The 71,797-nt window shown below is 41.2% G+C and overlaps 2 protein-coding genes across 17 annotated transcripts in view; both read left to right on the top strand.

The window, feature by feature from the left end:
• The window catches only part of R3HDM1 (R3H domain containing 1), a 114,633-nt gene extending 93,028 nt beyond the window's left edge, over positions 1-21,605 (top strand). For all 15 annotated transcript variants that reach the window (XM_067742085.1, XM_067742078.1, XM_067742073.1 and 12 more), the window contains 6 exons: positions 6,097-6,200; positions 8,269-8,441; positions 14,378-14,522; positions 18,753-18,835; positions 19,307-19,391; positions 20,127-21,605. In XM_067742085.1, the coding sequence (XP_067598186.1) occupies positions 6,097-6,200; positions 8,269-8,441; positions 14,378-14,522; positions 18,753-18,835; positions 19,307-19,391; positions 20,127-20,488 (952 nt within the window). In that variant the 3' untranslated portion in view covers positions 20,489-21,605. The remainder of the gene's footprint in view (positions 1-6,096; positions 6,201-8,268; positions 8,442-14,377; positions 14,523-18,752; positions 18,836-19,306; positions 19,392-20,126) is intronic.
• A 17,579-nt stretch (positions 21,606-39,184) lies between these two features.
• Positions 39,185-71,476, top strand: UBXN4 (UBX domain protein 4). 2 transcript variants are annotated; one of them, XM_067742069.1, is made up of 13 exons: positions 39,185-39,462; positions 47,073-47,175; positions 49,705-49,733; positions 50,405-50,523; positions 51,169-51,343; positions 55,532-55,625; positions 58,712-58,766; positions 59,528-59,692; positions 60,729-60,856; positions 65,059-65,158; positions 67,345-67,476; positions 68,928-69,130; positions 70,821-71,476. In XM_067742069.1, exons 1-13 carry the CDS (start codon positions 39,381-39,383, stop codon positions 70,957-70,959), a joined length of 1,524 nt encoding a protein of 507 aa, XP_067598170.1. In that variant the 5' UTR covers positions 39,185-39,380; the 3' UTR covers positions 70,960-71,476. The 2 variants fall into 2 exon arrangements, with proteins under 2 accessions (XP_067598170.1, XP_067598169.1); XM_067742068.1 differs by having other exon boundaries at positions 39,190-39,462; positions 65,056-65,158.
• Positions 71,477-71,797: the final 321 nt, after the last annotated feature.

Raw genomic sequence — 71,797 nt, 5'->3', positions numbered from 1 at the left:
ATCCCACATGCCGCGGAGCGGCTGGGCCCATGAGCCATGGCCGCTGAGCCTGCGCGTCCGGAGCCTGTGCTCCGCAGCGGGGGAGGCCATGGCAATGAGAGGCCCGCCTACCGCAAAAACAAACAAACAAACAAACAAACAAAAGCTGGAGGGCTTCCCTGGTGGCGCAATGGTTAAGAATCCGCCTGCCAATGCAGGGGACACAGGTTCCAGCCCTGGTCCAGGAAGATCCCACATGCTGCAGAGCAACTAAGCCCATGCACACAACTACTGAGGCTGCACTCTAGAGCCCACAAGCCACAACTACTGAGCCCGTGAGCCACAACTACTGAATCCTGTGCGCCTAGAGCCTGTGCTCTGCAACAAGAAAAGCCACCTCAATGAGAAGCCCATGCACCACAACGAAGAGTAGCCCCCGCTCGCCACAACTAGAGAAAGCCCATGCACAGCAATGAAGACCCAACGCAGCCAAAAATAATAAATGAATAAATAAATTTTTAAAAAGACAGTTCTTTGGAGAATACATTAGGTGCTGTTTTATAGCCTCTTTTCTCCCCAGAAAAATCTCTGAGCCAGGGCTCAGAAGCTGGAGATTAGGACAGTGATTAGCTTCTCTAAAAGTGACACCCTATCCTATGAGCTGAGCACTTGGTAGAGGGTGGGGAGACCACAGCCTAGGATCACTGGCTTACCTCTCCTAGTGTGAAAAATCACCACTTCAGGAGCTGGGGCAAGGGTGATCAGGCCAGGGCCCCAGTATTCTCTGCATATCACACCCACAGTAGACCCTCTGTTGTACAAGTGGAGGTTGGGTGGAAAGGAGTTCCCGCCTCTCATGTTCATTCACCCCAGATTTAGCTTCAGCAGCAGGTACCTGAGGGCAGGATGAGAAAGCTGACATACCACTCCTCCTAGGAAGAAATCCTCCCTCTGGTGCTGTGGGGAGAGGGAGCTCTGTGTTCTTGGCTACAGCTGTCTGGAGTAGAGTCTGTACTTCACTAAACTGGGAGGGGCAGGAAGGAGCAGTATTGGTTCAAATATCAAACTCACTTTTCGTGTTTGTTTCTGGTTTTTTTTTTTTCGGTACACGGGCCTCTCACTGTTGTGGCCTCTTCCGTTGCGGAGCACAGGCTCTGGACGCGCAGGCTCAGCGGCCATGGCTCACGGGCCCAGCCGCTCCGCGGCATGTGGGATCTTCCTGGACCGGGTCACGAACCCGTGTTCCCTGCATCGGCAGGCGGACTCCGAACCACTGCGCCACCAGGAAAGCCCCAAACTCACTTTTCTTACTGAGTTTTCATACATGTTCTTGAATAGATGTTTCTAGTTTGCTCTTCATCCTTAGGATCATTTCCATAGTGTTTCAATGGTTGCTTTTTTATAGCTTTCAGTGGGGAGAGCAGATCGGTAAACTCATGCTGTCATGCCAGAAGTCAGTCTCTAATTGGTGAAATTTGATTCAGAAAAGAAGAAATTATACTGTTCTGGCATCCTGTCTTTTGAAATTATATTTAAAAGATTTTATGAAGCTGTTTGAGGAATGGGATACCTGTTCTTCAGCTGTATCACACAGGCATACAAGCATCGTCCTCAGTGCCAGTGACAATTTTACGGTCTCACAGACTTAATAAGCAGCTCAGGAATTGTTAAAAAGAGCACCTTAGGATCAGCTATACTAAAGCTAAAATTACTGTTTGGTGAATGTTTGCTGCCACTTCAGTGAGCTACTAAAGTGATACATCCGTTAGCTCTGCACTGACAGAGCTGCTTGATAATAACCAGTTTATACTACTGGGGTGGTTAGAGTATGGCCCTTCTCAAACTCAGTCATCCTCCCAGGAGCACCACAGATATCTTTGTGGTTGATTGTGTTTGATAAGAGCTACCCTTATATTTCTCAAGCCAAAGGCATCTTTTATGTGAAATGTGCAGTGCAGACCCTTGGGTCTCATTCAGGTACTTGAAAACTACAAAGTTCATTTTAAGGAAAATGTTAGCCCTTACTGCAAGTAATTCTACATCCTACCTTTTTTTTTTTTTTTTTTTTTTGGCGGTACGCGGGCCTCTCCCTGCCGTGGCCTCTCCCGTTGCGGAGCACAGGCTCCGGACGTGCAGGCCCAGCGGCCACGGCTCACAGGCCCAGCCGCTCCGCGGCATGCGGGATCCTCCCGGACCGGGACACGAACCCACGTCCCCTGCACCAGCAGGCGGACTCCCAACGACTGCGCCACCAGGGAAGCCCCCTACCTATTTTTTAACAGGAAGTAATCCTCTCTTCAGGCAAGATTTCCCCCTCAGCTTCTCAGTTTTCTGGTAAAATTATGAACTGCGTTTCATGTCTTCTATCAAAGGACTAAATTCCTCTATAATTAACTATGTGCTTTAAATTCAACATAGAATACAATTATGATACGCCTGTAACCCAGCGTCTGCCAGAGGCTTAAATGTTTGCTTCCTTTGTCTTCCTGGCAGAGTCTTAGTATCCTCTGGGTTCACCAACTTGTCTTAGCTGCCGGGAAACACAAAGTAGATTCAGTTCTCAGTGAACACAACAATCTTATCCCAGATGTCCCTACACCATTTCTGTTTTGCTTTTAAGTGTTTTCTCTTCTCTGTTTTTTAGTATACTCAGGTTTTTTTAATCTTTCACATTGGAAATAGGTGAGCTATAAATGAATACTTCTAGGAATATAAACATTTAACCAGAAAGCCTAGAAAAATTGGCCATTTGCATATAAGGAAAACTCCAAATATTGTACAATAAAAGTTTTATTTGGCATTTATTTTCATTAATTGAGCATATAGTTTGGTCAAATTCTAATTGGTTGAGGGTTGGTTTATATTGTCCTAGCTAGATATCCTCATCACTAAAATACATAAGGTAGAAGCTACCTTGAATTGCAAAGAGCTTATAAGGCAGAAAGCTAATATTTTCTTCCAGAGACAGCAAACCTGACTGAGGTCTACCCCTCAAATGAATTGAAGGTGACTTATATTTCAGAAGATCAGTGTAATTGACTTCACAGGGCATACTGTGACTTCTTCTGAAGGAGATTCAGATTATTAGTTGATATTAAATCCCTGATACAGCATTTAAAAGTTGAACTTGTCAGGCAGTTTTCATAGGGTATTTTTAGTGATTAGAATTATTAAATGCATGTGTGCATTTTTGGAAAAGTTAACTGCTACTGTCATGTTCATATTATTCTCTCAATCTTTTTTCTTTTCGTATGTAGTTTTTTTTGGTTTTTTAAAATAAATTTATTTATGTATTTATTTTTGGCTGTGTTGGGTCTTTGTTGCTGCGCGCAGGCTTTCTCTAGTTGCGGCAAGCGGGTCTACTCTTTGTTGCAGTGCACGGGCTTCTCATTGTGGTAGCTTCTGTTGTTGCAGAGCACGGGCTCTAGGCACACGGGCTTCAGTAGCTGTGGCACGCGGGCTCCGTAGTTGTGGCACACGGGCTTAGTTGCTGCGCGGCATGTGGGATCTTCCCGGATCAGGGCTCAAACCCATGTCCCCTGCATTGGCAGGCGGATTCTTAACCACTGCGCCACCAAGGAAGTCTTTGTATGTAGTTTTAACATAGTTGTGGTACTATTGGATATTTTTTGTTCGTGTGGTGTAGGGTTTTTCACGTCATTAAAAATTTCTTTGTAAATATAATTTTTAATGTTTGATTTTATGAATATACAATAATTTGTTAACCCTGGTGAGCAACTTGAATTTCTTCATTTTTATAGGATCTTTAGAGTGGGATTAATAGATCATAAGATATGACTGTTTTTAAGTTCCTTGGTACATTTTTTTAATGTTTTTGTTTGTTTGGGTGTTTTTGTTTTTGTTTGTCTTCGGTACGCGGGCCCCTCACCGCTGTGGCCTCTCCCGTTTCGGAGCACAGGCTCCAGATGCGCAGGCCCAGCGTCCATGGCTCACGGGCCCAGCTGCTGCACGGCATGTGGGATCCTCCCGGACCGGGGCACGAACCCGCGTCCCCTGCATTGGCAGGTGGACCCTCAACCACTGCGCCACCAGGGAAGCCCTGTTTGTTTGTTTTTAATAAATTTATTTATTTCTGGCTGCGTGGGTCTTCGTTGCTGTGTGCGGGTTTTCTCTAGTTGCAGCAAGCGAAGGCTGCTCTTCGTTGCGGTGTGCAGGCTTCTCACTGCAGTGGTTTCTCTTGTTGTGGAGCATGGGGTCTAGGCATGCGGGCTTCAGTAGTTGTGGCTCGCGGGCTCCAGAGTGTAGGCTCAGTAGTTGTGGCGCTCGGGCTTAGTTACTCTGAGGCATGTGGGATCCTCCCGTACCAGGGATCAAACGCGTGTCCCCTGCATTGACAGGCAGATTCTTCACCACTGCGCTACCAGGGAAGTCCCTTTTTTTTTTTTTTCCCCTTTGGCTGCCTCGGGTCTTTGTTGTGGTGTGCAGGATCTTTTCTTCTTTCTTTTTTTTTTTTTTTCGGTTGTGGTGCACAGGCTCATTTTTGCAGCGTGTGGACTTCTCTCTAGCTGTGGCACCTGGGCTTCTCTCCAGTTGTGGTGTGCGGTTTTCTCTCTCTAGTTGTGGCATGCAGACTCCAGGGCACGTGGGCTCTGTAGTTGTGGCGCAAGGGCTCCAGAGCACGTGGGTTCTGTAGTTTGCAGCACTTGGGCTCTCTCGTTGAGGCGCGCGGGCTTAGTTGCCCCACAGCATGCGGGATCTTAGTTCCCGGACCAGGGATCAAACCCACGCACCCTACATTGGAAGGCGGATTCTTTACCACTGGACCACCAGGAAAGTCCCTACAGACATTTTTAAATACACATAATTGTAAACAGAAGTGTACTGAACCCCCATGTACGCATCACTTAGCTTGTACATTTATCAACTAATGACTAATCTGTTTTCATTTAAACTTCTATTTCATCCTCCCATATTATTTTGAAATAAACCCAGGTATCATATTATTTTCATTCACGAGTATTTCAGTATAGGTATCCCTAAAAGGTTTTTTTAAACCTACCTAACTTAATAGTACTGTTTCACATTCTAAAAAATTTAACAGTTAATTTCTTAATTATATCCAATATCCAGTTGGTCTTTGTATTACCAGCTACCTCACAAGTACTGCTTATGTTTTCACACATTTGTCTTGTAGAGTGTCCCAGAGTCTGGATTTGACTGATTGTGTCATCATGGTGTTGTTTAACATGTCTCCCTGTTTTTTCTGTAATTCAGTACTTGGATCTAATGTAGTATTTTTGATGCAGTTATGTGAGCCGTAAATGCAAAAAGTTGTTAAAGCTAGATTAAGAAATAAAATACCATGTAAAGAAAGTTGATTTAAATGATTAAAAAAGGGTGGTAACAGGGTTTTATAATAAATTAAGATTTCTGATTCCTTGAGAATTCTCGGAAAGAATTCACGGTATTGCTCTATGATTTTCACTATTTTCTTGAAATTGCTAAATGGAGAAAACTTTAAAGACATATTACAAATCCCATATTAGTTTGATTCTCAAAGACTAACCATTGAAAAATACAGTAATAGCTTAATGGTTTTACAATAACAGCCTTCTATTTTTGTCAGTATTTCTATTAGAGTATGTCAGAATCATGTTCTATTGTTTATTTTATTCCTTAGATAGTACCTTATGTCCTTAGATAGCACATTTTTTAGGGAATAACGTATTTTTTTCTGAGTCTCGTCATTGTCTAACTGCATATTCTCTCTTCTAAAGTATAGCTTAGTGAGATCCAAATAAAGTACCTTTTTATTCTGTAAAATTAGTGAGTTATTTTTCTTCTTTTTAAAATAATTATTTGAACAGTACAAAAATCATATTTAGAATAAGTCGTAAAAGAATAAGAGCAATGAAATCAGGAGTTATTTTTAAAAATCTGTGTTATTGTCAAAAACAAGGTGATTTTTATCCAAAAAGTAATTATTTATAACTCTCAGTTTAGAAAAGAGTTAGTTTTGACTTTTACTAAGCTGACCTACTTGAAAAATAATTTTATTTAAATAAATTTATAGGACTGTTCATTCAAAGAATCTTTACAGTCATCTCCATCTCATTGTGCTGTGTTTTTGTGTATGTTTGATTTTTTTCCCCGTAGCTCCTCAGTGGGTTACTTGCAACCTCCAGGATCAGAACAAGTACAGTTGCCTCGAACTACTTCACCATGCAATTCCCAGCAGCTTCAAGGCCACCAGTGTGCAGGTATGAATAGACAATTGGAAAAAAAGAAGGCAATGGTTTGTCCATTTGAGAAATAAGTTCCTTGGACATTTCTAGATAAAGGTTTTCAACTTGTTAGGTGCTGAGATGTACCCAGAGTATGCAGGGTGCCATGAGAAATCAGAGCTAACAGGTTCCGCCCACTTCTTCCTTTTCCCCTGCTACCACTGCCGCTGCTCTCCGATTCTCCTCCTCAGGCTCTCCTTCCTGCCTGCCTCATAAGTAGTGATGTTCTCTGGGATACCTTCTCTCATTACTCTTCAGCTTCTTCCTCGGAAGTCCAGCCACTTCCTCGGTTTCAACAACGGCTTTTTGCCAGTGTCTCCCAAATTTTATTTCTGCCAAGACAAGACCACATAGCCAACTGCCTGCTGGACATTCCTACTCAGGGATGTGTCCGGGGCACTAGATTTAATATTTCTCCCTCTTCCTGCCTCCCTTTCCTCACCTTCTATCTAGGGTCCAATACAAATGGCAAAATTATAACTCTCTTCCATTCTCCCCTTTCACACTCAGGCTTCACCATTTCCTCAAAGCTGGTACCGTCTTTCCTTCCTCACTGCCTCTACTTTTGGTCAGTTCTTTTCATGTCTTCACAGTAATTTCTTATGTGTTTTGCTTATTTCATGTTGCCCCATGTCCAGCTTTCCTCCTCCACAACACATGCACACATATATACACAGTGCAAGAATCACTGTCCTGAAACAGATGTCTCTTCATGTCATTCCTCTGAATTAAAAATTTGCATAGATTCTCCATGTACACTCCCTAGCAATTAAGCCTTCTATTTATACGTATGTGCTCAAGTCATACAGAACTCTATTTGTAGAATATACTATGCTCTTTCATGCCAAAGATACTTGTGTACCTGTTCTTCCCTCCACCTGGAATGCCTGTCCGCCATCCAGTTTGCCAAAATCCTGCTTATCCTTGAAGTCTGACTCAGAAATCACCTCTTCTGCAAAGTCTTCCTCAGTCCTTAAAACAGAGTTTGTTGCTTCATTTTCTCTGCTTCCATAGTGTCTTAAACAATCCTTTATCATATTTTATTGTAATGATCTGTTGACATATGTAATCTCAAAGAAGCAGAGAAACAATAAATGATTATCAAATACATGACTAATAGTGGCTGCATCAGCATGGGCTGCTGTGGCCAGTGAGAACCTTGAGATGTTCCAAAGCAGTCAGCCCTTCTGTGGTGTGCCTAGCCAGGTCAGTGTGGTGCTATTTCTGGGGAATTGGAAACTACCATTATGATTACTGCAATGCAAACAGTGGCCCGGGAGGTGGGGCACAGGGCATGTTACCTTACACTGAAGTGGTGAGTAGCAGAGTTACATTCCGAATACTAGTAGTGCTGCAGTACCAGTGCCATGGCAGGAATAAATCAGATAAGAACGTAGATATTGTAGTCCACAGGTACTGTACAGCTAGCAGTGTTTGTACATGCATATGATTATTATAACTCTTTAAAGTCAGCCAAGGAGGTCTTCCTAGCCTTTTTCAGATGAGAAAATACAATAAAAGAGGAAAAATAATTTCCCCAGAGTTATAGGACATTTCAGGGCACTGAAATTGTGCTTTCTGATTCCTGTATCCCAAACTTTTTCCCACCGCATGAGACCAATTCACTCAAAAGACGACTTTTCTCTGTATGTCAAAATTTCTATAGGATACTAATTTTTCCCAGAGTGTTCCTTTATGTATTTAGAATAATGCTCGTTTGAAAATGAATTTATTTTAAAAATTAAGCACTTTTGTAGATCATATCGCAATTGTCCTACTCTATACTAGGTCTTGTTGTAGATAATTGGACTTTCCTGACTTACTATTTTGAGGTTAAGTGAGATGTTTAGGTCTACAGAGTCAATTTCAATGTCTTTTTAAACACAGCACTTGTAGTATAAGCATTAGAGTTTAAATCTGGCTTGCATAAATAGCAGTAAAATTTTTTTCAGAGATGTAAAATTATTGCCATTATCTTGGTGTTTAAAGGTACCAGCTATTTGCTAAAGTTTGCTAATTGCAGTGTCCTGATTCTGATTTTCAGCTGTGCCACCTCCACCAGCTGGTGGCGGAATGGTGATGATGCAGCTCAGTGTACCAAACAATCCACAGTCTCGTGCCCATTCACCCCCACTGTGGAAGCAAAACAAATACTACTGTGATCACCAGAGAGGACAGAAGTGTGTGGAATTTAGCAGTATAGACAATATTGTTCAGGTAAGATGCTTCTTTTATTATAATTTTAAAACTTTCAATATTTAGTTACATAAGGTTGACCAACCTATAAGGCTTGATGCCGAATTTGAAATCTTCTCAAACAGATTAGTAAAGAAGTTTGAACATTCTCTATATCCAGACAATTTATTTCAATATTTAAATATGTTTCCCAACGTTTGCATAATTTAAATTTTTTTAATTTAAAAATTCAGAAGATAAACTAGATCTGAAATTTGGTAAAGAAAATGAATTAAGCTGTTATCCTACCTTTCCCGTCTGAACTGTATTTTACTGTAGCCAGAAAGTTGATGAGGGAATGCTCTTCATCATAGAAGGAATACAACTAATAAATTTAAAAACAATGATAGAATTTAAAAATCACTATTTTGGAATCCTGTTAAAGTAATGAACAGGGAAACATCATCAGCAAATGCCAGAAACATTAGGAAACGATTTATGGGGAACTTTAAAATGGGTAGATTAGGCAGACAGCACTTGAAGCAACTGTTCAATTGTAGCATCAATTAAATTGGGCCAACCAAACATTATTTGCTTCCTAATGTGGTTTAGAAGCATCACCTATGATATACTCTTGTCAAAAATATTGAACCTGGGAATTTTCTGGCAGTCTAGTGATTAGGACTCTGAGCTTCCATTGCTGGGGGCATGGGTTTGATCCCTGGTCGGGGAACTAAGATCCCATAAGCCGTGCAGTGCAGCCAAAAAAATACATATATATTGAACCTGAGTCTAATCAAGCCTCTCTAAGTCTAGCTGTTAATTTACAGAAAATAAAGGAAGAAAATATAAAGCAATTTATATGTACAGTGGAATATTTTATTGGATAAATTGGCCTATTTCTTTAACAAATAAATGGCATTTTTAAATGAAGGATGAGTCTGTTGTAGATTAAAAGAGACTTAAGGGCTTCCCTGGTGGCGCAGTGGTTGAGAGTCCGCTTGCCGATGCAGGGGACACGGGTTCATGCCCCGGTCCGGGAAGATCCCACATGCCGCAGAGTGGCTGGGCCCGTGAGCCATGGCCGCTGAGCCTGCGCGTCCGGAGCCTGTGCTCTGCAACGGGAGAGGCCACAACAGTGAGAGGCCCGCGTACGGCAAAAAAAAAAATAAAAATAAAAAAATAAAAGAGACTTAAGAGTTATAACAATCAGATGCAATATATGGCGATCTTCCTTGGATACTGAACAGCCAAAAGACATTTTGGGGCAAAAAGTGGACAGTTAAATATGTTAATTTTGTTAGTATGATAAAGGTGGGGTTTTTTGTAATAGTTCTTATCTGTTAGATAGAAATATTTATATACTGAAATATTCACAAGTGAAATGCTGTGATAATCTGAGATTTCCCTTAAATTGTCTAGTAAGAAAAAAAGCAGGGGATATCACAATCAAAGCTGGATGAGTATATGGAAGTTTGTTATACTCATCTGTCTATGATGAGTATATACTTTTATATACTTGAAAGTTTGTCTACAACATTGAAAGGTTTTTAATTTTTTTTTTAAAGACAAACTAAAAAAATTTGTCAATGCACATGACAAAATCATATCAAAATAAAAAAGGCAACGGTCACTTATAGGCTAGCTCACAAACTATAAATGGCCAGTGGCCATTAAAGAGATAAAGATATAAAAATAGTTTTTTTATCTGTATAATTGGGATATTTAGGAAGACTATTAATTTGCAGTGTTGGCAAATATATCCAGTTGTAAACTCTCTTGAGACTCTTGGTAAATTGATTGATACAACTCTTTTTGGAGTGCAGTTTAGTGACGTTTTTCAAAATGTGGAAGGCCTCTGATTCACAAATTCACTTCTAGAACTTGGTCTAGTAAAAATTGTGGAACAAACATGCAAGAATATGTTTGCAAGGATATTTCTTTCTTCTCTGTTGTAACACTGAAAATCTGAAACTAGTCTGATATTCAGTAGTGGGTAAATTATTAAATAAATTTCTGTGCCATTTAGGAAAAATTCTAGAGCTAAAAATAGAATGACTAAAATGAAAAAATACACTAAAGGAATTCATTGGTAAATTTGAGCAGGCAAAAGAAGGAATCAGAGAACTTGAAGATAGGACAATGTAAATGATTCGAGTCTGAGGAACAGACAAAAAAGAATGAAGAAAAGTGAACAGAGCCTAAGGAACCTATGGAACACCATCAAGTGGACCAACATAAACACTGTGGGTATCTCAGAAGGAGAAGAGAGAAGGGGACAGAGAGAATATTTGAAGAAATAATGACTGAAAACTCAAATTTGATAAAAGACATGAATGTAAACATCAAGCAGCTCAACAAACTCCAAGTAAGGTGAACTCAGAGATGCACACTGAGACATACTGTAATCAATTTTTAGAAAGACAAAGAATATTAAAAGCAGCAAGAAAGAAACAACTCATCACATATAAGGGATTGTCAAAAAGATTATCAGCAGATCTCTCATCAGAAACTTTGGAGACTGGAGGCAACAGGCCGATATATTCAAAGTGCTACAAGAAGAAAAACCGTCAACCAAGAATCCTATATCTAGCAAAACTGTCCTTCAGGGCCTTCCCCGGTGGCGCAGTGGTTAAGAATCCGCCTGCCAATGCAGAAGACCCGTGTTCAATCCCTGGTCGGGGAAGATCCCACCTGCCGCAGAGCAACTAATCCCATGCACCACAACTGCTGAGCCTCTGCTCTAGAGCCCGCGAGCCACAACTACTGAGCCTGCAAGCCACAGCTACTGAAGCCCGCGCACCCTGCGCACCACAACAAAGAGTAGCCCCCACTCACTGGCATTAGAGAAAGCCCATGTGCAGCAATGAAGACCCAATGCAGCCAAAAATAAATAAATAAATAAATTTATTTTTTTTTTAAAAAAACTGCCCTTCAAAAGTGAGGGAGAAATTAAGAATTCCTAGATAACAAAATTTGAGACCTGCCCTGCCAGAAGTTCTCAAAAGAGTCCCGCAGAGTGAAATGAAAATATGCTAAACAGTAACATGAAGCCATATGGGGGAAAAAGCTCTCAGTTAAGTACATGGGCAATTATAAAAGCTAGTAATATTGTTCCAATGGTTTATAATTCCACTTTTTGCTTTCTACATGAATTAAGAGATTAATATTTTTTAAACAATTATTATCTCAAAGACAGTGTTATTATAACTTTGATTTCTAACTCCCCATTTTGTTTTCTACATAATTTAAGAGACTAATGCACTTAAAAGAATTATAAGTTTGGGACTTCGCTGGCAGTCCAGTGGTTAAGACTCTGCGCCTCCACTGCAAGGGGCACAGGTTCGATCCCTGGTCAGAGAACTAAGATCCTGCCTGCCATGCAGTGCGGCCAAAAAAAAGAATGAATTATAAGTTTTTTGGGGGGCACATAGAGTATAAAAATGTAATTTTGTGACATCAGCAACCAAACGGGGTAGAGACAGAGGAGCACAGTTTTTGTATGTTATTGAAGTTAAGCTAGTATAAATTCAAATTTGAGCATTATATTTAACTTTTGGATGTTAGGTGTAATCCCCAAGGTAACCACGAAGGAAAAAAGCTATGGGATGTATACAAAAGGAAATGAGAAAGGAATTTTAACATTTCAGTACAAAAAAATCAAGCAAACACAAAAGAAGACAATAGTGCAGGAAATGAGGGACAAAAAGCAATAAGACATACAGAAAACAAATAGCAAAATGATAAAATTAAATCCCCCTTGATTGGTAATCGCTTTAAATGGAAATGGATTAAAATCTTCATTCAAAAGACAGATTGGTTGAATGGATAAAAACACATGATCTAACTATATGCTGTCTACAAGAGATTCACTTTAGATCCAAAGACACAAATAGATTGAAAGTGAAAGGATGAAAAAAGATACTTCATGCAAATCATAACCACAAGAGAGCAGAGGTGGTTATGCTAATATCAGATCCAAAAACTTTACAAGATACAAAGAATATTATATATTAATAAAAGGTTCAATACAGCAAGAAGATACAACAATTCTAAACTCTTACACACCTAATTACAGACCATCAAAATATATGAAGCAAAAACTGACACAATTGAAGGGAGAAATAGGCAGTTCTACATTAATAGTTGGAGACATAATACCCTACTCTCAATAATGGATGGAACAACCAGACAGAAGATAAGTAAAAAATTAGCTTAAACACAGTGAACCAACTAGATCTAACAAACATACACAGACTACCTGACAACAACAGCATATACATTCCTCTTAGGTGCACACTGCACATCTTCTTCGATAGACTTTATTGTTAGGCCACATGTAAAGCCTTAACAGATTTTATTTATTTATTTTAATTTATTTATTTACGGCTGCATTGGGTCTTTGTTGCTGTGTGCAGGCTTTCTCTGGTTGCAGCGAGCAGTGGCTCCTCTTCATTGCAGTACGCAGGCTTCTCACTGCTCTGGCTTCTCTTGTTGTGGAGCATGGGCTCTTGGCATGCGGGCTTCAGTAGTTGTGGCACACGGAATCAGTAGCTATGGCTCACGGGCTTTAGAGCACAGGCTCCGTAGTTGTGGTGCACAGGCTTAGTTGCTTCGCAGCATGTAGGATCTTCCTGGACCAGGGCTGGAACCCATGTCCCCCGCATTGGCAGGCAGATTCTTAACCACTGCGCCACCAGGGAAGTCCCCAAGCCTTAACAGATTTTAAAAGGTAAATATCATACGAAGTATCTTCACCAACCAAGATTGTACTGGAGGTTCTAGGCAATGCAATTAGATAAGAAAAAGAAATAAAATGTGTCCCAGTTGGAAATGAAGAAGTAAAATTGTCTCTGTTCAGAGATATTATGATCTCCCCACGAGACATTTATAACTAGAAAGGAAATAATAGTAACTTGACAATGGAGAAACCTGGCAGACACCACCTTAACCAAGCAGTCAAAAGAAACATCACCAGTACTGTGGTGACAAATGGATGGCATGTACCTTCTCACAGGATGCATTGAGAAGGACACAACATCACTTCTCTGGAATTCCCTTCCCCAAATGTATATCATAAGCTTTTTGATGAGGAAACAGTAGGCAAACCCAAGTTGAGAGCCATTCTACAAAATAACTGGTCTTCAGAGTGACCTTCAGAAACTGATCTTCAAAATGTCAAAATCATGAGAGAGAAGAAAGACAGACTTTTCTAGGTGAAGAAGGTTAAAGAGACAAGACAATTAAATGCAGCAGTTGATTCTACAGTGGATTCTGTACTAGAAGGAGGAAGTTTTTCTTTCTTTTTTTCTTCTGCTATAAAGTACCTTAGTGGGACAGTTGGCAAAATTTGAATAAATTATATAAATTATGTGATATTATGTTGTTAGTCACCTGATTTTGATAATTCACTGTGGTTATTTAAGAAAATGTCCTTGTTTTTAGGAAATAGACACTAATTATGTTGGAAATAGAGTGGTATCGTGAGCAACTTATTCTCTAATAGTTCAGAAAAGAAGTAACTATATATAGAGAGAGCAAATATAATAAAATACTGACATTTGGGAAATCTGAAATTTTTTGGACTATTTTTGCAACTGTTTTAAGGATGAAGTTGAAAATAAACAGTTAATATGAAAAAAAGAATGAAGTAGATGTGTATATTCTCTGATGGAAAAGTATCTACAATATTATTGTAAAGGTACAAAAGCAAGATTCAGAAATAGGATGTATAGTCTGTTTCCATTTTTGTAAAACAGATGTATGGATGCATGTGCATGGAAACAGTTTACCAGTGTTTATCCTTGGGAATTGGAAATTATAAATTTCTATACTGTTTTAACTTTTTTAATAACAAAGTAGCTATTGCAGTGGTGTAACAAGTACATATCTGTAATCAGAAAGAGTAAAAATTTCTGTCCAAAAGGAAATTTGCAAAAAGCCTAAAATGCTGACCTTTTTTCTTGATATAATTGCAGCACAGTCCTCAACTCAGTAGTCCCATTATTTCACCAGCTCAGTCGCCAGCACCAGCTCAGCTGTCTACCCTGAAAACTGTCCGTCCCTCTGGACCGCCACTTTCCATCATACCCCAGTTTTCTAGACCCTTTGTCCCTGGGCAAGGTAAGTGTGCACAAAGCTAGTCACAGCCTCAGAGAATTTTAGGACATCCATTCCCAGTCACTTTGTGATTTACTTGGTACCACTACCTTTCATTATTCCACAGGACTGCATTTTCACCTCACTCAGGCATCTTTATTTATTACCATTCACTCTCCTAACCTTAAGGTTTCATCACAATTAATAATCAATTACTGGGACTTCCCTGGCAGTCCAGTGGTTAAGACGCCACGCTTCCACTGCATGGGGCACGGGTTCAATCCCTGGTCAGGGAAATAAGATCCAGCATGCCGCACAGCCTGGCCCCCCCGCAAAAAAGTAATTAATTAATTCCTAATTTATTAATTCCTTATAATAATTGCATGATGAATTAAAATGACTGACTTATTCTTCAGCTCCATTCCTCTGTAGTAGTAATAGGCTATGTGGTATCTGTTTTGTATTTCTAATTTCTATATTAGACTAATAATATCAAGAGTTTATTCAAAAATTTATTCAACAAATTGAGGACTTACTGTGCCCCAGATGTACAAAGATGAATAAGGCCAAGACCTCATCGTCATCAGCCCTCAGTCTAGTTGGAGGAGCAGAAACTCAAGCAGATGATTATAAAATAACATGGAAACCATTAATTTTATTTTCTGGAATTTATCCTAAGGATAATGCACACAATGGTTTATGCACAGAAGAGTTTATTCTATGCCAGAAAAGTTCAAAAACAATCTAAATGTCCATTAGTAAGGAGATTAATTAGATTATGGATGTATATATCTCCATATAAGTAATTCTATACAGTAATCTAAAAATAATGTCTTAAAGAATCATTAGGAGGGGAAGTAGTCATAGTACAGTGAGTGATTTTTAAAGAACAAGTTATTTACAATGGCCAGGACATGGAAGCAACGTAAGTGTCCATTGACAGATGAATGGATAAAGAAGATGTGGCACATGTATACAATGGAATATTTACTCAGCCATGAAAAGAAACGAAATTGAGTTATTTGTAATAAGGTGGATGGACCTAGAGTCTGTCATACAGAGTGAAGTAAGTCAGAAAGAGAAAAACAAATACTGTATGCTAACACATATATATGGAATCTTAAAAAAATGGTTCTGAAGAACCTAGGGTCAGGACAGGAATAAAGACACAGACATAGAGAATGGACTTGAGGACACGGGGAGGGGGAAGGGTAAGCTGGGATGAAGTGAGAGAGTAGCATTGACTTATATACACTACCAAATGGTAAAATAGATAGCTAGTGGGAAGCAGCCGCATAGCACAGCGAGATCAGCTCGGTGCTTTGTGACCACGTAGAGGGGTGGGGTAGGGAGGGTGGGAGGGAGGGAGACGTAAAAGGGAAGGGATATGGCGATATATATATATATATATATATATATATATATATATATAGCTGATTCACTTTGTTATACAGCAAAAACTAACACAACAATGTAAAGCAATTGTACTCCGATAAAGATGTTAAAAAAAAAAGGAACAAGTTACATGGACATTTCAAAAAAGAAGATAAACAGATGTCTAATAAGCCCTTGAAAAGGTGCTCAGCATCATTCATTAGGGAAAGGAACATTAAAATCTCAGTGAAATACCGCTCACCCCCACTAGAATGGCTATAGTCAAAGAGACTAACAAAACCAAATGTTGGTGAAGATACAGAGCAACCAACATTTTCACACATTGGTGTGGGAGTGTAAAATGATATGACCACTTTGGAAAAAGATGTGGCAGTTTCTTACAAAGTTAATCACTTACCTAACAGTGCAGCAGTTCCACTCCTAGGTATTTACCCAAGAGAAAGGAAGACATGTCTGTGCAGACTTGTACAAGTACATTTATAACAACCTTATTTTCTTATAACAGCCACTACTGGACAGTGACCCAAATGTCCACCATCAGGAGATTGGATAAAAAAACTGTAGTATTCCTTACAGCTCAGCAATAAAAATGAACAAAGCAAACCACTGGCGTGCAACAGCACGGATGAATCTCCAAGTCGTGTTAAGCAAAAAGCAAACCAGACACAAAAAGAAGACAGGATTCTAATTTTATGAAATCCAACTGTAGGCAACTAAGCTACGATGTTAGCACTCAGATTGTGGTGTGAATGAGATATGGAATTGACTGAAAAGGAGCTTGAGGGAACTTCCAAGGAGATGGAAATACTCCTGTCTCTGGGTCATGGTTACATGAACTTTTACAATAGTTAGATTTCATCAAACCCAACACTAAAGATGTGTATTTTATTTTACGTTAATTATATCTCAGGTTTTTCAGAGAATTACAAAATGCACACATATATACATGTGTAAGCACACGTACATAAAACCAAGACTGGAAAGATACACACCAAAATGTTAGAAGTAATGGAATTACCAGGGTGGTCTCTAACTTCTCCTTTATAATTCTCTTATTTCCACGTTTTTTACAAAGCCAAATAACTTTAATAAACTAGAAAAATAAAGCACGTTATAAAAAAATTAATTGAAACAGTGTGTGGATTGAAACAGTATGTGGCAGTAATAGCCTACCAGGAGGGATCTATGGCTGTTGCTGACTACAGTCTCATCTCTGTATTTGCAAAGAATACTGCTCCATAGGCCTGAACTTAACTCTGACTTTTTTTTTTTTTTTTGCGGTATGCGGGCTTCTCACTGTTGTGGCCTCTCCTGTTGCGGAGCACAGGCTCCGGACGCACAGGCTCAGCGGCCATGGCTCACGGGCCCAGCCGCTCCGCGGCATGTGGGATCTTCCCGGAGCGGGGCACGAACCCGTGTTCCCTGCATCGGCAGGCGGACTCTCAACCACTGCGCCACCAGGGAAACCCAACTCTGACTTCTTTGCAACTGTTTTTATACATCTTCATGCTTAAAATTGCATCTCTGATCTCAGTGCTAAACCTCCATGTCATATCTTCCCTTCAACTATTGTTTGGGATGGAGCAAGTATGTCCTGGGTGTATTCTGCCAGGGAGCTGCCCAAGCACCCCAAAAGTGTTCATCAGAAAAGAGCCCCACAGGGCTTCCCTGGTGGCGCAGTGGTTGAGAGTCCGCCTGCCGATGCAGGGGACACGGGTTCGTGCCCCGGTCCGGGAAGATCCCACATGCCGCGGAGCGGCTGGGCCCGTGAGCCATGGCCGCTGAGCCTGCGCGTCCGGAGCCTGTGCTCCGCAACGGGAGGGGCCACAACAGTGAGAGGCCCGCGTACCACAAAAAAAAAAAAAAGAAAGAAAAGAGCCCCACAGAGTGGCAGGAGGTTCATGCCTTGGTTCTCTCTGTTAGGAAAGTGTCAGGAGAAGCACTGTATGATTTCTTGAAGATGCTGTCCTAGTGGCTACGCATAACCCTTCTCCAGACACTGAATGTGCTACATTGGGGGATTTACAGTTAGAATAAAAGGAGAATATAACAAATGAGAACATTACTCTCCAGGACAAGGCTTTTGCAGTCAGCATTTATGAAGCCCTTTCCACGGGATGACTTATAGGCACTCATGCGTGAAAGAAAATAATTGGAGTATCTCCATCCTGACTACCCCTCACTTGTTGATTTAGGAAGGGGTTGCTTGCTCATGAGTAACACTGAGGAACTGTGCCAGTCTTTCTAAGCAAGTTTACGTTATAAATATTGTTACAGACTTTCATTTAAAGAGAGCTTAAGAGCAGACCCAAGACCTAGAATGTAAATATACCCATTGATTAAGCCTAGAAAAATGTTTGCATGAGGATATGTATATGTATAAATGCATATGTTTACAGTAAGTAATAATGAATTTGGAGAGATAGAGAGCTTCATGTTTTTCCAAGGTTTTTTTCCATCCCCTGAAATGTAACTTCTGTTAATTTTTAAGCATCAGAGAAAAATGCGGATTTTAGCATCTCAGGTGGGCGTAATGAGCTATTACAGTTACTTTGGTGGATTTCGCATAGAATGTTAAGGTTTACAGAGCTGTTCTCTCCGTGCTAACCTGTCTCCCCAGCTCGTACCACTTAACCTCCCTCATAACCATTGTTATTAGTCCTTAGTCCTTTCAGAAGTTTACCCCAGCTCTTTAAAGGCTAGGTGGAGGCTTTTAATTCTTTTAAAAAAATATGTCAATACCTACACTATTTTATTATACTAAACATGTTTCCCTGTCTCATCCTGAGACAGCTGAGAAAACTGAGAAGTACTTCATACCCGAGGAAAACGTAAAAATCATTTTTTATCAACTTTCAGGAGATGCCAGATACCCGTTACTTGGCCAGCCCCTGCAGTACAACCCTCCTGCTGTTCTGCACGGACACATACCAGCCCAACAGGTGTGAGAGCCAGCTGTCTTGACCTCCTGGGCTTTGTTGGCGAGCATCATGCTTCTGTTGCTGAGAGTGTGGAGTGCCCTGGCCCCCGAGTTGGCACCGCACTAAGGAGAACTGTGTGCCTGGGCCAGTGGATGTATCGGTGTTGCCCTGGCCTGTCCGAGAGCAGAGAGAGGGAGAAGGTGGTGGGCCGCTTGGTGGAGCAGGGGTCCCTGATTGCAGTCCACATATTGGGGGGCGGTGGAGGCCATTGGGCGCTCTCACTTACAAAGACTGTTCGGCAAGTGACTGGTGATAGTGACAGGCCAAAGTACCCCTGCCGCCGAGGCAGAATTCAGAAGGCCTGGAACTGGGTTTTTTTTCGGCTGAAGTAGAAAACCCAGAGTGAGTATGGTTATGCGTTAAGCGGTCGAACAATCGCAATCACGTTTTGCGGCATCGTTAACCTTATTATTCATGTTTGTGGATTTTCAGGGTCAGTCTGGCAGCAGGCATGGAAACCGAGGAAGGAAACAAGCTAAAAAAGCTGCATCCACCGACCTTGGTACAGGAGAAGCAGGTGTGTCCCCAAGAGGCATCCGGATGTGGTTCTACAAACTGTTGGCCTGACAGTCTGTAAAACTGCCACACCACAGAAACGGGTTTTCCTCTTCTAGAGTCCTGCACAAAGTCTTAGAAAATTATGCCATCTATAATGTAGGGTTCTTGAACGTGTTCTTTTGATTCCGTCTCTTTTCAGAATTTGAGAGTACTGAGGTACAGGTGGGTTTAGGAGGGGTGAAGGGACCAAAAGGATTCAAAAGAGATGTGAGAGAGGAACAGGTAGGATGAAACGCGTTGCCTCTGTATTCTTTGAGAAAGGAAATAGTCCTTACACCCTTTAGGTGACAGGCTGAACGAAAAAATACATTGCCTTTCTATGGCAGGGTGTTTTCAAGTCGGTACCTTAACTTGCTTTTCAACAGCCTTGGGGGCGTTAGGGCAGGTGCTCTTTTAAAGATCCTGTGCAGGTTTACAATGGGAATTCGAAGTTCAGGAACCTGTGTGCCCAGGATCACACACCTAGTTTGGAGACGCCACTGCACAGGCTGCGTTTTGTATGTGAGGCTGCCAGTGTGACCGCCTGAGGAGTAGGTAGGAAATGTTTAGAAGACAGCCATAACACGTATAACTCTGTGGATTTGAGTGGTTTCAGAAAGTTATGTTCGTTTCCTGTGTCATATTTGTGTCTGCAGTACTTTTTGCCCACCTGTGGGTAACAGGGGTTATTAATTGCTCACCTTTTCCATTCTAGTTGTTGGGAAGGTCTTGGAAATTACTGAACTACCAGATGGAATAACTCGCATGGAAGCTGAGAAGCTTTTTGGGGAACTCTTTAAAATTGGCGCCAAGATCCGGTGGCTCCGGGACCCCCAGTCCCAGCCCCAGCTGCGTCGTCACCCCCTCTGCTGTGGCAGCGGGGACAGCACTGTCAACCCCGAACGCTCTAAACCCAGTGACTTGGCCTCCACGTACACTGTCTTAGCCACATTCCCCTCCATCTCCGCCGCGCAGAATGCTCTGAAGAAACAGATTAACTCGGTTAACAAGTTTAAGCTGAGAACGAGCAAGAAGCACTATGACTTTCACATTTTGGAAAGGGCAAGTTCTCAGTAACAGCCACCTTGGACCCATGGCCTTTGTGATTCCCCCGTCCTCTCCCATCTTTAACTGGCTTGGTATTTGGAGCTTCTGTTAACATGATAGAGACTCCTAGGATGTGTGGTCGTGGCGTTAACAACTTCTGAAGACAGGCCAGTGATCCAGCCAAGGGGGCAAAGTTCACCCCAAATGACTGTAGGAATCCACATCGGAATGATACAGAGTTAGCAGCTTTTTCTGAGGAAATGCTGTTCAACTGCCTCCTAACTTTTATAGTTATTTTGTTTTATATTTCTGAATTCTTGTATCAGATCCAAAGCTCTATTGTACAGCAAATTATTCTTCAGAATGATTACAAACAGTTGCAACCTGTATTTCTTTTTTTGCAGCCAGCACAGTGTGACCCAACATAGAATTTGGGGGAAAAAGAATGCAGGAGTGTAATAACCCAGTCACAACCATGCACTGTCTTTGGGGGGCTGGAGGGTGACTAAGGAGAGCCCACAAATAGAAAATTACTCTTCCCCTGTATCTCTAAACACAGAAACAATTTCCAGAAAATATAGAACTCCCTCGTAGGGTCTTTTCCTTATTCACTTAGGTCGTATGAATATTAAGGGTAAATTAAATTATGTTCTTAATGCCTCTTAATCAAACCACTTAGGTTCAAAGGGGAATAGGAATCATTCTAGGCAGGAAAATACTTCCACTTTTTTTTTTTTACATCTCCCTCCAATAATTAAATGCCACTTATTTTCATTCCCTTCCTTGTGGATTTTTTTTGTCACCTGAGGAAATGCATTTGATGAATGCTGGAAACTTCTTCAAGTGGTTTAGAATGTGTTTTCATTGTTTGCAGCGGATCACTGGACATCAAAGATTCATTGCACTTATGAACAAGGAACCTTTTTTTCAATTCGCAAGGCTGTACAATGTGTGCTGATGCAAACCTTTTTCAGTTCAAGAGAATAAATGTTTACAAATGTATACCCACTTTGTCTTTTGTAAATTAAAATCATGTTTTTCAATGAGAGTCAGTGTTGAAGACTTAACCTGTCTTGAAGATTTCAATTTCAGACTTAAGGAAGATGAAAGACAGTAAACTGCCTCGTTTTACAAATATTCTACAAAGCATCACTTTCTCTGTCGGAGTGTTTCTTGTGGGTATGACTCATGTCATTTCGTTCTCTCATAAGTTAATTCCAGTCAATTGTAGACAATTTTGAGTATGAACAAACTTATAGTCAGAAAATAGAACATGAAAATAGGAACAAATAGAACATTTCATCTACAATGAAAATAGAACATTATGTTCGGTTCGGTAAAGAATTTGTGTTTTTAGCTGGTATTTTGAGCACCCAGTTGTCCCGTTTAACTCAAATACTTTATAGAAAGCTTTCACCATTTGTTAGCCCAGCAAAGTCAACCCGCTGAGAAACCCAGAGTAGGGGTCGGAGGCAGGGCAGTCAGCCATCAGCCTGACTGGCTTCCAGCCCAGGCTAGGGGTTTACTTTGCAACTCAAGAGCAGTAGGTGCGAACCAGGCTCTGGTGCAGATGTTCACTCCTTCTAGAGCATTCGCAAAGCCCTACTTCGTCCCGGGGAATCCCGGACTTCCCCACAGGCTGGCGCATTCCAATTATGAATGTTGTGCTCCTGGGAGAAGTGGGAGCTGCCTCTAAACCATGTCAGATTAAGGAGCCATACACAGAGAAAGAAGAATGAGGACTGTGAGAATCGCTCACTTTCGAGGACTGGTGAATTTAATTTTTGACTGTAGAGAGTCAGAGATGGAGAGGACATGTAATTAGGGCCAACATTGCAGGAAGAATTATTATTTAATCATGGGGGTGGAAACAAAACTACAATCCTATGGTCTATTTCAATTCTCTGAATATTCTCTTTAACTTTTGCAGTAGTAAGCCTGGTAAACCTATGTAAGGTTTTTTTTTTTTGGACTTTTTAAAGATCTATTAGCAACTTTCAAATGTACAACACAGTATTAATGACGAGTCATCGTGCTGTACGTTACACCTAAAGTTTTGTTCTAGACCCTTGGTTTACCCTGGAGGAGCTGAAGACTGTCCAGAGGAAAGCGGAGCAAGGCTACTCCACCCCTGTCCCCTGACAGTCACATGGGAATACTGTTGACATCACCCCACCACCACACACGTTACAAAACTATGCACGCATTCCCTACACTATATTCTCCTGTTTTGATCTAAAATCTGATTTCACCTATAGAAAAACGATGGGAGGAAGAAGCACACACAGGAGGCATTTAAAGGTGTGATTTGGCCCATACCCTAAACCTTCCGACAGGCAGCTTCAGATGTCCCACAGTCCTGGCTGTGGGTTTTCCCAGAGCACTGACCATATTTAGGGGAAGGTAGTACTTCTATCAGTAAGATGAGTTATTCTTACCCGTGCCAATATTAGCAGCTCCAGCAGCCCCTTGGGGGATGATAGAGGGTATTTAATAACTTTGTGGGCATTTCTGCTACCTTATGTATTAGAAAACTGAGAATATGGCTTACGGGTTTTTGTTGGGTTTTTTTTGGCTGTGCTGGGTCTTCGTTGCTGTGTATGGGCTTTCTCTAGTTGCGGCGAACGGGGTCTACTCTTTGTTGCGGTGCTCGGGCTTCTCATTGCGGTGGCTTCTCTTGTGGAGCACAGGCTCTGGGTGCACAGGCTTCAGTAGGTGCAGCACGTGGGCTCAGTAGCTGTGGCTCACGGGCTCTAGAGTGCGGACTGCGTAGTTGTGGTGCACAGGCTTAGTTGCTCTGCAGCATGTGGGACCTTCCCAGCCCAGGGCTCGAACCGGCGAAGTCCTGGCTTACGGGTTTTTAAGCCTTTGGTCCACAAAGAACATGGATATATTGGGTATGTTTTTGTGAATCTGGAGTACAAAGTGTGTTTGCCAACAGTAATTTAAAAGAATTAGCTTGTCATCTGAGCTGACAACAAAGTAGGGATCTGAACCCTCCCCCAAGCTAAGAAATTGGTTTTTTTTTTTTTTTTATTCCACCAGGGAGGGACCTGTGACCTGTGAATAGTGTGGAAACCTACAGGTCTCAATAGAGCCCACAGTGCCAGAGTGGCTTGGGAAGGGTCAAGCCAGCACATCCACAGCTACCTCGGGAAGCAGAGAGAGTTGGGTTCTCCACATCAGCAGCAGCAGAAAGAATGCAAGTGTAAGACCAGCAGAGGCCAGCCACAGGGCCTGTGTGAAGGCGGCTAGATCCCCACATTCCCAGTCTCCTGCCTGCCCAGCAGATAATGACATGTGGTATGTATTGTCTTTAAAGGCAATGAGCACAGATTCTATCTTCTATTGGTGACCAGTGTTGCGCTAGCGTGAAGGTGGCAGGGTTCAAAGCTGGCCCTGTGTTGCTTGGAATTCTCACAGCCTTTATGAGCTGATGCTAAAAGAGAACCAGAGACTTAGGTGCACTCATTCAGCTTATAGTCCTTAACAGCCTGAGAAACAGGCAGACACAGCAGCCCTTCTTAATCTACCCCCATGGCCACATGTGCTCCAGCTGCATTTTGCATATGTGTAAGTCATTTTCCCCTTTAGTGTCTACACTTGGATTCATGTTGGTTTGATTTCACCAGCATAAAAGTATTGGAGGAGTGTAAGGAAAAGCCTGTAGGACCTAATCAGAAAACTGAAGATGTTGGTTCTTTGCAGGGGGAAGCATTGAAATAGATAAATCATCAGCTACATTAGCCCCCCCCAAAAAACAAACAAAAAAACAAACAAAAAACACAGCATTGTTTCAGTTCTCTCTTGCTGCTTAACAAATCACCCAAATTTAGTGGTTTAAAGGACCAATCCTATGGGTCAGGCTCAACGAGGACAGCTTGGCCCTTCTCCACCTGCTATCAGCTGAGCTAGGCTGGAAGTTCCAAAGTGGACTCACATGTCTGGGCTCCATGCCTCAGTTCTCCATGTGGACGCTCTCTTCTCGAGGTATCTCATCCTCCAAGGCATCTCTGTCCACATAGCTTTCTCCAGCGTCATGGCCTGGACTTTATAAATAAGTCACCATGCTGTACATTGACTCCCCAGAACTTACTCACCTTACAACTGGAAGTTTGTACCCTGTGACCTCCTTCCCCCATTCCTCCCAGCCCCATTCCTGGCAACCACCAATCTATTCTCCGTTTCTATAAATTCAGGGGTTTTTTAGATTCTACATGTAAGTGAGATCAGACAGTATTTGTCTTTCTCTGACCTACTTCACTTAGCATAACTTCCTTAAGGTTCATTCATGTTGTTGCAGACGGCAGGATTTCTTTCTTTTTCTGTGACAGAATAATTAAAGGCCTCTTAAAACCTGGTCTTGTAAACAGACAGGGTAGGGGGTCCCTGGAGAAAGACAAGCAGCATGGCTTTCTTGACATAAGAGAAGCCATTTTGGCCTAAGCCATTTTTGATGTAAACCTGGCCACAATGCTTGCCCTTGAACAGGTCTCAGTAATAACGATCTTAAGGAAACAAAAGAACAAACTGTTAACAGGCAAGAGAAGCGACAATAGCAAAGATAATAAATCAGTAAAGACTTCCAGTTCTATTTCAATGGTAAAGATAGCCTGAGCACTTTATTGAGCTGTCTTGCAGAATTTCAACCCCCCTGTCCAGCACTCAACCACTAGACCAACTGGAACCTAAGAGATGATGCATAAACAAAGGAAAAGCAGTCAAGAAACAATAGTTCAGGGGCTTCCCTGGTGGCGCAGTGGATGAGAATCCACCTGCCAGTGCAAGGGACACAGGTTCGATCCCTGGTCCAGGAAGATCCCACATCCCACGGAGCAACTAAGCCCGTGCACCACAACTACCGAGCCTGCACTCTACAGCCCACGAGCCACAGCTCCTGAGCCCGCGAGCCACAACTACTGAAGCCCGCACGCCTAGAGCCCGTGCTCCGCAACAAGAGAAGCCACAGCAAGGAGAAGCCCGCGCACCGCAACGAAGAGTAGCCCCCGCCTCACCACAGCTAGAGAAAGCCCGCTCGTGTCTGCTCGCAGCAAGAAAGACCCAACGTAGCCAAAAATAAAATTAAATCTTTAAAAAAAAAAAAAGGGAAAAAGAAAGAATAGTTCAGTGATAAAACAGAGTCCTATTTCCTCTTCAAGGGATGTACCTAGCAATCTGAAACATATCTTTGAGTTCTGCAGGAAGTAAGGCTCCCACCCAGGTGGCGGATGGAATGATGATGTTGACCTTTCCTGACCTTCATGACTTCAGTCAACCTTTGCCCCAGTTCTGTCTGTGCTGAATTCTTCTCTGCACAAGCCCTTTCACGAATATGTATGTACCCTTAGCTTAAAACGTACCCAATTTTACTGTTTGGGGAGACACTGCTTTGGGAAAGATCCCTGGTGTTCTCTTTATTTGCTGCAATAATAAATCCTTCCTTCTCCCAGTCTTTGTCTTGGTTGTGTCTTTTGGCTGGACACGCACCAAGAGGCAAACCCAGTTTTGGGGTAACAGTCTGGGAGTCCCAGATGTCGTTTTAAAAAGTCATAGGTTTGGGACTTCCCTGGTGGTGCAGTGGTTAAGACTGTGCTCCCAACGCAGGGGGCCTGGGTTCGATCCCTGGTCAGAGAACTAGATCCCACGTGCATGCTGCAACTAAGAGTTCACATGCCACAACTAAGGAGCCAGCGAGCCGCAACTAAGACCTGGCACAACCAAATAAAGTCATAGGGTCAACTCACAGCAGAGGAAATAAACCCTACCTCTTGATGAGAGAAGTGACAAAAAGGCATGTAGGATGGAAGATAATGGTTGCAGTCATCTTTGGAAACAATTTACCACAAGCACAAATACCCAATAAAAATCCTCATTGAGGGACTTCCCTGGCCATCCAGAGGCTAAGGTTTCATGCTTCCACTGCATGGGGCACGGGTTCCATCCGTGGTCAGGGAACTAAGATCCCGCAAGCCACACAGCGCAGACAAAACAAAAAAAGTTAAAAAAAATCCCCACTGACTTTGCCTCCAAACCAAATCCTGAAGTTTCCCTCAGGATACTGAGGATTTTCTTCATCTTCATTACCACCACCCTGGTCCAAGCTGTCATCATCCTGTGTTGAACTGAAATGGCCTTCCTAACCGGTCTCGCAGCTTCCACTCTTGTTCCCATATCTTCACAGAGCCAGAATGATCTAAAAGATAATCAACTTATGTCATTTCCCATGCCCCAAATCCCTCAGTGACCTATTATTAAAATATCTTGGTTTACAAAACTCAGTCTAGCCCTGCCTACATCTCTGATCTTATGTCACCCCAGGACATTTGTGCTTGTTCTTTCCCTCTTTTTTGGAATGCTCTGTTCTTGACCAGCACCTTTATCTTTCATATAAATGCCACTTCAGCAGAAAAGCCTTTATGAGCCACCCAGTCTAATGTAGCCACCCAAACACAATCACTTTATCTCAATTTTCTGCTTATCATCACTATCAGATCTTTTGTTTGTTTATTTTGTCTGTACTACTAGAATACAAATTCCATGAGATCAAAGATCTTACCTTGCTTGTGGCTGTATTCCCAAGTACCCATTAGTTGTTCAACAAATATTTGTTGACTGTTTGAGAGAGAGAATCAGGAGAATCCTGGTTATTAATCTGGTCTGGACCTCTTCCCCTAAGTGCTGTCAGGAGATGGGAGGGAACTGGAACAGAAACATGATTCACATGCCCTGCTCTGGCTATCTTGGCACTTAGCTTAGTTCCTTAATGGCTGGGGCTGGGGCGAGGTAGGGGCTGGTCTTCAGAGATGGGCTGGTTGGTCACAAGAGGAAGTGGAATAAAATGTGCATATGAGTCCCCTGGGAAATCTGGTTAAAGTGCAGATCTTGATTCAGTAGGTCTGGGGTGGGGCTTGAGATTGCAAAAGTCGATGATACTGCTGGTACTTTGACCACACTTTAAGTAGCAAAGCACTAAGGCATTCGTATTTTCAGATAAATAACTCAAACCACATGGCTAGAGCTGGGACTTGCATTGATCTCTTGGGAGAAGGAGGTTATTATTAATCTTGGTTATGAGAAAACTCACAAGTAGTTGGGAATCATACATACACCTGGGGCATATCACTAGCTTTATTAACCCCACATGAAAAAACGGAAAAAGCTTATTCAAATAACTCGACAAAAGCCAACAAAACACTCAATTTGGGCCCCTGCAATGTCACATCAATACAATATATCCTTGAGCTATTCCTCTTCAATTGTTGTCTACATTATCCTACATTAAACTTTCACCAAGACATCATCATCCTTTGTGGTCATCTGTCAAATTTAGACCTTTTAAATACCCTTCCTATATTTGGGCAAATCCCACATTACAAGTCTTTCTACCCCAAAAGAGCAGCTGGGATGACTCAATTCTCAAGTTCACTTGCTCAGAAAAGCTGTGATCTGGACGTGCAATCTGGGGCTCCACCAGCCACCCTCACATCCGGAAGAATCTGATTAGGAAGAGAACAGGGGAGGAAGCAGGCTCTACACAGAATTCCTCGTTGTATCCATAGTTGGATTGTTTCTGTGTGCAATCCCAGGAGATTTCAAAACTGCTCAGTCTCATCTTCCTGAGGGTCTGTGAGCAGGTAACCTTGAATTAATTACTTTTCTGTTTAAACTGGCTGGAGTGGATTCTGCTGTTTGCGCTATTATCTTCTACCTGTCAGGACTCCATTTGGGATTTTACCTGGTCACTCAAGTCTACTGAGATAAAAATAACATCTGGGGGCTTCCCTGGTGGCGCAGTGGTTGAGAGTCCGCCTGCCAATGCAGGGGACACAGGTTCGTGCCCCAGTCCGGGAAGATCCCACATGCCGCGGAGTGGCTGGGCCCGTGAGCCATGGCCGCTGAGCCTGCGCGTCCGGAGCCTGTGCTCCGCAACAGGAGAGGCCACGGCAGTGAGAGGCCCGCGTACCACAAAAAAAATAAATAAATAACATCTGATGCTTCTTGAACACTTACATGTAGACACTGTACTGTTTATAGTGCTTAAAGTTATAAAAACCCAACTCAAAGGGGTTCAAGTAACCAAGGGAATTTATTGGCTCACTGTAATTGAAAAGATGAGGGATAGATGCTTCGGGTATGGCTGGATGCAGGGACTCTTAATATCAGGGTAAACTGTCTTCATCTGCAATCTCTTCTATCCTGCAGTATAACATAGTGTATACTGTACTATGTGACTTATTTGGTTTTGATCCTATACTGTCAAGTGAAGTGTTGTTGGTTATCTTCCCACGTAAACATTTTATTCCAATTCCTGAAGCTGTGCTATCCAAAATGGTAGCTACAAGCCACATGTAGCTAGTAAATTTATTAAATTTATTAATTAAAATTAAATAAAATAGCAATTCAGTTCCTCGGTTGCACTAGCCACATTTCAAATGTTCAATAGCCACATGACTTTTCACTGTCCAAAATCTTTATCACTTCCCGGGTCTTGCATGCTCTGACCCTTGCCTACCTACATCTCCAGGCTTACTTGGCACTTGCCTTCTCCCTGCCTAGGTTCTAGTCACACTGGACTTCCCTAAGTTCCTCGAACATGCCATGCTGTCTTGTCTCTGGGTTCTGTAAAGTGGTGATCTTCTGCCAGACACTGGGATTCTCCCCATCTGTGGCAGAGGTTGGTTAGTGTTTCAGCAAACTGTGGTAGGAGGTGGATGTGTCTCTTCCTTGGCACGTTGTCAGACTAGGTTTTCCAGCCCCTGCACCTAGATGCGCCATGTGTCTGAGTTTTGGCCAGTGAAATTTAAGTAGAAATGATGCATGCCCCTCTGTGCTTGGCCCCTAACACCTTCTAAGAGATTATCCCTGCTCTTGCTAATCAGAGTGGGGGGGCTAGAAACCAGGCAGTGGTCAGTATCACCAGACAGCTTGATACACATGCAGAATCTCATATCCACCCCCAGACCAACTTGAATCAGAATCTGTGTGTTTTTTTGTTGTTGGTGGTGGGTTTTTTTAAAAATTTATTTATTTATTTATTTATGGCTGCGTTGGGTCTTCGTTGCTGTGCGCAGGTTCTCATTGCGGTGGCTTCTGTTGTTGTGGAGCACGGGCTCTAGGCGCACGGGCTTCAGTAGCTGTGGCTCAAAGGCTCTAGGGCACAGGCTTAGTAGTTGTGGCGCACGGGCTCTAGAGTGCAGGCTCAGTAGTTGTGGCTCGTGGGCTCTAGGGCACAGGCTCAGTAGTTGTGGCACACGGGCTCTAGAGTGCAGGCTCAGTAGTTGTGGCTCGTGGGCTCTAGGGTGCAGTCTCAGTAGTTGTGGCGCACGGGCTTAGTTGCTCCACGGCACGTGGGATCTTCCCGGACCAGGGCTCAAACCCCTGTCTCCTGCATTGGCAGGCGGATCCTTAACCACTGCGCCACCAGGGAAGCCCAGAATCTGTGTTTTTAACCTGATCTCCAGGTGATATGTAGACATTGAAATTTGCTTGTTGGCTGCACGTATAGGATGTCAGGGAGATCTCCGGGATGCCAGGAAAAGGAAGAGCCACTAATGGGAGGATTCAAGAGTTCTTAACGACTGGATGGGGCAAAACCCCTCGCACAACCACCCCCTTACGCCTCTGACTGACATTCGTACGTGAAGTGAATGAGAAATAAACCTTTCTTGGGTTTAGCCACTGAAATATGAGGATTGTTTTTTTTCCCACGTGTAATTTACCCTCTGCCTGGAACATTTATTCTTCCCTCGCTACCCTCCAATTTCTGTTCATTTGTACTCACACTTCACATCCCACCTCAAGTATTTCTTCCTTCAGATAGCCTGCTCTTCCTCCAGAGCTCCTTAATTCAGTCCTCCAGACTAAGTCACTTCTGCCAGTAATAACTCTAATAATATCCTGTACTTTCTCTTCAAAGCATTAATCACAATGGTAATTATATGAGTAATTGGCCAGTTAGTTCCTTAATATTTTTCTACCCATCAGTATGTAATCTTCAGGGCAGGAAAAACATCTATGGCTTTTGTTTACTAATACATCCCCAGCTCCCACCAGTGCCTTTCTCAGTAAATATTTGTCTCGTGATTAAATGAAGAAATGATCTGGCTGAGTCAGAAGCTTTGAATCCTGAAAGGCACACGTATATTTTTCTCAAGCACAGTTTTGGCAGGCAGGGAGAAATAATAGCTAACATTTGTAAAACAGTTAATTATCACGTGCCAAGCACTTGCTAAACACTTACAAGGGTTCCTATTTAATCATCACAGTAGCCCTGAAAGGTAAATTCTATTATTGTCTCAGTTTACAGCGAGGCAACTGAAGTATCAGAGAAGTGAGGAAATTTGCCCAGGGTCACACAGCTAGTGAGTGTTGGCTGTATACCTGAAACAGGCAGCTGACTCCAGGGTTCATGGGCTTAACTGCTTACGTTACTGCTTTAAGCCTTGCCAAAGTAATGACTGCCATTTAAAAAAAAAAATTATTTTACTGAAGTATAGTTGATTTACAATGTTGTGTTAATTTCTGCTGTACAGCAAAATGATTCAGTTATACCTATATATGTATATTCTTTTTCATATTCTTTTCCATTATGGTTTATCACAGGATGGCTCCCTGTGCTATACAGTAGGACCTTGTTGCATCTTATCCATTGCATCTTATCCAGATGTTGTTGCATCTTATCCATTCTCTATATAATAGTTTGCATCTGCTGATCCCAAACTCCCAGTCCATCCCTCCCCCACCCCCTCCCCTTTAGAAACCACAAGTCTACTCTCTATGTCTGTGTTGATTGCCTTTTTTTTTTTTTTTTTGGCCGCACCATGTGGCATGTGGGATCTTAGTTCCCTGACCAGGGATCGAACCCGCTCCCCCACCACAGTGGAAGCTTGGAGTCTTAAGTGCTGGACCACTAGGGAAGTCCCTTGACTGCCATTTTTTATTTGTCTTATTCACCTGGATCTATAGGAGAAGCGAGAGAGGAGTGCCACCCTGTCTTTACTTATGAAAATTTGATTGTTGTGAGTGAAGCTTACAACATATTCAAATATTTCTTCTTCCCTTTTTTTTTATATTTATTTATTTTTTAATTTTTGGCTGCGTCGGGTCTTAGTCGCAGCACGCGGGATCACGGGATCTTTCTCTGCAGCGCACAGGTTCTTCGTTGTGGCGCCCAGGCTTCTCTCTAGTTGTGGGGTTCTGTAGGGTGCAGCACACGGGCTCTCTAGTTGAGGGCTTAGTTGCTCCACGGCATGTGGGATATTAGTGCCCTGACCAGGGATCAAACCCACGTGCCCTGCATTGGAAGGCAGATTCTTAACCACTGGACCACCAGGGAAGTCCCTCTTCTTTACTTTTTAAATTTCATGTGCATCTATAAGCCTCGTACAGTAACTAAATTATCTTCTTCTTGGTCTATAGGTGAGTGAGTATGCCTTCCATAAGCAACTTACTTTTTTTACGCTTCCCCTTTTTCACTCATGAAAAAGCAAGAACAGAGACTATTTTTTTATATAAGTAGACTGTTTTTTATATAAGTAGACTGTTTTTTATATAAGTAGCTTTGCAATATGTAAGTCATACAGCCTCCTCTGGTGGTAAACAGGTGCAAGTTTCTACGGAACAAAAAAATGTCTTTTTTTTTTTTTTAAAGCATGGTGTGGGATTTACATGTCAAGCTTCAGTAAGAAATACAGTTTGCTTTCCTTTTCAAGCAATGGTAAAGTCTGGCACTGAACCTTCCACCTTCCTATGAATATTGGAATACATTTGAGTGACCAGAGTTAAGAATTCAGTTTGTGATGGGTTTTTATCTGTGCAAATTGAACTAAAACCTTTGTAGTGGGGAACCTTTAACCTCATGACCCTAAAAACTCATTCAGTCTGCAAAGGACACAAGGCATTGTGGGGAAAAGAAAACTAAGTAGAGCTGCTGCTTTTCATCTTTTGGAGGAAAGAAAGCATAAACCCAGGAATTTAAATATATATATAAAATAAAATATTCACAGGATAGAATGGCCATGAGAAACTGTACTCCAGATGTGCCACTTTCCCTGACCAGCTGTCTTCCAGTCTCTTAGACGGAAGCTGGCACTGAGCAGCTTGGTGACACAGCAGCCACCGTGGTTTGCCCCCGTGCTGGGTAAAGGGCCGCAGGAACTCCGTCAGCAAACCTGAAGCAGCACATGGGAATGGGTCACAGAGGAGAACTGACAGATTGGAGAGGTAGAAAGCCAGAGAATTCATGGTCAGCCAACTGGGAGGGTTCCCCATCTCAGCCCAGAACGACTGTGAACCACCTGTCTGTCTGTGGTGACAAGAAGCTGGACTTTGAGAACTCACACTGGAGCCAAGCAGGTGGGTCAGGCTGTTGGGCTGGGGTTCTCCCAATGGTCAGAGACACACCAACCGAAACCTGGTCTTCATCTTCACTGCCTCCGGACCTGGGAACAGGCCCGGTGTCTACCGTCCCTCAGAGAAGAGCTCATGGCAGTGAGGCCCATCTTTCTGCACCGAAGAAGCCCATAAATCCTTGGAACCCAGCTCATGGGAAGCCTTTTATCTCTAGAGCGAGGTGGAGTGGTGGGCTTGGAAAAGAACAGAAAAGAACGGGACATAACTCATTTCATAGGTTGCCAGCTGCACACCAATAAACAAGCTTCTGCTCAGCGGGTCTGACTGTAAAATTGAGCTATAATTTCCATCAGTGATTCAGGTCCATTTGAAAAACAGGGCTGATGCCACTTCCTCCAAAAGGCCATCCCTGTCCCTCCCTTCCTCTCTCTAATACCCTATACATGGTTCTTTCATTTTACCCAAACCGACGTATTATGGTCACCTATTTACGGATCGGTTTCTCCCAGTGGCTAGACTGTAAGCTTTTTGAGGGCAAAGATAATATCTTTCAGTCAACCAATATTTCTCTTCCAAGCTCCTGGCCTACAGCCTGTCCCCTGTGGGCACTCAAATATGTGTTGACTGAAAGAAAGGAGAGAGTTCCATGCAAGAGGAACCAATGAACAAAAGCAGAGATGGCAAGGAACATGGCCTGGATAGACAGCGGATAGAATAGTCTGGTTGGCCCAGAGAGGTCAGGTGGGGAAGTAGAAGAACGAATGTTGGAAAAGCAGTGTTGGAGCCAAGTTGTAGAGGATTTTGAACGCTGAGCTACAGAATTTGTACTTTATTTTTAGAGGTACTACAGAGCTAGTAAGGATTTTTAAGCTGTACAAAAATGCTGAAAATAATATGGGGGCGGGGAGGGCAGGGAAGTTGGCTGTGACATCATTTTGTGGGATGCCCTGGAAAGAAAGCAGAAAGAGCAGTGAGGAAAGCTGAATGAGTCTTTCAGGCGACTGGGGTTCTGCCTCATTTGGCTTCCGTGACTGAGAGAAGATCTGCTTGCGGGGAGTTTATCAGCGAGTAAATTACATCCGTAACAACCCTGGTAAAATGCAGAGGTAACAGAGGCTTAGGGTAATCCCAGGGGGACGGCTGGAGACTGGAGGCTCTCCAGAAGCCTAATGAGGCAAGCGTCCCGGGCCTTTGTGCCCTCAGCTGAGCGCAACTCTCGGAGAAGGACGCGGTTTAGAGCCTTCAGCAGCCGACGTCCCAGCAGCTGGCGGAGCGAGCACCATGGCTGTGAAGTGGGGCTTTGGGCGGGGCAGCATAGCATCCACTACATTGATTTGTTTGTTTGTTTGTTTGTTTGTTTTTTGCGGTACGCGGGCCTCTCACTGTTGTGGCCTCTCCCGTTGCGGAGCACAGGCTCCAGACGCGCAGGCTCAGCGGCCATGGCTCACGGGCCCAGCCGCTCCGCGGCCTGTGGGATCCTCCCGGACCGGGGCACGAACCCGTGTCCCCTGCATAGGCAGGCGGACTGTCAGCCACCAGGGAAGCCCATTTTTTTGTTTTGTTTTGTTTTGTTTTTTCACTACATTGAAATGGAAAGGATTTCAGATAACATAAAGGAACTGACAGATTGCTGTGGCTGGTTGCACACAGAGTAAAGGGAGGAGACTCTAGTTTCACTCTCTGTGACGGAAGAAAGAAGGGCATGTTGATTCAGTAAGGGATACTTCTCATTGAATTCGACAATATTGGACTTCTAAGCTCAAGAATGGCAAAGAAATCAGGAATTTCTATAATTCCTGACTAGGTTTGTTTTTCCCCCGCACCCAGAAGATTGACCATTTTAAAATCCCATATTGCTGGGGACTTCCCTGGCGGTCCAGTGGTTAGGACTCTGCGCTTCCACTGCTGGGAGCACTGGTCAGGGATCTAAGATCCCGCAAGCCGCACGGCGTGGCCAAAAAATAAATGAATAGAATTAAAATAAAATCCCATATTGCTGACGAGTCCCTTGCCTACTCCTTGCCCTCCAGGCCATTGCCTGCCCCCAACCTGACTTATTTTTGGTATCCATGGTCTCCTTTCTGCACTCACTTGCCTTCCCACTCAGCTTAGATTCCCTGGTCCATCACATCACTCACTCTTGCTAATCTCCTCAATTCCCTTGTTCCTTTGTCCTTTCTCGTGCTGTCTAGGCCCTATGTAAATCCAAGTCTCCACATCCTCAGCGCTTGTACCCCAGGAACTGAGTGATCACTGAAGAAAATCACACAACTGGGAAAAGGCGGGGCCACCAATCTCACCAGGCCCTCAGCACTGCTTGGCACACTGTCTCCCTCGGCCCTTGCCTTTCAACACTCCTCAATATTATTTCAGACGTTGCTCCGAACTTCAAGGCGCCAATTTCCTTACCTTCCCCATCACTCTCAGCAAATGACCTCTCCTTCATAGGGTCCAGCATTCGGATGAAAACTTCCTCAACTTACTGTCCTGAAACTTATAAGCTTCTTTATGTCCAAAGTTATTTTTCCACTCTTCTTCCTGTTAATATGGAAAGGGTATCTCTTCTGTCTGCCTGTGTTCTGGATCCCATCCCAGTTTGTTTAGAATGGTGGTGATTACAAGAAGCAATATCCAACTTACAGAATAGCCTAACTTATGAGGACAGTTGTTCTCCCACAAGACAGGACTTGAGTCATCACAGACACGGGTGCTTTCCATATTCCATTCTACCATTCTCAGAGAGTTGGCAATGTCGTTCCTCTAGCCATAGCAGTACCAGGCAGCATAGGCACACGGAGAAGGGTTGTGCTTTCTTCCATGTGTCTCTTTTTTAAGGAAAACTTCTCCTAGAACTGCCTCCACCCCAATCCCCACTTCCCACGAAGTCCTACTGGCTCTAAGAGGAGGTTGAAAAAAACAGGTATCTAGGGGCTTCCCTGGTGGCGCAGTGCTTGAGAGTCCGCCTGCCGATGCAGGGGACACGGGTTCATGCCCTGGTCCGGGAAGATCCCACATGCCGCAGAGTGGCTGGGCCCGTGAGCCATGGCCGCTGAGCCTGCGTGTCCGGGGCCTGTGCTCTGCAACAGGAGAGGCCACAACAGTGACAGGACTGCATACCACAAAAAAAACAAAAAAAAAACCAGGTATCTAGCAGTTTCCCTCTCAGTGGGGAAACTCTGCCAGCAAAGAAAAATGGGGGGCGTGGTAGAAGCATGATTGTTGGGTGGGCTATTAGCAGAATTTGCCATATATCACATATTCCCTCTCATCTTCCTAGGGGCCTCCCTGTTTCCTGTGTATTCAATCTCTCCAAGACTAGCTCCTTTCCATCAATACTTGATAGGGTACAAGTTTCTCCAATCTTTAAAAAAGCCCTCCCTATCTCCCTTTACTCTTCAACCCATTGCCATCTGGCTTCCACACAGAAGAACCCATCAAAACCCCTCTTGCTAAGTTGATAATCACCTTCATATTGCTAGAAACAATGGACATTCAAAAATCTTATTTAACTTGACCTGAGAGCAGCATTCAACACAGCGGCTTCCCACTCCCTTCTCAAAAATCTCTCTACCCTTGGCTTCTTTGGTATCACAAGCTCCCATTCTCCCCCTCCCCCCTCAACATACCCCCATACCTTTCCTAAGTCTCTGTTACTGGTTTGTACTTTCCTACACAACGCTATAGATGTCGGAGGTCTTAAGACCTCCGTCATAACTCTTGTCTTACCTCATTTTGCACACACCGTAAGTGAGAACATCCTCCAGAGCTTCAATTATCCCCTGTATGTAGAGAAATCTCACATTCCTATCTCGAGGTAAGAGCAGTTTTCTGAGCTCCCAATCTGACATCTATCTGCCTACTTAACATCTCCTCCTGCTGTCTCTCCAGCACTCCAAACACATGGCTAATAATATTGAACTCACATCTTCATGCCCACGTCCCCACCTACCTGCTCTTCCTTCAGTGGTCCCTATCACACTACCATCTTCTATACAGTTTCTCAAAACAGAAACCCAAGATCTCTTCTTGACTCCTCCTTCCTCAAATTCCATAGCTAATTGATCAACAAAACCTATTGGGTCCGCTTCCAGAATTCTCAAAAGCACCCACTTCTGGGTTCTTAACCAGTCTCTTCACTTTCACCCTTTCCACTTCCAATACAATCCACTAAAACTGCAGCATAGCTGCATATTAAAAACACACATCTTATGTGTAACTCCTCAGTTTAAAATTCTTCAATGGTTTTCTACAATTCTTAGAAAAATGTCTGCAATCCTTAACATGACTTCCAAGGCCCTGGATGAGCTAACCTTGCTATCTTTCCAGCCTCATTTACACCATACAACTCTTTGTATGTTCTAGTCACACTGGACATTTTTCAGTTCTTCAAGGGTACTTTCTCATTTGCTTCGTTCGGAGCCTTCACACTGCTGTTTCCTCTATCTCGAATGGTCTTCTCCTTCACCTAGCTAGATTTCCCCTCACATGCCATCTCCTCAGAAACGTCTTTTCTAACCCTGCTATCCACGTCGGGTCACATCATCACATTTCTGAAGCACTCAGAATTTCCCCTCTTGTGGCATGCATCATCACTTGTCTTCCTCTTTAGACTGTGCAGTCACAAAGGCAGGGCCTTTGTCTGACTGCCTCACCTTCTTATCAATGCCAGATACAATGCCTAGTTCATAGCAGATGAGCAATAAATAGTTGATGAATGAGTGAAAGGCTATGAATGATTCTTCTAATATTAATTCTAACGTTAGAAATAAAGACATTGCTCTACCAAAAGGATATATATGTTGATGGAATCACAAGGAATCCATTTAAAGTTGACGTTGAAGATCAACTCTAATTCTTCCTGAGGCATGGTGTCCTATGTAAGCAGCAACTGTCTGTAATCAGCATTATATTTCGGTTTATAATAACACTGTATGAGAGGCCTGGTTGGAAAAGTGTAAATAAAAATCAGAAAGAGGGACTTCCCTGGTGGCGCAGTGGTTAAGAATCCGCCTGCCAATGCAGGGAACAAGAGTTCGATCCCTGATCCGGAAAGATCCCACAGGCCGCGGAGCAACTAAGTCCATGCGCCACAACTACTGAGCCTGCGTGCCACAACTACTGAAGCCTGCACATCTAGAGCCCGAGTGCTGCACCTACTGAAGCCCGGCGTGCCTAGAGCTCGTGCTCCGCAACGAGAGAAACCACTACAGTGAGAAGCCCGCGCAGCGCAACGAAGAGTAGCCCCCGTTCACCGCAACTAGAGAAAGCCCGTGCGGAGCAACGAAGACCCAATGCAGCCAAAAAAAAAAAAAAAAAAAATCGGAAAGAATGTTAGCTATTTTTAGGTTAAATATTTGTAGGAAAGGTATATTTTCAGATGTAGCTCCTCCTTAACCCTGCAAGGATTGTTAAATGACTGTACTGCTGTAAGAGAAATTTAAATGATGTAGGATGTCTAATATAATAGCGTATGCAACTTTAAATAAACCATACAAGGCTTTAGCCAATAGTTAATAGAGACCATGTAATTTCAAGAAAGTATTAAGTATGAACAGTTTTCATTTTAATGGCAACCAACCACAAAGTGCCCTATCTTGATCACAGTACTCTGTCATCGTAAACAAAATTATCTATTCTTCTCTTTTGTATTACCTTAAAAAGTAGCTGGAAAATACATCATTATCTATTCTCTGCTTTTGACTTTTGAAAGCAGCTGTGGCAACAGCGTAGCTAAGCGTTTTGAGGTTTGGAATGATCTCTAACCAACCACAATGAAATTACTCAAGGTCTGCGTTCAACCAATACCTCCCCTCAGGTACACGGGCTGTACGGTATTACAGAAGGTGACTGCTGTGGTTCTTTTCTTCAAGGTTGAGCTGATAAATTAAGTCCAATAGAAATCAAAGCCTTGCAGTAAATCCCTACAAAGCCCGTTTAGTTCTATACCGAGAGACACCCACCCTATCGCACAATGACCACTAATCATAATACACAATTACATGGTCCCACTACGCAGGGTTCCACCCGGGGCGGGGATGATTTCCTCCACATTTAAGGTCTCAGTAATGCCGAGAATGGCATCTCCCGGTGACTAGCGCCACTTCTCCTCTTTATAGATTGTGAAGTGGTTCTCACTGCTGCCCCCTTAGCCGTGCCCGGGAAACCACAGTGACATTTCCCACATTAAAGGAGCCAAGCCTAAGAAGACTACAATTCCCGTCATGCCTCAGGAAGGCGCCGCCGCCGCCGCCACTTAGCGATTAGTCATCCTTTCCGCTGCCTCCTTCCACTTCCGCGACTGCAGGGCCTGCGGCCTCGCGGGCGCCCGCACGCACCGACTTGCCAACGAGACAAGGCACGGGAGCGCGGTGCCGACGGCGACGCGTGGCGTCATGTGTCGCGGGGCGCGCCTCGGCCTGCGCGCTTGCGCGCGTCCTGGGGACCGCTGACGGGCTTGCGCGCCGGTGCGGAGCCGGAGGCGGGCCGCGGGGCCCAACGACGGAGAGGGCGGGGCCAGCTCCGGGACCGAGGCGACTACACACCGAGCGAGCGCCTGTGCCCGAGGGCAGCGATGCTGTGGTTCCAGGGCGCCATTCCGGCCGCCATCGCGTCGGCCAAGAGGAGCGGCGCGGTCTTCGTGGTGTTCGTGGCAGGTGAAGGAGGCGAGGGCGCGAGACGTGGCCGGGACACCCCCTCCGGCCTACTTCTAATCCCAGGGGCCCCCAGCCTTTCCTCCGGACGCCGAGAGGCCCGGGCTGCCCGTCTCCCTGGCGTCTCAGCTCCTCCCCCGTCCGTTTGGAGCGCACCGGGCCTGGCCCCTCACCGCCCGCTTCTCCCGGCCCCCGGCGGGAGGCACGGCCCCGGCCTCGCTGCCAAAGCGCGCCGAGCCCCACGGTCATCTCACTGCGCGGGGCGAGGGGACGGGTGGAGCAGGCCCTCGCCGCTCAGCCCGCAGCGCCCCGCCGAGCCTGACCCCGCGCGTACACTGACGCCACCGCCGCCTCCCGGGCCCCCCTGGTAGGGCGCTCTGTCCCCGAGGATCCACTTGGGGAGGCTTTAACGCCCGTGTAGTTAGTGTGTAGGTGGGAAGAGAGCCGGGCCATTAGGCAGGCAGTTTTACTTGTAATTAGTTGTGGGCTGTCAGGAAGAAAGCTGTGTCATCGGTAATCAACAAAGAGAAAGCACCTGATGTTTACGGTTACTGGCTTTCGTATGTTCCTGAAACGCAAACTTTTGAGGTCTATATAGGTTTGATTTTTTTTTTTTACAGTGATATGGGAGTGGTGAATCTAATGTGGAATAATTACTTTCTTGCAAGTTGATTTTTTTTAAAAAACCATTTGTTTAGAAGAAGTAGACACACCAGCCTTGGTTCTTTTTGTTGTCTTCCTAGTCTCATAGCTACAGTTTCAGAAGGTGTACTAACTCATTTATGCCGTGTTGCTCTGGGTTATTTTGCTCCGTATTTTATTACTGAAATCTTCTAGATTTACCGTAAACCTTTGCTTCTGTGAGGTTTTGTTGGTCTTCATTACATGAACCAAATCAGTGTTTGTGACTACGTTAATTTGAGGTGTATTATTTCAACTATTTGTGTTTAGTAACGGTTTATTCATCATTAACTCATGACTTGGAAGGCTAGGTAATAATAGCCCTATAACTTTATGCATTGCGGTGAAGAGCAAGTTGCTGGAATATGAGTTTCATTTAACATTAAATTTGGAATTTTGAATTGTTTTAAATTATGCTAAAATGTAAGATGTAAGCCCAGTGTTGTTAATTAGAAGAGCTGGAGTAGTTTACATTCTCTTATGCTTTTTTAGAGTTATATGTCACATAAATAAGTAACTGCGGTAAACCTGTAAGGAAATAAGTGGATTAAAAGGGAAAGGAGGGCTTCCCTGGTGGCACAGTCGTTAGGAATCTGCCTGCCAGTGCAGGGGACACAGGCTCCATCCCTGGTCTGGGAAGATGTCACATGCCGCGGAGCAGCTAAGTCCGTGTGCCACAACTACTGAGCCTGTGCTCTAGAGCCCGCAAGCCACAACTACTGAGCCCATGTGCCACAACTACTGAAGCCCACACGCCTAGGGCCTATGGTATGCAACGAGAAGCCACCGCAATGAGAAGCCCTTGCACCGCAAAGAAGAGTAGTCCCCGCTCTTCGTAACTGGAGAAAGCCCGCGCGCAGCAATGAAGATGCAGCGCAGCCAACAATAAATAAATACATTTATTTAAAAAAAGTAGTCCTGATTTATTTAAAAAAAAAGGGAAAGGAAAATTAATGATACTTAGTATGCTTATTAAGAGTACAGTAATAGTTTTAATGACATTTTAAGTTGTGTTTTTCATATATAATCTCAATTGATCCTGGCAGTTGGTAGAACAGGGCTTATTATGCCCATTTTATAGACGAGGGAACTTACATCCACGGTGGTTAAATGACATACACCAGTGTCACAAAAAGGATTTATATCTTGTCTTGACAGATTTTTTTTTAGCAGCTTCCAAAAAAAAGAGTGTCTTCTTTATTTCTCAAGAAAAAAGCTGAACAGTTGTAGAATTTAGGTAGTTATTGAAATTGGTGTAGAAATCAGGAAATCTAGGATTATGGTAGTCATATTTGTAAACAGAAAACACATTTGATGGTGTCCAAAGGTTCCTAGAAGGCACTCCTGGTCTAACCAGTTAATTTGAAAGAAGAAATGCTAGATTTAATTAACACATATTTGGAAACCCATTTGGAAACAGTAGTGCTAATTATTACAATAGAAAAATAAAGTTATAGATTTTTGGGGCTTTGTGTGTATATATAATACATACATTCTTCAATTAACTTTTTACTGATGAGCATGTATCTTATGCTTTTATTTATTTTTTTCTTTTATACATTTATTTATTTTATTTATCTTTGGCTGCATTGGGTCTTCGTTGCTGTGCTCAGGCCTTCTCTAGTTGTGGTGAGCTGGGACTACTCTTCGTTGCAGTGCACGGGCTTCTCATTGTGGTGGCTTCTCTTGTTGTGGAGCACGGGCTCTAGGCACAGGAGCTTCAGTAGTTGTGGCTTGAGGGCTCTAGAGTGCAGGCTGAGTAGTTGTGGCGCACGGGCTTAGTTGCTCCGCGGCATGTGGCATCTTCCCCGACCACGGCTTGAACCCGTGTCCCCTGCATTGGCAGGCGGATTCTTAACCACTGCGCCACCAGGGAAGCCCTGTCGTATGCTTTTAGGGTATCAGTGACTGTTGAGTGTTTGCAGGAGGACTGTTAGCAATCTGCCGAAGGAGTCAGTCCTTTGACTCATTGAAAATACTGTTGGTTTTTCTAGAGTTTTAGGAAGTTAATCTCCAAGATTAGGTAGGATTAGTGTCCCTCCAGGAGTATGTAGACAGTGGAGTCATGAAACTGCAACACTTATAGATTGCTTAGACCTCTGTTCTTGACTTTGAAGAATACAGCCAGAACTCATGATTTTCTTAGGTCTGAGACCTCGATAGTAATGTACCAACTCACTGAAAATTAAAAAGATATAATAGTTGGAAGGAGTGTTTATAGGTGGAAGGAGTGGTCTTAAGGGTAATCTTTGCTTCATATAACCACTCAAGTGGGAAGCATTTTAGGTAGATTGTTTATATTTTACTGAAATTTTCATGGATGAATTAAAGAATATGTAGGATTGATGTTAAGAGATTAGAGAGATTACTACTAGTTAAGTCAACGAGTTAACAAGGATTTTCAAAGTATTATAGCTGTGTAAGTTGAAAGAAATCAAACTGAAGATTTTGATTCTATTCTTGGGAAGACAGAATAATCTGATAAGGATTCTGAAGTAGAGGTGTGGGTTCACTGACTAGTGTTGCTAGTTGGCTAAAATCTCCGTGACTGACAGACACTATTTCATGCCTCATTTTTTGGTTAAAATAGACTAAAAAACCCTTTAGGTTTTGACCAGTTGAGTTTTTCTAGGTTGGAGTTACTGATTGTCGGGTCTGCAGCTCTTTGCTTCAGAGTTTGTACTATTCTTTTTTTTTTTTTTTTTTTGCAGTACGCGGGCCTCTCACTGCTGTGGCCTCTCCTGTTGCAGAGCACAGGCTCTGGACACGCAGGCTCAGCGGCCATGGCTCACGGGCCCAGCCGCTCCGCGGCATGTGGGATCTTCCCGGACCGGGGCGTGAACCCTTGTCCCCTGCATCGGCAGGTGGACTCTCAACCACTGCGCCACCAGGGAAGCCCTGTACTATTCTTTTAAATGGCTTTTCTTTTGGATACTGCTCATACCACCAAGGATGTAATGTTTTCTCCTAAAATCTTTGGCCCACCTAACTCCACAGCATAGTTCATAATTTGATTAAAAATAAGAAACTAAAGGTACTGAAGTTGGCAATTAATAATCCCACCCAGCAGTGTTAAGATAACTCTTGCTGAGTTAATGTAATTCCATTCAGTCTTCCATCACTTTTGGTCAAGCAGCTGCTGCTGCAGTAGCCTGACTCATGGACAGATATTGCTAGTGGGGTTGGAACACTTGAGACCCTATCTACGTCGTACAGCATGGGTGAGGGAGTGAAGGACATCGGCCTGAGAAGTGGCAGATCCATCCTTCCAGGCACCAACTTGACATCCCCACTTGGATGCCTCACAGGATTCTCAAGACTAAAAGTATTACTGCTTGAACCTGTTTTGTTTTCCCCCAGTGTTCTAAGTAAATGGCACCACCTTACATCCAGTTGGAGAAACCTAAGTGTGGGCGTCATCTCTGGACCCTTAACTCTTCAGTCTCGTCTTGTCTCCTGCGCCCTGTTGTTCACAAGCCTCATAATTACACAGACCTTTCCCTACATGGAAATTCCTTCTGTGTAGTGAACTCTTCTGGCTTGTGGCATGGCTCAGCTCTTGCATCCTTTAGGTCTTACCTTAAATATCACCTCAGAGAGGGTGACCAAACAAATACTTTTTTTTGTATCTTTAGATTTTAAGCTCCACTGAGGGCATACAGTATCTCACTTGTTTTATATTTAGTTTGTAGCTCAGTGCCTAGCACAACGTAAATGTGGAATAAAATAGTGAACGTATGAAAGAAAGACTGAAGGAAAAAGATCCCTATCACCTCACAGCCTTCTCTAAGTTTAGTAAAAATGTTCCTATATAGCTGTTTTCTAGGTTGAAAGTCCTGTCATTTACTTGGAATTTTACATCTCTCCTCACCCCATAGTGTCTGAAGATGTGCTCAGAATGATCTCACTGTAAATAAAAGTTTTCCCGTTTGCTGCTTCAACATCTAGGGGTCTGCTAATGGGCATTCTTTTGGTCTTGGTCTGTGGGTGCATTCTAGTCCCTGTCTACTTTTCCGTGGCCAGATTTCTCAAGCCCCTTATTACTGAATATTCCTGTATCTCATTTCACAAAAAATGTTTTTAACTGTGCAGCATTAGTCAAGTTTTTGTAGGCTTGCCAAGATACTATACCAGAAATTTAGCTATTCATTCCACAAAATACTTATTGAGAGCCTGCTATATTCCAGGTATTTTACTGTAGGCCAGGTTCTGTTGTAGGCATTTGAGTTATATCAGTAAATAAAAAGGAAAACAATCCTTGCTCTCATGGAACATGCATTCTAGTACAGGGAGACAGACAATAAACAGTAAACATAATAAGTAAAACGCATAGTCTATTAGAAGGTGATAAGCATTACAGAAAAAAAAAGCGGGAAATGAGGGAGCTTTGGGAATATCTGAAGTGTGTAATTTTATTTTATTTTATTTTTTTGCCATGCTGTGCGACTTGTGGGATCGTAGTTCCCCCACCAGGGATTGAACCTGGGTCCCCTCAGTGAAAGCATCAAGTCCTAACCACTGGACCACCAGGGAACTCCCTGAAGTGTTTAATTTTAAAGTAGTGATTAGGGAAAGTTTGTATTGAGAAGATAATATTTGAGCAAGGACTTACGGGAGTTGAGAGTTAACCATGTAGGTATCTGGGGGAAGAATATTGCAGGCTGAGGAAACAGCTAGTACACAGACCTATGGAAAGAATGTCTTTAATATTTGAGGAATAGAAAGGAAAGGGATAGGAAGGAAAGGGACAGCAAAAAAATAAAAGGAAATGAGGTCAGAGAGGTAACTGAAGGCCTGAGGTCATTTGTAAGGACGTTTTGCTTTTACTCTGAGGGAAATAGGGAGCTATTGTAGAATTTTGATCAGAGGGTTGACGTAATCTGACTTTTTATTTTATTTTATTTTTGGCTGTGCCGTACAGTTTGTGGTGGGATCTCAGCTCCCCCACCAGGGATTGAAATTGAACCCTGGCCCTCGGCAGTGAGAGTGTGGAGTCCTAACCACTGGACCGCCAGGGAAGTCCCTGATCTGACTTTTTAAAGAAAGGTGCTTTAAAAATATATATATATATATATATTTATTATTATTATTATTATTAAATTTTTTGGCCGTGCCACACAGCATGCTGGATATTAGTTCCCCTACCAGGGATCGAACCCGCACTCGTTGCACTGGAAGTGCAGAGTCTTAACCACTGGACTGCCGGGGAAGTCCCTGGATATATTTTGGAGATACCGTCAGTTGAAGGCAAGAATAACTAAACTTTTTGGCCTCGGAACTGAAAGGATGGTGTTACCCATTAACAGATAACTGAAATGGGGAAGGCTAAGGGTGGATTAAATTGGGGAAGGCGGGAAGACACATGGGAAGAAAGTGGCCTACAAAAGAGTAGGTATAGAAAGATCTCATTTTTGTAAAGCAAAAAATGTGACCTGAAGCCTTTTTAAGCATAAATTGGCAAAGGTTGCTCACCTTTGAAAAAGCACTTAGCTCTGCTAACCTCAGAAATATTTTTCAGTGACTTAACTCAGGTAAGTTTCCCTTTGCCCACCAATAAGTGGTTATGCCAAAATCTGGATATTACAAGTCTAAAATGGAAATAATCTCTAGATAGGTATAACTTCTAAAACATTTTGTCCCTGAGGTATGGCATACAGTATATTAAATGAAATATATTCAGTGAACAACTAGATGAATTTTTGTAGATGAATACACTTGTGTAACTATCAGATAAGATATAAACATTTCCTATCATATGATATTACTTATATGTGGAATCTGAAAACAAATGATGCAAATGAACTTATTTACAAAATAGAAACAGATTCACAGAGAATGAATTTATGGTTACCAGGGGGAACTGGGGGGTAGGGATAGATTGGGAGTTTGGGATTGACATGTACACACTACTGTATTTAAAATGGATAATCAACAAGGACCTATGGTATAGCACAGGGAACTCTGCTCAATATTCTGTAATAACCTAAATGAGGAAAGAATTTGAAAAAGAATAGATCCATGTATATGTATAACTGAATCACTTTGCTGTAGACCTGAAACTAACACAACATTGTTAATCAACTATGCTCTAATATAAAATAAAAATTTTTAAAAAAAGATATAAATATTTCCAAGACCCCAGAGCCTCCTTCATCCTCCTTCCCGTTCAATAGTAGCTCTACCAAAGTAGCCACCGTGCTGAATTCTGTCAGCATAATTAGTTTTGGATCAGTGTAACTTTTATAATTAGTATGCCTATAACAAAAGACAGGTCCAAAACTGCAGACAGGATTGCACCTACTTCTGTCTACCTTGGAGGAATTCTGGAAAATAAGTGGGGTGTGTGTGGAGGACACTGAACTCAACAGAAAGATGCTGCATAAAGGAAAAGTATTGTACATTTATTTTCTAAAATCATATGTAGAAAAGCCAAAGTAGTCACATTTCTGCCCATGACTTCTAATTATTGTGATAATATTTGCATCATAATTCGGATGTCTTCATTTAGAAAACACTTTGTATAATCTAAATAGCAGTATTTTGTTTTTCATTACTTTTTTTTTTTTTTTTGTGGTACGCGGGCCTCTCACTGTTGGGGCCTCTCCCATTACGGAGCACAGGCTCCGGACGTGCAGGCTCAGCAGCCATGGCGCATGGGCCCAGCCGCTCCGCGGCATGTAGGATCTTCCCGGACCGGGGCACGAACCCGCGTCCCCTGCATCAGCAGGCGGACTCTCAACCACTGCGCCACCAGGGAAGCCCTCATTAATGTTAACAATGCATATAAGTCACACTTTTCATTTATGGAAAATTCAGATTTGGTAGAAAATATTATTTGTGAGATTACATTTTATTTGCAGTTCCAGATTTCCAGGGAAAAGAATCAGCAGATACTGGCCTTATGTTTTAAGAATGCTTGAAATGTTTTACAGGTGATGATGAGCAGTCTACACAGATGGCTGCAAGTTGGGAAGATGAGAAAGTGACAGAAGCATCTTCAAACAGTTTTGTTGCTATTAAAATCGATACCAAAAGGTTTGCTTATGTTTTAATCTTGTAATTAAAAATTTTTTTAACCATTGTCTTTGGTTGTGATTTATGGTGATAGTCTTAGACTATAAGAATGTTGATTTTTGTCTAAGACATTTTAGGGACTTAAATTCTGATTGCCATTTTTCAAGTTCATCATTATATCATACTGAAAAACTTATGAATTCTTGGTCTACCAAGTAGCTATGTGACATGCACCAGTAATGCAAAGGAACTGTGGTCCTGAAATATCTCTGAAAGGTTGACCACTCTTTTGGATCCTATTTTTGAAAATGGAACCATTTTATTCAATAAGAATAAGGACATTTACAGGTCCATTGTAGGACCTGATAACCACAAGTCTGTTTTATTTTGTTAATACATCCCTCTGCCCCTCGTTAAATTTTTTTTTTTTTGTGGGGGGATAGAGAATTTCAGACACACACAAAAGTGCTTGAGTAGTGTAATGAACCCCCTTGTACTGTCAACTACTTTGACAGTTATCAACTCATGGTCAGTCTTGTTCATCTATTCCCTCACCCACTTCAACTCATCCCATATAATTTTGAAATAAATCTCAGTCATCAAATCACTTCATCTATAAATATTTTTGTATGTCTCTGAAAGATAAGGATTCTTAATTTTTTTAACATAACTGTAATACTTCAAAAATGAATCTAATTTCTTAACTTGAAATATCTACTCAGTGTTCAAATTTTCAGTTCTCTCATCAGTCATGGTTTTATTATTTAATTTATTACAGTTTGGTTCAGGATCCATCAAGGTCCACGCATTGTGATGCATTGATCTCTCTCAAGTCTCTTTTACTCTGTAGGCTTCGCTTCTGTGTCTCTCTGTCTTTTTCTTTGCAGTTTATTTTCTTGGGAAACCAGGTCATTCGTTATGTAGTTTCCTACAGTACTACTACAGTATTGCAGCTCTGTTAGTGTCATTTAGTTTATTACTCTGTCCTCTATTTTCTGTAAATTGACAGTTGGATTCAGGTTAGGTTTTTTTCCCCCTTGACTACTTCATAGATGGTGGTAAGTCTTCCATTCTCCCATTAGAGGGTACATAATGCTCTGTTGTTTCTCTCTATGTTAGCAGCAGCCATCAATGATAAATGCCTGGAAACATTAATTCATTAGCAGTTTTAAAGTGGTAGTTCTGTCCTTTTGATATCGGTAATATCAAAATGAAAATTACTGTCAAGATTAAAATATTCAGAAATTTACCTATAAGTTTGTAAACTTTTTATTTAAAAATTTTCTTTATTAACAGAACATCACAAAGCAAATCATAGTATAGTCTGCCTCACAACAGCAGCAGTTACTGAACTATACATTTGAGCTGTAATCGTTTTTTAAAAGAGTCTACTGTGTCATTGATATTGTTCATTTTCTTCCAGAAGCACCTTTTAGAGTCAGTAATGGCAGGAGGAGTGTAGAGGTTTATTGGGAATGTGGAAGAAATGAGAATTTCAGAATTGTTGAGATTTATATACAGACTGATATATCCAGTATTTTTTAAAACGAATTTCTATTAGCAGATGCAGGGATACCTGTGTATAGTGATGGTTGATAGTTGTTTCATTTTGGACAGTCTACTAATAGAATCTAGTGTGTCTTTTAAATTATGAAAAGTAAATTTTATTTATTATATAATAGTAACAAAGCTACCTAATGTTCTAGGAACATGTTAGTTTATGTTATGTCCTGCATTGAAAATAGATTGGAAATGCATCAAAAGTTTACAGTGGTTATTTCTGAAAAGGTAGGATTCTTGGTAATTTTTTTCTTTATACTTTTGTATTTTTAGATGTTTTTATGATAATCATGCCTTATATTCAGAGAAAATGAAGTAAATTTCTGGTTCTTAGAAGCATTAATTTGATTCTTGGTATTATTCCTCTACATTGATCAGTGTCTTTTATTTGTATTATAGTGTAAAGTCTCTCTCCCATCCCTGTCCCTGACCACCCAGTTCTCTTCTCTGGAGGCAACCAAATCAAGAAAATATATTTGTTTTCCTCCCCTTTTTTACAAAAATGGTAGTAGTTTGACATACCTTTTTATACTTTTATCCTTTTTGCAATTGCATGATTCATTAGTTTTTATTGGTGGATATTTAGGTTTTTTTGAATCCTTTGTTATTATAAAAGTATTATCACTTGCACAAGTAAGTCACAGGTATTAATATCTTCTTATTACAAGTTAAGATACTGTATTCAGAAATACTTGCTGCTGAGGAAGCCACATGGGGCAGATGCTAAGTTGATTTTTAGGTGCCAGATCTGGCCACCAGTGTGTGGGCTGCAAGAACAAGTGCTCTTTAATCTGAAAATTATAAAACAAACCAAAAAAGGTCTGTGAGATAAGGATTACATTTTTCCCCTTTCAGTTGCTGGCTATGAAAGGAACTAATAGTTTAAGAAAAATACTTGTAATTGCTACAGTAAATTTTTATAAAAACAACTCAATATTTGGGAAATACTTGTATTCATCTAGTGATTTTCTGTTTGATTTTGTTTTACAGTGAAGCCTGCCTACAATTTTCACAGATCTGTATCCTTTCCATGAAGAATTGGTTTTATATATATTTTGCTTGAGGAGTTTCCTTTCTTTTGGTTGATTCATGACAATTAGAAATTATTCGTTTTTATTTAGGAACTCATGCATTCTCGTTTATGGAAACTTTATATTGCTAAGTGTCCTTTGAGACAGTAAGTACCTTGTAGCAAATGGAATCGTGGGGAGTTTGTTGGTTTTTTTTTTTTTTTTTTGGCTGCACCGTGCAGCATGCAGGATCCTAGTTCCACGACCAGGGATGGAACCCCTGCTTCCTGCAGTGGGAGTGCAGAGTCTTACCCAGTGGACCGCCAGGGAAGTCCCCTTGGGGAGTTTTTGTAAATTGTGAATAGCTGGAGACCAATATGATGCAGTTTGGTTGGAATGTTAGAAGTAGCTAGCAAGAGGTAAGATAGATGTAAAAGTTATGATAGAGGGGAATGTAGTGGATGTTTTCCACTTATATATGTGATATAGATAAATCATAATTCACATATCACCTGCACTACAGGCATAGTGACAGGGTAGTTGAAATTATTTTGTGAACATGTTAGCTGATTATATTGTGAAATTCACAAAGATGATTTCTTTTGCTTTGTTACCAATAGTGTTTCATAAAATTATTCTCTTGTTTCCCATGAATTGTTAGACTTAATTAAACTGTACAGATCCTGTAGTGTGTGTTCCATCCAGTTTCTTTATTGGAGACAGTGGAATTCCCTTGGAAGTAATAGCAGGAAGTGTTCCTGCAGATGAACTTGTTACCAGAATCCACAAAGTCCGGCAGGTGAGAAGAAACAGAATGTTCTTTGTATAAACATGGGTAAATGGTTTGTCAGGAACTTGACATTGGAATATTTTTGGAGCCACTCTGAATATTCAGGAACTAACCATGCTATTAAAAGGTAGTAAATACTGTCTTTCTGGACTGGTTTTGAAAATAACATTATGCAGTTCGAGGTGCCTATACCTAATACACGAGTGACTTCTTATTCTCCTTTCCCTTTTTCTCCCTCAGCCAGCCACATAATGCAGTCACTATTATTTTGTTGCAAAAGGGAGTTGCTGTCACATTAAAATCCCTAACAGTATATTGCTTGACTTGTTTTAAGGACCTTACTCAATTTCTCACTTGCATCCACTTTGGGCAGATGGCTAATATAGCTTGTAACTTTTTTCCTTGAATTCTAATTGTAAGAAAAGTCAACAGTGTGCTTTAAATATCTTTTTGTGCTCTTGTCACCTTGCAGTTGAATTCTATAATGTGATTATGTCATATTTAGGATTATACATTTTAGATTGATTTACTTGGAAAGTTTAGTACTTCTCCCTTCTGTGGAGTACAAATTGACTTGCTCATGTTTTGGTCTCATATACCATGGTAAACTTAGATTCTTATCTGTAATTAAATTCCAATGTTTTTTCTCCCTAGATGCACTCGTTAAAAGGTGAAATATCAGTGGCAGATAGAGGCCAGTCAGAAAGTTCAGTCTCTACTTCATCCACCTCATCTGAACATAACAACACTTCTGAAAACTGTCAGTCCAGAAATGTAGAGCTCTGTGAGACACCACCCACTTCTGATACAAAGTCAGATTCTGCAACAGGTAATTTTTAATGTACCCTTTTGGGTACACTAAACACTCCACTTCACTATAAAGGCCGTGGATTAATATCCTTAAAAATAAGAATACTGTATTTTCCCTCTGCACGTTCATTTAACTTTAAATTTAATGTTTGTCATTTAGTGGTAGAAGGGGATCAAGTCAGTGACTCTGTCCTTCAAACCCAAATAGGCAACAGTCCAGAACAGCTGATAGTAGTAATTTCTGCTACTGTGCTATGGTTCAGGGACTGTCATTATGATACTCATGAGTTTTGTAAATCTCTTCTCAGCCAGAGGATATTGAAAGGACCAAGTGAACTGATGTGTTTGAAATTGTTTTTATAACATAAAATACTATTTACTTTTAAGAGAATAGTATTTGCACTTTTAAAATTAGAATTAAAAGTTAATTGTAAAATAGAGCTTGTAGCAGTAGGAGGTGTGACTGCAGAGGGGTTGATAGAAAAGGCAGAGGAGAAATTTTATACTGTATATTAGGGATCATGCACAGTCAGAGTTGTTCTGTGTAATATAGCTTTGTATTAGGCAATGTAGGGTTAGATAAGTTAAGAAGTTAGAATATTAGTATCCTAAAAGGTGATCGTGCTCCAGCATCCTGGATAGATAATCATCAAGCCTCTATTTGAATACATTTAATGACAGGAAGCTCAGTACCTTGCTAGGAAGCCTATCCTATTGTCAAAGCCCTAGTTTTTAGAAAAGTTCTTCCTTTATTGAACTGAAATTTGATGCTCTGTAATTTCCCATTAACTTGAGTGCTTTAGTGCTACTTAAAGAGTTACACATAACACTCTGGATTCTGTTATATTCCCACAAAGAGTGTTGATGTTTTTGTTTTAGTAGGCAGTTAATTTGGTTAGACTCAAACTGTTAGACTCTGTCTTATCCGAGGTGAGTAGCAACTCTAATCTTAGTTCTTTGTAGCTTTTTTTTTTTTTTTAGCTTCATTATGGAAAATTTCAAACATATACAGAAGTAGAGAAAATAGTATAAGAAATCCCATCCCATGAACCCATTGCCTATCTTCCAACTTTTTTTTTTTTTTTTTTGGCTGCACCCCGTGCCTTGTAGGATCTTAGTTCCCTGACCAGGGATCAAACTGCGCCCACTACAGTGGAAGTGCGGAGTCTTAACCACTGGACCGCCAGACAAGTCCCCCAACTATTTTTGATTCATGGCCCATATTGTTTCATCTATGCCCCCTTTCCTCATCTCCTTGCCATTTATTATTTAGAACACACTTAGGCATTATATCATTTCATCTTTAAAAATGTTGGTACTGGGAATTTCCTGGTGGTCCAGTGGTTAGGAGTCCGCGCTGTCACTGCCTAGGGCCCGAGTTCAGTCCCTGGTCAGGGAACTAAAAATCCCATAAGCCACATGGCACAGCAAAAACAAAACAAAACAAAAAATGTTGGTATCTAAAAGATAAGCACTTTAAAAAAATAACCACAATACCATTATCCCTTATGAAACCTAGAAAGTTTAACAGTAATTCCTTTTTATCATTAATTATCTAGGCAATATTTATATTACGCTAAGTTTTTCAGTTTGTTTGAGTTGGAGTCCAATATATCATTTTTTTAAAATTAATTTATCTTTTTAATTTTGGCTGTGTTGGATCTTCGTTGCTGTGCGTGGGCTTTCTCTAGTTGCGGTGAGCGGGGGCTACTCTTTGTTGCCATGCGCGGGCTTCTCATTGCGGTGGCTTCTCTTGTTGTAGAGCACGTGCTCTAGGCACGTGGGCTTCAGTAGTTGTGGCGTGCAGGCTCAGTAGGTGTGGCTCCCAGGGTCTGGAGCACAGGCTCAGTAGTTGTGTCGCACGGACTTAGTTGCTCCACGGCATGTGGGATCTTCCTGGATCAGGGCTTGAAGCCCCATCCCCTGCATTGGCAGGCAGATTCTTAACCACTGCACCACCAGGAAAGCCCTCCAGTTGTCTTCTTAAACCTAAAGACAGAACCTCCTCTAGTAAATTTTTATTGTTTTTGGATTTTTTTAAAAAAAATACATTTATTTATTTATTTATTTTTGGCTGCATTGGGTCTTTGTTGCTGCGCGCGGGCTTTTCTCTAGCTGTGGTGAGCGGGCGCTACTCTTCGTTGTGGTGCGCGGGCTTCTCATTGCATTTCGGTGGCGCCTCTTGTTGCAGAGCACAGGCTCTAGGCACGCGGGCTTTCAGTAGTTGTGGCTCGCGGGCGCTAGAGCACAGGTTCAGTAGTTGTGGTGCACGGGCTTAGTTGCTCTGTGGCATGTGGGATCTTCTTGGACCAGGTATTGAACCTGTGTCCCCTGCATTGGCAGGCAGATTCCTAACCATTGTGCCACCAGGGAAGTCCCTGTGTTTGGATTTTTATCAGTTGTTTTAGCTTATTGCCATCCATTTTTCTTTGTTTATGAGTCATAGATCCACCTAAGTTACACACAGCACTTTTCTTTTCAGCTTGTCCACAAATTATCTTCAGAAGTTTTCTTAAATTTTTTTTCTGATATCAAGATATAAATGTCGGGCTTCCCTGGTGGCGCAGTGGTTGAGAGTCTGCCTGCCGATGCAGGGGACACGGGTTCGTGCCCCGGTCTGGGAGGATCCCACATGCCGCGGAGCGGCTGGGCCCGTGAGCCATGGCCGCTGAGCCTGCGCGTCCGGAGCCTGTGCTCTGTAACGGGAGAGGCCACAGCAGTGAGAGGCCTGCGTACCGCAAAAAAATAAAAAATAAAAAAGATACAAATGTCCTTGGCATTCATTTTATTTACTAAAGAAAAGTGATTAATTTCCTACTGAACACACACTGGCTGCCAGAGGTTACCACTTCTTATCCAAGGGTTTCATTCAGTGGTATGCTGGTAAATATTTAACAAAACGTTATTTTTTGGGGGGAGATAAAAAGCCCTTATTTGTAGTGTTTGCTAATTTCCAAAGTGTAAATATTCCTACTGTGGCTGATTTCAAGTTACATAGGTGATGCACTGAATGCAGAGGTAAGAAGAGATGTGTACCTTTGGTTCTGCTTAATAATTCTAATATTTCTACTACTGCTGTAATAACTGAAGCACTTACTATGTGCTAGTCCTAGTAGAAGTCTCAGCGTTTTACTTCTATTAACACATACTTCTCATGACATTTCTATGAGGTTACTATCCCCATTTTACGGAAGAGGTACAGTGAGAGTAAGTAACTTACTAAAGTGACAGAACAGGATTCAGCCCAGACTCTGTTGCTCCGCAGTCCATGCTCTTCCAGGGATCAGAAAGGTAAAGAAGAATTAAGTTGATGGTGAGTGGTAAGGAAGGAAATAGCAGAGGTTCTGAAAGGGAGTACCAGACCATAGCTATCCTCTACAGCAGGCCAGGACAAAATTCTGTCCTTCAGGAGATCCTTAAAAGAATACTAGTGTAGATGTAAAAAGCTTTTCTAAGGAATCATTGTGGTGTGCAGAAGCAGATCCCTTGGATCATCATAAGTCTAGAGTGATACTCAGCATCAAACTTGGCCTCTAGAATTCCCCCCTCCACCTTTTTTTTTTTGACTGTGATGCACAGCATGCCGGATCTTAGTTCGCCAACCAGGTATCAAACCCGTGCTGCCTGCAGTGGAAGTGCAGGGTCCTAACCACTGGACAGCCGGGGAAGTCCCTAGAGCTTCACTATTGGATACCATAACCGCAGCCACAAATTAAATTAAATTAAATTAAAATTAAATACAATTAAAAATTTAGTCTCTCACCTGCACTGGCCTTATTACTAGTGCTGAGTAGCCACTTGTCCCTGACTAGTGGCTATCCTATGGGATACCAAAGATATTGCACCATGCTTCTTTAGAGTAGAGCCTACCCCTGGCCAGGCATGCTTAGTCTACTTTTGTTATATCTGTCACTGCCAGATTAATATTTCATGTTTTAGCTCAGTGGCTTTCAGCTGGGTAGCTGCCTTATTTCCCATTTATATACTTTTGTATCCAGATCCAGTCGTAAGAATTATCACTAGTAATAGCTCATTTCTTATCTCCTACTCCATTCTTAGGGAAAAAATGTATTGTTTAAGAAACAAGATTGTTAACAGACGTTGTAACCCAAAAGATATATACCTTTTTAAAAATTGGCATTGAATGCAATATTCTTCTTATTTCTTTTCTTTCTTTCTTTCTTTTTTTTTTTTTTTAATAATTAAGGAGGAGAAATTTCAGGCCAGGCCACTGTGTCTCAAGAGCCTAGTGGATGTTCAAATCAGAGACCTACAGAGGAGCTCACCATCAGAGTGGAAAGGTTTGGTTTTGTTTTTGGAAATAGTATTTTGTTAGAAAGACAGTGGTTTTCAGTTATTTCATTGATTTGAATAAGAGCTAAAATTACACAAATGAAATTTCAGAATTCTAGGTTGAAGTTTTTTTATTACCTGACCAACTTATTTGTATCCATAAAAACTACATTCTAGAAGTAAAAACTTCTGTATCTCTGAAGTCGTCAGTCAGCTTCAGGTCTGATAATTTTAAGAATCCCTTTTTCACTAGTATTTTGGTACATGTGTTTCCATCTGTTACTTCTGCTTTTATCTCTCTGTGTCATAGGATAAGTTCCAGATGGGCAAGAACTTCAGCTAATTTTATGACTATGTACTGAGCCTGGGTTCTGCATAAGTGGGTGTCTATTAAGTGTCATGTGTTATTAGTTGGTCTCATAATCAAATTTCTGACTTCTTGTGGTTTCTAGTTTAGTATTTTTAATTTTGTAGTGATTATCAAATCATAGTCTTATACTATGATTCTTAAAAGATAACTGAGTTAATGGTGAATGGATAAGCAGGAATATTTTAAAATCTTGACTTAAAAATCATTCAGTGTAATGTGGAAGTTAAGAAAAATTACTTAGACTTGATATTTTCTTGTTCACATAGATGTTATGGGGAACCAGAGTTCAAAATGATTGCTGACATTGGGTATTTGGGTTAGCTTATGATTCAGTAAAAATGTGCTTCATTTTAGCAAAACCTAGATTCTGATTGTTCTTTATGGGAGTTGGGGCAGGGCCAGAATCTGGAGGTGCAAAGCAAGGTAGATCTCTCACAGCAATGAGAAATGGTGTGTGTCTGGAAGAAAAGCAGTAGGGAACCAGAGTCCCAGGGGCTCATCCTCTTCTGTTTCTTTCTGCTTTGCTAACACCAAGCCCACCACTGTGCACCCTTACTTGCATCACCCTGGGATCCTGGGGTGAAGTGAAAATGAAAAATCAGGAAAAGATTTCGAGAGTTGTGGCGGGGGGGGATGTGAAGAAACATGGCAGGTAGCCCTTTATTGTGGGGTGAGATCAAGTGCTATTTAATTCCTGTGGGAAAGGGGAGTTTCTGTAATTACTTAATAGTCCTTTTTTTTTTTTGGCCACGCTGCATGGCTTGTGGGATCTTAGTTCCCCAACTAGGGATCGAACCCGGGCCCTTGGCAATGAGAGCTCAGAGTCCTAACCACTGGACAGCCAGGGAATTCCCCCCAATAGTTTCCATTCTTACGTAAAGGGGTGTCTGCTTGTGTCTGCCTGACGGTTCTGTAAATAGAATATAATATGACATTTTTAATTAAAAAATATGTACACATATTGGTGTATATGTGTTATATAGTATAATGAGTCCAAAAAAGTTATGTTAAGATATGCACCAAAGGGTTTATACTGGTATCTATGAAATTGGAATTCGAGATTTTTTTCTTTGCTTTGTTCTGGGGTTGCCAAGTTTTCTTCATTGAGCATTATTACTTTTATAGTTAGCCTGTCAGGACAGAGTGGGTCTACAGCTGTTTGAGATTTCTTAAATTGAAAAAAACTATAAAGCACTCTTAGAAGATACATATACACAAAATTTGTTAAGCTTTTGAAAAGGGATACTAATGTTGAGATTAGATAAAATGTTGACAAGCTCTTAATAACAAAACAGTTTTCATTGGGAAGTAACTATTAGCTGCTTAGACAGCATTTCAAAAATCCGGGTCATATGATCATATAATTAAAATTGTGTAAGCACTTCAAATTGTTGCGTTACTGTATAGCTATATTGACTGTGTATTGACTGTACCACAATTTATTTATCCATTCTACTGTTGAATTATTTTCAGTTTGGGTCAGTTAAGAAAGAATTGCTATGAACATTCTTTTATTACATGTCTTGGTGAACATATTTTTTGGGTGTATTTTCAGGAGTCTGAATTTCTGGGTCATAGATACTGGCTGAACAGTTTTCCAGAGTGGTTATACCAATTCATAACTTCCGTCAGCAGTAAGATATTTCATGGGTCCTTTTTTTAACCCTAATGTGTTACAATTAATTTCTCTTACAATTTTTTTTTGATGCACAGATTGCTTCACATTTGGTTAGTGGAACCTCTTCATCCTGGGCCTTATGTCCTTTTGACATCCTTTTTGTAAAAAAGAAATCTGTAGACATTTTGCTAAATTTTTCCTCTGGTGTTGCTGTGTTCTAGCGCATCATTCATTTTTCTCACTGTGTGCACCTAAACTTCATCATCTCTTTGGGGTTCTAAACCATCGTTCTTTGAGCATCCCTTGATTTCTGGCACAAGTTGTTCAACTGAGTTTTAACAAATGCATATACCTGTGTAACCTAAATCCCTCTGAGAGAAAGTGCCATTAGTTTTTTAAAATTGAGATATAATTCACATACCATAAAATTCAAAGTATGCAATTCAGTGGGTTTTTATATATTCACAAGGTTGTGCAGCCATTACCACTGTCTGCTTTCAGAATCATTAGTTTTTAATTGCTGAGTTTCTCACAGTTCAGAATCAATTTCGGAATTACTGGTTTGTATAAATGTTAGCCTTCAGCTTTTTGCTTTTATTTTTTAACAGTTTTGTGCCATAATACTGTTTACGTCTTTGTAAGAAGTAAAGCATTTATAAGTCATTGATTTATACATACGTATTTGAAGATGCATATTTTCAAATAAATATTCAGGGAATTCCCTGGCAGTCCAGTGGTTGGGACTCTGAGCTCTCACTGCCAAGGCCCCAGGTTCAATCCCTGGTCGGGGAACTAAGATCCCACAAGCCACATGGCGCAGCCAAAACAAAAAAAATCAAGATCTGATAAATTGGGAGGAATGGGAACTAATGTTAAGTAGGAGGTAAGGCACTTAGAGCTGGAGTGAGGCTTCTGATGGTCCCACTGACTCCTCATGGATTTCCCTAGGGGCAGGGACCAGGTAGGTAAGTTGTTGCTTTGCCTTCAGGAGGTTTTTTGTCTGTCTCCACATTTCCCCAGTTTTTAGCTAAAGAAATCTTCTAAATGTAATTTATATTAATATGATGTATCTCAGTTAATGTATTTTTTAAACTTTTAAAATACAGACTAACCAAAAAACTTGAAGAAAGGAGAGAAGAGAAAAGGAAAGAGGAAGAACAGGTAAAGTGCATGTGCCTGGCATTGTTTTCCTCTTCCCTTAAGTGAGGGAGCATTTGATTCCCTATTCAGTTTGGCAAACCTGGAATGGCTTCCTGGTTATATAGTTCAGTGTTGCAGCACAGTGAGGGGAATTATCTGTCTTCTGTAGTAAGGTCATAGTGTACACTTTTTTGTGTTCATTTTATAAATTGCTAGGAATAGGTTGGACCATCTTTTCTTCCTCTGCAATAAATCCTTTATGCTAAGAATAAAGGGACTTGAACTAAAATTGGTTTGATGCAGTTCAGAGTTTTAGTTCCTTTTTGTGAAAAAGAAATGCGTAGATATTTTGCTGAATTTTTCCTTTGGTGTTGCTGCATTCTAGTGCACCATTCGTTTTTCTCACCTCGTGCACCTGAACTCCGTCATCTCTTTGGGGCTCTAATATACGAAGGTTATCAGGTCTTCAAGCTAAATAAATGACTACCATGTCCTTAGAGGGCACCTCAGAAACCAAAGACCTGTAATGTTTTTTTTTTTTCAAATGACACTGACCACATCATAATCTTAACAGAACCACTGGCAAAGACTTATAAATTGATAGACATTTGACCATTAACCCATGCTGTTAATATATTCTACTAGACCCCTAGATTTTGTGAAGTTGTTCTGTTCCTTTAGCTGTACCCTACAACTGGCTTTCCCTGCATACAAAATAATATTAAGGGAAGATTATTAAATTTTGTTTTTGACTCATAAAACTTACTTTTTCTTTAATTCAGAGAGAGATTAAGAAGGAAATTGAGAGGAGGAAAACTGGAAAAGAAATGTTGGATTATAAAAGAAAGCAAGAAGAAGAATTAACAAAAAGAATGTTAGAGGAAAGAAACAGAGAAAAGGCAGAAGATAGGGCAGCTCGAGAGCGTATAAAACAGCAGATTGCACTGGTGAGTATTAAGTTTATTTTTAATGCTTGACTCTAGAACATTAGTGAAATTGTTTTTTCATGCACAATGGTTTTGGCTTACTACCAGACAGGGCACACGAAAATAGTAGATTTTAGGGACTCAGAGCATACCAATTCTGTTTTCTTTTCCTAGAAATTGTGTATTGAATTAAAATACAGTTAAGATTAAACTTGAGATGATTTTTTGTAAGTAGTTTTTCTCAGTGTTATATTATGAATTTTATCAGTAGTGAAAAGGTAGTTTTCAAAGATTCCCCAGGAAAGAAGCTAAGAATTTGCAACGTCACAGGCTCCGCTAGTCATAAGCATCTTTTTTAGGACATTCAAAGGATTTGGACACATCAAGCTTTAGGATAGTTTTGCAACAATTGCTTTTATTTATTTATTTTTTAAAAATTAATTTATTTTTGGCTGCATTGGGTCTTTGTTGCTGTGCGCAGGCTTTCTCTAGTTGTGGAGAGTGGGAGTTACTCTTTGTTGCAGCGTGCATGCTTCTCATTGCAGCGACTTCTCTTGTTGTGCAGCACAGGCTCTAGGCGCACAGGCTTTAGTAGTTGTGCGCACGGGCTCAGTTGCTCCGTGGCATGTGGGATCTTCCCGGACCGGGGATCGAACCCATGTCCCCTGAATTGTCAGGCGGATTCTTAACCACTGCGCCACCAGGGAAGTCCCAACAATTGCTTTTAGAATTAAGCAGTTGTAATACATATTACACCCTACTTAATATTGTTCGTTTATTTATTCATTCAGTAAATATTTATTGATTATCTGTTATTTGCCAGACCTTGTTCCAGACTTTAGAGAGAGAATAGTGACCAAAATCAAGTCCTTGTTTGTTTACTAATAACTCTGGTCCCTGAAAGTTGATAAAACTAAAAAATACCAGAATCAGAGTGATGGAGTTCATGTATGGCCTTAAGGAATTTCATGCATATTTATGTTCCTTATGTTTGGAAATGTGTAACTAGATCTTTCTGGCAGTGAAATATAATTAGTATCTAACAACTGTTTTAAAGGACCGTGCAGAGAGAGCTGCTCGTTTTGCAAAGACAAAGGAAGAAGTAGAAGCTGCTAAAGCTGCTGCCCTGCTAGCCAAACAGGCAGAAATGGAAGTCAAGAGAGACTCTTCCACAAGAGAAAGAAGGTACTTTATTTCCTGCTAAAATGTATGTGTGTACATGGCAGCTGAGGAGAAAAGCAGTTGTGGGCTGCTTTTTAACACTGATGTGTTCTGTGGATTAATAAATCGTTCTGCAAGAACATATTGATCAGTTTGGCAGCTGCCAGTGCTATTTGTCATTGAATGTGAATGTACAACGTAATGGTACTAAATACATGATGTTTAAAAGAAGGCTGAAGAAATCTCTTTTCAAAAGACAGAAAGCACATACATCAAAATGATTATAGTGATTATCTCATGTGTACTGGAATTCTTCACTTGTTAGAGTATCAAGTCAAACAGGATTAAGCAAAAGAGGGAATCTGTTGGCTCTGCAGCTGGGAGTTACAGTGATAGAATTGGTTAGGCATCACCAGATCCAGGGATCTGAAGGATATTATTAGGATTTTTTCTCTCTCCTTTTAATCTCTTGGTTTCTGTCTTCGCTTTATTCTCAGAGAAACTCTTTAGATAGTGTCAGGAGAGCCTAGGGCCTCCTGGCACCTTCCAGGATCTTGAGCTTCTGATCCTAGAGAGGAAAGACTAATCCTTTTTCTCATTCACTGAGAATTCTGATTGGCCCTGCTTGGGTCATGTGGCCATCTTAATACCAATCACTATGTCCACTTGTATAGGCCAGCTGGTTGGGGTAGTAGACATGCCCACCCCTGTGCTGAAGGAGATAAGGAAATATTACTGATAATCATACCCGAATGAATGAATGAATTGGAGGGATAAGGCAGTTCCCCAAACAAAAATGTGTTGCAAAGACAAAAATTCAGATTTCCAGTACATACTGCTAGTAGGATTACGGTTAATGTTTGTTTTGTTCTTTGTACTTTTCTGTATTTTCTATATTAGAAGATTAACAAGTGGGATTTCCCTGGTGGCGCAGTGGTTAAGAATCCGCCTGCCAATACAGGGGACATGGGTTCGAGCCCTGGTCTGGGAAGATCCCACATGCTGCGGAGCAGCTAAGCCTGTGTGCCACAACTACTGAGCCTGTGCTCTAGAGCCTGCAAGCCACAACTACTGAGCCCACACACCACAACTACTGAAGCCTGTGCACCTAGAGCCCATGCTCTGTAACAAGAGAAGCCAGTGCAATGAGAAGCACGCGAACTGCAATGAAGAGTAGCCCCCACTCACTGCAACTAGAGAAAGCCCGTGCGCAGCAATGAAGACCCAGTGCAGCCAAAAATAAATAAATAAAATAAATAAAAACTATTTTCCGAAAGTCATAAAATACTTAAGAATATATTTAACAGAAGTGTAAAATTTGTATACTGAAAACTAGAAAACATTATCGAAATAATTAAAGAAGACCTAACTAAATACATGGAAAGATATTTTGTTTTCATAGATCAGAAGTCTATATTGTTAAGATGGCAGTAATCCTCAAGCTGGTTTACAGATGCAACATAATCCCTATCAAAATTCTAGCTGTTTTTTTTTGCCAAAATTTATGCAGGAATCTGATTCTAAAATTTATATGTAAATGCAAGGGACCCAGAATAGTCAAAACAATCTGGAAAAAGAACAAAGTTGGAGGACTCAAACTTTCTGATTTTAAAACTTAACTATGAAACTACGGTAACCAAGACAGGGTGGTATTGGCATAAGGATGGACAGATGGGTTGATGTATAGGCATACCTCGTTTATTGTGCTGATGCTTTATTGCAGTTTTTTACAGATTGAAGTTTTGTGGCAACTCTGTTGTCAGTTGATAGTTAGCATTTTTAGCAATAAAATATTTTTTAATTAAGGCATGTACATGGTTTTTCTAGACATATGCTACTGCACACTTATTAGACTGGAGTATAGTATAAACATAACTTACATGCACTGGGAAACCAAAAATTTCATGTGACTCGCTTTACTGTGATAATTGTGGTGGTGTGGAACCAAACCCACAATATCTCTGAGGTATGCCTGTAGTAGGAATTGAGTCTCTAGAAATAAACCTATGCGTTTATGATCAACTGATTTTTGAAAAGTTTACTGAGACTATTCAATGGGGGAGAAAATGGTGTCTTCAACAGATGCTGCTTGGACAAGTGGATATCCATGTGCAAAATAATAAATTTGGACCATTATCTCACACCATATGGATCATCTACCTAAGTGTGAAAGCTAGAAGTATAAACTCTTGGGAGGAAAAGAAATGAGGAAATCTTGTGATCTTGGAATAGGCAGTGGATTCTTAGACATGACACCAAAAGCACAAGTGACAAAAGAAAGCAACAGATAAGTTGGACTTCATCGAAATTAAAAACTTTTATGCTTCAAAGGATATCATATATCATCAGGATAGTGAAAAGACAACCCACAAAATTGGAGGGACTTCCCTGGCGGTCCAGTGGTTAAGACTCCGCGCTTCCACTGCAGGGGGCATGGGTTTGATCCCTGGTCAGGGAACTAAGATCCTGCATGCCACACAGTGCGGCCAAAAAAAAAAAATTGGAGAAAATATTTGCAAACCATATATCTGATAACGGACTTGTAACTGGAATATAAAAAGTCAACAACAAGGAAGCAAACAAGCCAATTTAAATATGGGGAAAGAATTTGAATAGATATTTTTTCAGAGAAGATATACAAGTGATTAATAAGCACATGAAAAGATGCTCCACATTATTAGTCATTAGGAAAATCAAATCAAAACCACACCTTCTAGGAAGGCTAAATTTAAAGTGACCACCAGGACTTCCCTGGCGGTTCAGTGATTGGGATTCCATGCTCCCAATGTAGGGGGCACAGGTTCGATCCCTGGTCAGGGAACTAAGACCCTGAATGCCTCATGGCCGAAAAAAAATAAGTAAGTAAGTAAGTAATGTAAGTAAGTAACCGCCAGGTCTTGGCAAGGATGTGGAGAATTTGGAACCTTCCTACATTGCTGATGGGGTTATAAAATGGTACAACCGCTTTGGAAAAACAACTTGGCAGTTCCTCAAAATGCTAAGCAATTCTACTCTTAAGTATATATCCAAGAGAGTTGAAAACAATGTCCACACAGAAACCTGTACATGAATATTCATAGCAGTGTTCTTCATAATAGCCAAAATGTGCTAATAACCAAAATGTCCATCAACTGAAGAGGGGATAAACAAAATATAGTATATAGCATACGATGGAATATTTTTCAGCAATAAAAAGGAAGGAAGTACTGACCCTTGCTACAACTTGGATGAACCTGGAACATATAATGCTACATGAAAAAAGCCAGTTACCAACAAGTCACACATCTTATGATTCCGTTATAGGAAGTGCCAGAAACAGACAAATTCACAAAGACAGAAAGTAGATGAGTGGTTGCCAGGAAAAGGGAGAGGGAGGGATGGGGACTGACTGCTAAAGCGCTTGGTTTCTTTTTGGGGTGATGAGAATGTTCTGGAATTAGATAGTAGTGATGGTTGCACAGCTCTGACTGTATTAAAAACCACTGAATTGTACATTTTAAAGGTGAATTTTATCTCAAAACTGTTGTTAAAAATAATAAATGAGATTTGACTGTGAAAAAAGCCAATTTTCTTTTTATTTTCTCTAATTGGAGAAATATTTGACATACATTTCTCTATAAGTTTAAGGAATACAGCCTGATGGTTTGATTTACATATATTTTGAAATGATTACCACGGCGCGTTCAGCTAACATCCATCTTCTCATACACATTTGGCCCTTGGACAGTGCGGGGTTGCAGTTGGCGTGCCACCCCCGCGTAGTCAAAATTCCATGTATGACTCCGTGTCCACGGTTCTGCATCCATGGATTCAGTCAGCCGTGGATAGTGCAGTGCTGTAGTATGTGTTTATTGCAAAAAATCCACCTCTACGTGGACCCGTGCAGCTCAGACCCCTGTTGTTCATGGGCTAAATAGAGATACAGTTAAAAAACCTCTTTTCTTACGATGAAAATTCTTAGGATTTACTCTCAACAGCTTTCCTATATATCATAACAGCAGTGTTAGCTATAGTCGTCTTGTACGTTACATCCCTAGTACTTATTTACCTTAAATTAGAATTTTATACCTTTTGACCACCTTCCTCCAATCCTCCCTCCCCAACTCTCCGTAAAAACCTGTTTTCATTACACATTACCACTTCCATTTTCTCTTAGTTTTAATGATGTCGTTTGAGAATGTGTATAAGTAAAGATGCTGACTTAAATTTTCATTTTCTCATAGCAGTGTTGCGAGAATTCAATTCCGTCTTCCTGATGGTTCTTCCTTTACAAATCAGTTCCCTTCTGATGCTCCTCTAGAAGAAGCAAGGCAGTTTGCTGCACAGGTAAATTTATGTCTTGAGTTGTAATGAAGGTAGGTGAATGGGTTATTAGAATGTAGGAGGGGAAGTTTTCCAGGCAGGATTTGAAGAGTATGAATAAGTTATGACTTATCCCCAGGAGCGAGGCACAAGATGCCTCTGGGATGTTGTGGAGCTTCCGTCATGTATGAGTGCCATATGGGAACAGCATATCTGCTTGTTCTGTAAAAAGATGAATTTGCTGCTATTGTAAAATAGACTCTGGAAACTTTTCTCAGTGCTTAGTACATTCAGTTGGAGGAATGAAAAGCGAGTGATTTTCCAGAAGTCTAATCTGAAGGAGTTGTCCTCTGTAAAAGATGCATTTTTTCTTAGTCCTCTCTCTGAATTTTCTGCAAGTTGCTTAGAATGCTTTAGGGCTGGCAGTTTTCCCACCATCTGCCAGTTGATCAAACCTAAAGATCAATAATCTTTATTTGGCAACAAGTATCTTCTTCAGGAATTTACTTCCAGAACATGGCCTTGTTCAAGATCTGAATGGTGGTGAAACTGACATCTTAGAAGAGAAGATATGAGTACTTTCCAGTTAGTTTTTATTCTCTGATTGATTACTTTTTCAAAATGAGGCATCAGATGTCCTTTAGGATCTAGGCTTATTACACGCACCGGTATTTGTTTTACATATCACTTCAAGATTAAAATTAGGATTCAGACTTTTCTGCTAGACCTCTTCTGCATTTAGTCTGCCATCTCACTTATAGGTCCCAAGAAAAGGATGCCTAAAAAGTTATATGCCTTCTTCCACTGGTGAGCTTGGCTGGACAGTATAAAAAGTTATTTTAGTAACCCCTTTCCCCAAGCTTTATAGTAGAATCAACTCCAGATAGCCTCTTTCATCCTTCTTTTGTCTTGGAGCCCCACTTAGGGCCTCCCCAAATGGGGTGCTTCTGCCACAGGTAAGTGAAGAGGGAATCACATGTGTAAAAAAGAAAGATCTTTAATTGCATCAGTCCTATTAGAACTTCATCTCAGTACAGTGACCTAATTTTGTGACCTTATGTTGAGTGAGAACAGTGAGAGAGGTAGTATGACCTAGAGTAAAAAATTACAAAAAACAGGGCTTCCCTGGTGGCGCAGTGGTTGAGAGTCTGCCTGCCAATGCAGGGGACACGGGTTCGAGCCCTGGTCTGGGAATATCCCACATGCCGCAGAGCAACTAGGCCTGTGAGCCACAACTGCTGAGCCTGCGCATCTGGAGCCTATGCTCCGCAACAAGAGAGGCCGTGATAGTGAGAGGCCCACGCACTGTGATGAAGAGTGGACCCCGCTCGCCGCAACTAGAGAAAGCCCTCGCACAGAAACGAAGACACAACACAGCCATAAATAAATAAATAAAAATTTAAAAAAATTACAAAAAACAGAAATTAGACTCTTCCTTTGGAAGATTTTATAAGTATAGGTGATTTAACATTGTGAAAGTGACTGTGATGCTTGCCCACTGTAAATTCCTGGACCTGGGATTATGTGTGTGATATGGGTTGATTATGGACCATTTACTGAGACAAGGAGGAGGCAAAAACTCCTGTCGTATGTATAATATGAGGGAAATTCTGGTCTATTCCAGATTTTTAATACAAAATACCTACAATCCAAATGGGTATTTGTGAGATATTAATGTAAGTTTGCCAAAGGACAGTGAAAACTCTAATTGCAAACTGCAGTCATACTTAAGATATCTAATTGTTCATTTTTATTCAGTATATTTATATAGTCTTGGGAAACATATTCTTGCTATTTCGTGGTCTTTTTTGCTTCTCACTGTTGTGGCCTCTCCCGTTGCGGAGCACAGGCTCCGGACGCGCAGGCTCAGTGGCCATGGCTCACGGGCCCAGCCACTCCGCGGCATGTGGGATCTTCCCGGACCGGGGCACGAACCCGCGTCCCCTGCATCGGCAGGCGGACTCTCAACCACTGTGCCACCAGGGAAACACTCATGGTCATTTTTGAGTTTTAAAAGCTTTTAGGTACTCTTTGGATTTGATAGCCTTCAGCTATTTTTTGAAGCACAAAGTTTTTATAAATGTTTTTTGATTTTACATTTAAGTGAACTTTTAAAATTAAAGCAGTCATTTTGGATGCATATGCGTTTGTAATATCTTACTTTAAAAAGGCTCCACTGTAAGGTTTTAAAACTTATTGTTATGTTACAGACTGTTGGCAACACTTACGGTAATTTTTCATTAGCAACAATGTTTCCCAGGAGGGAATTTACCAAAGAAGATTATAAAAAGAAATTACTGGATTTGGAACTTGCCCCAAGTGCTTCAGTGGTACTGTTGCCAGTATGTATATGCATATATATTTTTTCTATTCTTATAGTCCTGTTTGTTCTGCTCTTGATCTTTTCTTATAATTAGAGGAAGGGAAGGTGAAAAGTGTACTGTGGGTAATTAAAGTCCAAATTATCAAAAAATGTTAGATCAGTTTATTGTTCCATTATCCTGGGCTTTATATTTGTATTGCTAGTGAGACACAATATAAATTTTCAGCTTTTTCCCTCACCTATTTTCATGTACAAAAAACGACCAGTAGGAGAGGAAAAGAAATGTAGAATATCTGCCTAATCTACTGACTTGGTGTCATTTATTTATGTATGAGTATATGAGTACTGTTCACCAATTTTTAAAAAAACATTTTAATCTAAAAATAACATTCATTTTTAAACATATTAATCCCATCTGATCCTAACAATATTTTAATCTCTGATTAAAAAAAAGGCTCAGAACCTTAAATAATTTTGCCAAGGTGCCACCTTAAGTGCCAGAGCTGGGATGAGAGCTTGGTTCTTCCATATCTTGGTTAGTATATGGTAGTGCCCCCTAACCTGCAGTTTCTCCTTCCGTGCTTTCAGTTACTCGTGGCCAACCGCACTTTGAAAACATTACATGGAAAATTCCAGAAATAAACAATTCATAAGCTTTAAATTGCGGGCCGTTGTGAGTAGTGTGATGAAATGGTGTGTTGTCCCATCTGGAACATGAATCATCCCTTTGTTCAGCGTATCCATGCTCTGTATGTTACCTGCTCATTAGTCGCTTTCTGGCCCTCTTGGTTATTGGATAGACTGTCGAAATATTGCAGTGCTTGTGTTCAAGGAACCCTAATTTTATTTAATAATGGCTCCAAAGCTCAAGACTGATGATGCTGGCAATTTTGCTAGTCCCTTATTGTGCCTAATTTATAAATTAAACTTTATCACAGGTATGTATGTATAGGGAAAAACATAGTATCTTTAGTGTTTGGTACTATCCATGGTTTCAGGCATCCACTGGGGGTCTTGGAAAGTATCCCCTGCAGGTAAGCAGGGGGACTACTGTAGCTTACCCAGATCTGAGCTTTAGCCCCACACCTAAAACAGTCCTCCAGTAATCAGGATTAGTTGTATTCATTGAGATCTGAAACCTTTCCCTTTTTAAAAATCATTAAGAAAGACTTTTAAAATCAAACTTGTTAATTTCATTACAAAAGTTTAGTTCTCTTCAAAATAATTGGTTCATTTCACTGAGAAACTACTTTCCAGTTTCTGTGTTGTAATTACTCCTTTAAAGAAAAAGAGCTCCAGGAGTTCCTAGAAGTTTACACACTTGAAAAACAGCAAAAGATGGCAATTTTACCTTCTTGCAGTAAACTAAAATCCACAGGACTTTTCCAGGTAAAAAAGTTTATCTGGAACCTTGAGTGTGATGTGGTTGGGCCGATGTTGTCTTTATCTAGGTTCTTTCTTAATTTTTAGGCAGGAAGACCAACTACATCCATGGTACATTCTTCCAGTGGCGACTTTTGGACATTCTTGGGGACAGTACTTTACCCATTCCTTGCCATCTGGAGATTGATTAGCAACTTCTTATTCAGTAATCCTCCTCCTGCACAGACCTCGGTGAGAGCAGCGTCATTGGAATCCTCAAACCTTGCATCGTCTGGCAACTCAGAAAAAAGGTATTTGTTTGTATTTTCCCCATTTGCAAAATATGTTAGTAATGCCCAATGCCTTATTCAAAATGAAAAATTTTGTTATGGATACTTTGCCTTTTCTCTGTATAAGGGGGAAAACCCAACATGTTCTGGGAAGCTCAATACCTGAGTTTTCTCAGCCATCTTTCTAAAACCTATTCCATGGAAAGCAACTTTCACTGCTACTGATTTTATTATTTCATTTATTGAATTCTCTTTATCCCATAACAAAAGGCATATTTTTTTCAGGTCTAAACAGTAATATCTTTTCTTGTTACCCATGTTTTGTCTGACAAGATACTTCATTAATTTCTTACAGTCATCTTGTATGATTACTTTAGAGGGATCATTGTGCTGCAGATAATTTAACTGCCTCCTCTGGGTCATTCAGAGAAGGACCAAACTGGATGTTCACTTGAAAATGAAGTAACTCTTCAGAGAGTTATTTTGGACTAGTTCCTTAACCAAGAGGCCTTACTTTTGTTGGAGATGGCCAAGGTTTGAATGGTAATACTGATAGACAACACTAATGATCTTAGCTCATACCTCTGTTAAAATTCTACATATTTGAAAGAGGTTTACAGGAATTATTTTCTTAGAATTCGAGATTATACCCCCTTCTAATAATTAATAGCACAGTTTATTACAATATATACCTAGTATTGTTCAATACTTTATTGGGCCATTAATAGCAAATCCTCACACCAATCATATGTGGTAAGTAATGAAAATCCTTGCCTTTGTCTGCTGTAAGGAGATCCCTCATCTTGTGTGCTGTTGACTCTCTAGATGACAATTTGTGTTAACATTGTGACTGGGCTGATGCAGCCTTTATTTCTTTCTTAACTATTAAGCAGGAAGACAAGTACATTACTCAAGTGGGGACAGAGAAATTGTTCTCTATCTAGTTTTAGAACAGCATTCAAACTAGGTCTTGTTAGGTCTGAATTTCAGAGCTCTTACTGAGCAATGAATGGAAGCATTTCATCCTGAATTACTGTCATATAGAAGAGCTTGCTGTGTGGGTTTCAAAAATTTATTTCAGGTAAGGGAAAAGGTCTTGGGTTGGGGCAAAGGATGGGATGAATGTATATCCGAGCAGGTGAAGCTTCGTGTTCCACCACTGGTTTTTGTTTTTCTCTCTCTCTTCCCCTCCAGTGTTGGAGAATGTATTAGTGTAAATTTCACCTGTTTCCTTTCCATTTTCAGATGAAGAACTGTTTGTTCTAAATTGTCCATGCAGAAATAAATCACTCTTAAAAGATTCTGACAGGATTGAAAATTGCTAACTGACCATTTCTGTATATTAAGCTATGATTGGAGTTTGGGATAGCCTCTAGGGTGTTGTGTAAGTTATAAATAAATATTTTAGTAGATACGTCAGCTTGCATAAATAATAAAGGAAAGATTTAGTTGGCAAGTGGTCCCAGTCTTCTAAAACTTAGTGAGTCACCAAGAAATACATGGACAACATGATGTGACTAGTTTGGCTTAGAGAACAGATGAAGTTACACCACCAAAAATGTATAAAGTCTAGTACTGCATTAGTAGATCTAATGATCTCTGTGGACTTTTCTTAAACTATACTAATGGCAGTTTAAAAGAAATGGCTTTGTGTTACTGCTGTTTTCATTTTATATCATCTTCTTCTTTCCTCCCTCTTTTGTTATTTCAGGGAACCAGTCAGAAAAAGAGTGCTGGAGAAACGGGGGGAAGACTTTAAAAAGGAGGGCAAGATATACAGATTGAGGACTCAAGACGATGGTGAAGATGAAAACAACACTTGGAATGGAAATTCTACTCAACAGATGTAGTGTGACAAGTACAATATGTGCAGTAATCATTGTTTCTCTTACGATTTAATTCAACTAAAATTCTGCTGGAGAAGTGGGACTGCTTTATGTTTTCCAACTCATCTACAAAATGTCTCTTTATTCCTGCTTAGTGGGTTAAAGTTGTTTAACCTCAGACAAGTCAAGAGATAAAATAACTGGCTGCTAGGTCCTTGTATATGGTAACCAACTGCTAGAAGCCTAAAATAACAAAAGGTCTGCGACAGCCTCCCTTTATCAGCTTTCTTGTTTAGTATTTCATATGCCCATTAGCCCTGTGCTCTCAGATGATATGTTTTGTTTAGGGCTGTTTTGCTCCAGAACTCCTCAGCCCACACAAAGTAACTGAATAATTTGATTTTGAGTCAGAGCGTTTTAACTAGCCAATCAGATGATAATTTGGGTTTAACTTTTCTCTTCTTGCTCATCAGCTGCAAGCAAAATCTTGTAGTTTTTAATCTTAAACACTGAATAAAAAAATCTTTTCCAAAAATCAGAATGATCTTATCTTTCCTTTAAGTTTTGTTATCCTAGCATCTTTTTGTTGCACAGGGCTGTGTGGAGGTCATGTGTCTCTGATACCCCCCTACCCCACTGTACTGCCCTGGAACTATCCCAGGAAAGGAGGTGACCACCTTATCTTAAATATCACTGCAGGAAGAAATTTTCTGACACACACCGATGCTATGTTACTGTCTCTCCTAATTCAGGGAGGCATCGCTTTGTTTGCATAATGTTATGGTCTTTGTTCTCATCGGACAAAACAACTGCTGGTCTACAACTAGTTCTCTGTCACCTTTATACTGAAGTTTTGCTCTCA

This window comes from Pseudorca crassidens, chromosome 6 (assembly GCF_039906515.1).
Source record: "Pseudorca crassidens isolate mPseCra1 chromosome 6, mPseCra1.hap1, whole genome shotgun sequence".
Classification (NCBI taxonomy): Eukaryota; Metazoa; Chordata; class Mammalia; order Artiodactyla; family Delphinidae; genus Pseudorca; species Pseudorca crassidens.
Note: the sequence above shows the minus strand (reverse complement) of the source record. Positions and strands in the feature narration are given on the sequence as shown.

Bases quoted from the DNA above. Each gene is read 5' to 3' on its own strand.
- UBXN4 (XM_067742068.1), top strand. From the start codon at position 39,381: ATGCTGTGGTTCCAGGGCGCCATTCCGGCCGCCATCGCGTCGGCCAAG. The intron at 51,344-55,531 runs GTAATTTTTAAT...TTAATAATTAAG, and splicing joins AAAGTCAGATTCTGCAACAG to GAGGAGAAATTTCAGGCCAG. The intron at 65,159-67,344 runs GTAAATTTATGT...GTTATGTTACAG, and splicing joins CAAGGCAGTTTGCTGCACAG to ACTGTTGGCAACACTTACGG.